General features: G+C 50.3%; 1 protein-coding gene across 1 annotated transcript; it reads left to right on the forward strand.

Moving 5' to 3' along the window:
- Positions 1-3,723: 3,723 nt before the first annotated feature.
- LOC101881756 (monocarboxylate transporter 2-like) lies at positions 3,724-27,862 on the forward strand. Its single transcript, XM_005149472.2, has 4 exons — positions 3,724-3,940; positions 18,962-19,105; positions 23,861-24,736; positions 27,573-27,862. Exons 1-4 carry the CDS (start codon positions 3,724-3,726, stop codon positions 27,860-27,862), a joined length of 1,527 nt encoding a protein of 508 aa, XP_005149529.2.
- The last annotated feature ends 43,317 nt before the right edge of the window (positions 27,863-71,179 follow it).

The following is a 71,179-nucleotide window of genomic DNA, read 5'->3' on the forward strand; positions in this document are numbered from 1 at the left end:
CATGGTTACTTGATCTCTCCTGTTTAAGGCAACTGGTTGCAGGATATTGTCTTAATATTAATTACTTGTGGTATAACAAAATTTTCTTTCTGGTATTGTAAATGATCTATAATAAGTTATGAAGACTGGAAAAAGAAATGAAATTTAAGTATCAAGTAGAAACAGGAAACTTTCAAAAGACTCTAGATGGTAATGGTATTATACAAAATGTTGCAAAAGAATTTGCAAAAGGACAGAAAAAGGGGGGATTGAAACAAAGAGGCACAAAATGTAATCAGTTCTAAAGTAATGATAAGTTTGGCTTTGTAATGAAAAGTAACCGTTTTGCCTGAAGGCAGTTTCAGGTCCTCAGAACCTCAATACAAAAGGTGTGACAAGAAGAGAATGGAAAACGACCAAGGGGTGGGTAGCACCTGGGACTAGCTGATGGCCAGGATGGCAGTAGTTAAAACCTATTGATAAGTAAAAGAACAGGATGATTGCTATGCCTGTAATGTTAATTAAGCTGGGAACCACCATCATATTTTGTATGAATGCGGGAAACTTTCTGGAAATGATGTAATGTTCTCAGTGACCATATAAGGATGACCTGTAGAGCAATACGGGGACACACGTAAGGAGGAGCTATCCCCCGTGTCTCCCGGCGCCGTAATAAAGAATACCTGCTTGTCAACTTGAAACTCTGTTGGCGAGTTTGTACCTGGAGTTTTCTCCGAATCAGACATCTTTAGAAATCATTTCTTTGCCCCCAGTACACTGCTGCAACTAGTTTCCTGCTCCAGTTTTGAGTTTGCCACCAGTCTGTGAGCACATGTACGCAGAAGTATCAGGGTTTGCTGAAGGGACATGCTTTAATAAGAGACCAAATTTAGTGTTTGAAGGAAAGGCCCATCTTCCAGTTGAGGTCATGGCTGCTGCTTCATCCCTCTGCTCCTGAGTGCTTCCATCTGTCCTCCCCACCTTCCACACTGCTGCTGAGGATATGCCAAAGTTTAGTCTCTGTTGTGTTTATGTAGATTTTGTCTGAGCTGTTATTTTCGGGGGGCAGAACACAGAAACCAGCCTCTGAAACAAACTTTATTCCCGTTTATGAGGAAAAACACCACTAATCCAAACCCTCATCCCTCTGTAGTAAAATAGAGGGAAACAGCCCTGTCCCCTGGGCTTATCCCCTTGTTCAGCTGCAGGCAGGGCTTTCATGCTGGAGAGACTTTAATTGTCTCCTGTGATGGCAGACTGCCCACCACTGCACTCTGCTCCTTTGTGTGTGCAAGACTACGTTGTAGAGGCGATGCAGTAAAAGCATGGCCCATAAAGTGGGTCTGGGCTGTATGAAAACAAGACTCTCCAGGTCATCCCGGAGCCCTTCCACCTGAGAGTAAAGGCCTTCTGGTCATTGTAAGTTTACTCAGTTTTATAGGAAGAAAGAAATAATAGTAATAAAACATCCTACAGATGTGTTGTAAGGGCATCTTTAAAGCTCTAGGTTGATTGTGCCAGGAAAACTACTGAGTAAGGCAGTGACTTTTTTATTTTTTTCCCCATTCCTCTTCATTATTGCTTAATTATGTATGTAGAAAAATGGGATTTACAGTAATGCAGTGTCTGTTTTGAGAGTGCTGGAGGGAGGATGGAAATAGAGGGGAGCAGAGCTCCTTATTTCATCACAGATTGACATGGTTGTACTTGAACCAAAAATGGTGCCACTGTTAAAACTGTGTTGTTAGTTCAAGAGTAAAGAAGAAACACCAGCCAGGAGCAGCAAGCTTCGTCCCCCCTTCCCTGGGGAGGGAAGAGCTATGTACAGGCCCAGAAAGGTGTGAGATGGGGTAGCGGCCAAACCTCACAGAGACCCTCGTGAGCAGGGATTAGCTCTTCCTGGACTGCCTGGGAAGGGCTCCCAGCATCCCCATGCAGAGGACCTCCACCTCAGGCAGAGGGATCCACAGCCCCTTTTTCATTGCTGCATGGTTGGTGTTCTAATCATATAGAAGAGGAGGAAATCAAAAGCGTGAACAGCAACAGAACTTAAATGCAGATTTTAAACCCAGCTCATTTCCGCACACCGAACTAGTGTGAGCTGGGGTTTTGAGTGTTAGGTTGTCTTTTTTGGAGGTGGAAACAAAAAAGGCTGAATGCAGCTTTATAGGAGTTTGGGGAATAGTTAGTCTGAGCCTGAACATGCAGAGGAGCCAAGGGAGAAAGGGAACCTCTGCTCAAGGGAACTGGAAAGAAACTGCTGTATTTGCAATGCAGGCAGTGTGATTATTTGCAGGCAAAAATAAGTTTTGCCAAATTGATTAGTAAAATCTGCCCAAATCATTCCCCAGTCTTCCTGGTTACACAAAGAGGAAAGAAGGTCTCTTGTGGGAGGTGACAGGGTGCTGACACTCACGTAATGGCTCCATATGTATGGCCCCAAAATTGGGGCTGGAAAGGCATGAGGCCAAGTTCCTCCAAGAGCCAGGGGCTGTTACTTAAGGCAGGGGGAGGCAAGGTTGAGCAAGATGCATGTCTCCAGTGAAACTGCAACTTTCCAGTAAGGGCAAACATTGCTATCGCTTCCTGAAACAGACTTCGACCTAAAAGCTGGAATATACACGGAATGGGTGAACATAACGGAATGGGTGAACATAACCAGCAGGTGAATGACCATGAGGCTGCAGTGTTGTGGAGGTATGGGAGCAGAGAGCAGCCAGAGACTTTGTAAGGAGGAGAACGGAGCTGGGATGTTGGTGGGAACACAAGGAAGGAAAGAAATTACTGCGGCTGCCTCCCGTGTGCCTCGGCTGGGGGGGGGGGAGGCAGTGATAGCGGGAGGGGAAAGGAACAAGCAGGAAGGCTGTAGAACCCAGTGAGGGGCTGGGGCAGGCTGGCCCCGTGTGGGGCGGTGCAGGCACCTTGCCCGCCCTGTCCCAACCATCCTGTTCCATTCCAGCCCAGTCCCATCAGCCACAAGGGGCTTCGTGTCCATGCTGTACTCTGCAGGTGGGTGCTGCCACGTTGGGGTGTGGGGTCTATGCATGTCTGGGGCTGCAGCCCAGCCTGTCTTGGGGCTGGGGACACACACGGATGGGGTGGTGCACTGGTTCTAATTCACCTCCACTGTGCATATCTTGGGACCATCCCGCTCTCCTGCCAGGCCCAGGATGCAGGAGGCTCTATGTCATATAACTGGTATATTCATCTCTTAAGTAACAAGTCACAGGACAAGAGCTAACAGCCTCAAGCTGCACCAGGGGAGGTTTAACTTGGATATTAAGAAATATTTCTTTGCCAAAAGGGTGGCCAGGTTTTGGAATAGGGATAATATGAGGTTTCCCTGCCCATGGCATGGAGGTTGAACTAGATGATCTTAAGGTCTTTTCCAACCCTAAGTATTCATGATTCTATAATCATGATTCCTGGGAGTGTTCAAAAGCGATGTAGATGAGATCCGTAGTGACATGGCTTAGTGGTAGTCTTGGTAGTCTTAGGGTGAAGATTGGACTTGATGATTTTAAAGGTCTTTTCCAAACTAGCTGATTCTGTGATTCTCAGATTCACATCAAAGATGTGAAGCAGCAGCATCGCAGCTTCAATCTGGTTATTTATTTCTAACGTTACACCCCTGACATTCTGTTTTCCCATTTAACATGAAGATACCAGTTATATGGAATAGACTGGGGGTCTAGGACTGACTCTCCACCTTTGCACCTTGTGTTTCAGGCTTTCCGAGGAGCCATGCCACCCCCTGCTAACACAAGGCGAGCCCCCAGCCCACCAGATGGTGGCTGGGGCTGGGTGGTGGTCTTTGGTGCCTTCGTGTCTATCGGCTTTGCGTACGCATTCCCCAAAGGTGTAGCCATCTTCTTCAAAGAAATCCAAGATTTCTTTGGCACATCCTATAGCGAGGTCGCGTGGATCTCCTCCATCATATTGGCCACAACGTACGGTGCCGGTGAGTAAACCTGCACCAGCCCCTGCTGCGTGCTGTGTTGGAAGGGCACAAATAAGCCAGAAATCTAAGTTCTGGGACAGGGCAGAGGGACATCTGCAGGGGTACTATCAACAGGTTCATTTATGATAATGTTTCCAATGTCCCTTAGGGAAATGAGTCATATGTGGAGCCTAAAGGGGTTGAGGGGAAGTTTTTCAGAGGTGAATTGGTGTTGGTTCAGATTTTCAAACATGTCTGATGCCTGCCTTATTTATTACTGGGTTCAGGCATCTTTTGATTTCTCTGGGTGCCTTTTGGCTTTTTGGAGGTTTCTAAATGCCTTGGGAAATGTGGTCTGTGAGCAGTTTGGTGTTGACATTCCCTTAGTTTTTGGTTGGTGTTGCAGCACCTTTGCTGCTTTCCTGCTTATTTTATTAATATGGGCACAGAGGACTTTATAAAGCCTCTGTGCATCCAGAGGCCTGACCCTCATGTGTTGTTGATGGTAGTAGTGGGGTCCCCTGCTCAGAAATCGAAAGAGCTTTCTATGGGCATCAATGAAAACATCCTGAGAATAGCAATAGCTGGGTCTGGGTTTCAGCCAAAGGCAAGTGTGGAGTGGAGCAATAAATGAAGTATCTGCTTGTTTCTTGTGGCAGCTTATAATTACAGCAGTGGAATCGCCAGAGTCCATCATTCTTATCAGTTGCAAAGCAGTGCACAGAGCTCTGCTCTTCTTGAAATGATTCTGATAGCACTTTCATGGCTCAGTGAAAAACTTGGGCTGCCTTTGAGTCTGTGATGGGTGGCAGATGGGAGCCATGCTCTGCTTGCAGGAAACTTTATCAATATTTATCTTGGCTATTCAGGCAATTCTGAAAATATGCTGCTTTTTAAAAACAGGGATTTTTTTGTTGTTTTCTTTACTTAATAATGCATTGTGGTGTTTTTTTGGAGAGCACAGCTGAAAGTAAAGATGATTTGTAAAGAGATGCTTGAATCAGAGCCTATAGTAATCCATTCTATCATAATCCACTGCAAAGGCTTGGTCCAACAGAAAGTAGCTCTGCAAGGGCTGAGTTCTGGCTGGAGAACCCACAAAGGGAGCACTTTGAGGGCAAGACCCAAGCAGCTTAAGTCAGTGCCATTGTCCCAGGCCACACTTTTGGCCTCCCTGATGGGATGCTGGGCCCAAGCCCTGGGGAGTGCTGCCTCTTGGAGATAGATTTCCACTAGGGCTTGTTATTAGCTGTAGATAAAAGCACTTTTGCCTCAGCCACATCAATATCAATAAGCAGTCTGCAGTCAAAAGGAACAGGCTCTGCTTAGGCTCAACAGAAGTAAGTGGGTTGTGGTGGGAAAGGGAAACACTGCTATGTGGAGGCAGGCAAAAGGACCACTTATCATTTAGGTTACACTTAAAAGCTGTTTTAAAAGGCTGGGGTAAACTATGTGGAATGTCTCTGAAGCAGTCAGGTGGGAAAAAAAGGCAAAGCAGACAGCCCATGCCTTTGGTTTGTTCAAGTGTCTACATCCGAGTGTCTAGGAAGTTGCATGGTTTGAAAGTCAAAAAGATGGCTAATATTTGGTGCCAAAAGTATGCAAATGAGTGGAGGCTGCTGTAAATGTCATGGTCTGGTACTAAAGTTAGGACATCACTGGTGAAATGCTGCTCTGGTCACCTCTGCCTTTTCCTGTCTGCAGGCTTTCCAACCCACTTTCTTCTCTTTCTCTCCAAGTTTTCAAGCCAGTGGCTCTGTACTTGGAACACTGTAGTAGATTTTTATCCTAGTCAGCTGTCTCCTGCCTTTTATCAAGGAGTTTTAACCTTATTCTCCCTTATGCTATTACATGGTAATATGGGGGATGATCCATCTAGGTGCTTTTAGACTTAATGCAGGAGATTGTACTTTCATACCTTCCCACTGCAGTTGCTCAGAGTTATGTCCATTTAATAGTCCTCCCCTCCTCTGCTCTGCTCTCAGATAAGATTTATGCTTGTTTGATCACCCCTGTCTGCAGTGATCTGGGCTGAGACACCGTCAGTTAGTGGCTGCAGACAGGCGCGTGATGGGAGTTTGCAGAACATGGAGCAAATGGAACACACGTGCCCAGGAGTGTATTTAACACTTCTCATTTGATTGACTGAGCATTTAGCACCAGAGCAGGTTTGACTTATGAATGACTTCAGTGATTTGGAAATTCTCATTAAAGGAACAGGGCTGCCCAAGTCTCGCTCTGCTGCGGTGCCTGTTAGAGCTGTTCAGATGCCCATGCAAAGCTTGATTAAGTTTGCTGAAAAACCAGAGAATGGTTTAACACTGGATGTGCTGATCTCTCCTGAAAAGAAGTTTCAAAAATGCCAAAGGAAGTGTTCAACATAGTCCTGTGTAACTAGTGGAGTTATTAAACCAGGTAATTATTGCCATAGCTTGCCCATTCCTTTCCCATATCAGCGGTGAGGCAGAACTGTCACTGTGTGGAGTTGCAGGGGGATGCAGTCTACAGCCATATAGGAGCCGTGTTGGGATGTTGAGTATCCCCTATGTGAAGCATCAGGCCCGAGGGCTGGAGGGGATGAATGGTGCATTTGCTGGTGTCAGGTGTGGGCATCACAGCCATGAGAGGAAAGCCCCAACCTTGCCTCACCTCCATCAGCAGTGAATGGCAGTGATTTGCATCAAAAAGTGTTCCTGAAACATGTGGATCAAAAGCTTTCCTGCAGCATGCACAGGCTCTGCTGTTTGCTCGCTTGGCTTCAGGGAGCTTCAGGCTGTAGTGTTCCTGTTCCCTCGCCGGCATTCAGCCGTGTCCCTGTGCTGTGGCTCCCTGAGCCAGGACGCAGGATAGGGAGGCACATCCAAGCACAGGATGTCCCCTACGAGGACTGCCCCAGGCAGTCAGTTCCCTCGGATACTAAGAGCTCCGGGCAGGAGCGCAGGGTCTGATGCTTTCAGTGACAACAGCTTTTGTTTGCAAACACCCTTAGGTAATAGTCCCTCATTTCCTTGGCATGCTCCTTGTGTGGGGATTTGCTCTTAGGCTTCGTGGCTGTGTAACAGAGCTTGTTTGTGTTTCATAAATAATGCAAATGCTTGTGTTCTGAAAACACTCGCGTGAGCCATCCCAAGCCTCCACTGGAGCAGCCCTTTTTACTTGGACAGCATGGATGCAGATTTACAGTGATCACTTGAGGCTTTAGCTTGTAGCACCAGAGCAGCTCCAGTTTTTCAGACTCAAACTGAAAACCAGCAGCCGAGACTGTTTCTGCCCTTCACTTTTTGCTGAATTCCCCCAGGAAGCTGTTTTATACCAGCTGAGGCTCTGGCAATATATATTGCAGAAGTTTTAATGTGTCTTATCCCCCAGTTTCTTAATCTGAACTAGGCTGCTGAAAACAATTCTGTCACTATAATACAAGTAGTAAAACAGATTAGTGTGCAGTAAAGTGGATAGCTTGGACTTTATGATCGGGTGTTTGTAGCTCTCGCCAGCATTCATGTTCAGCAATTCCCTGTTTCCCATTGCAGAGGGCAGGCTGGGAGGTGTGTGAGTGAGGAGCACAAGGGAACATTGCTTTTCCCTGACCAAATCCTGCAGGGTGAAACCTATGAATCTGATAAAGAAAGGTTTTTTGTTTTGCAATATTTATACTTTTTCTGGAGTGAGCTCAGAGCTAATTCCTTACTCTAAATGAGAAAAGTATTACAGAGCAGAGTCTGAAGTGGATGGAAAGAAAAGGAAGGAAGATTGCATCATCCTTCCCTAAATATGCTTTCAGCTGCACCTCAGCTTCCAGGTATCAGGCTCTAGGGGTGACAAAGGCACACCAACATGTGAGCATCACAGGGTGCCCATCATGCTGCTGCATGCCTTTGGCAGGATTTCCTTTGTGAACTGCCTCCTTGGACTTTGCTATGCCAGCACCAAGGTTCCCAAGGTCTTGTTTCATGTACAGGGATGAGTTTTGTTGGGAAAGACAAACTCAATTAATATAATTGCAAAAATAAAAGCCTTTGGCCTTCACCTCCTGTCTTGGGCCATGTGTTGCTCTCACAATACTAAACTGAGTTGCCCTTCTCCCATTTTCTAGGGTGACACATTTCAAACTAGGCCACAGATGAGTTCCTGGAGATAATCATTACCTGGGAAAGCAGGAGGCTGTTGAGCTCCCAGAAAAGAAAGGATAAACAGTATTAGTTTGCTGGTAATTCAGTTGCCCTATACAGCATCAGGGGAAGCAGCCAATCCTTCTAAAAATAAGGAATACTGATGCCACTAATTTAATAGCAGCAATGTTCTCATAGCTATTATAGTCTCCTCTAAGGCTTTGAGAGAGGCAAGGATCGAAGGAAGAAGTAATGTCTTTTATTATGGCCAACTTAGAGCTTGAGCAGTAAGCTTTCTGGCACATGTGCCAGAATAGAGAAAATAGTATCTAGGACAATATCTTCATTTTCAGGGGGTTTTAATAGTGAGTGTGTGGTGAGGATGCTCCTGTCATCACAGTAATGAAACAGGAGTCACCTGAGTGAAACACATAGATTAACTCCTGACACAGTCATTTCAGCTGCTGAGCCTAAATAGCTGGGGCTGGAACAGGGGACATCTGATCTTCTTTTCCCCCTTATTTTGAAGAATCTCTTTCTTTTGCAATTGCTGTGCAGCTGAGCCTTGTGCATGTTTGTGTACACTTTAGATGTAAATACGAGCTGCTTCTATTGCCCCTTTATGTATAAAGTTAAGTTTCATCAGGACCATACACTGTTTTCAGTCAGAATGTAGTGCAGTGGAGTCCTTGTCTCAGTCTTACTCTATGCTGCTGTAATACTCCCCCTAACATTTCCAAGGAGCTGGGTTTACCCATCCAAATGTATATTAAAATTGGGCAATCACCTTCTGTCTATTTTTCAGACAGGAGCAGAGAGCTACCTTTTGCAAGCACAAGGGAAAATGAGTGTTTCTGAAGCAAAAGCCTTATCCTGAAGCCAGTCAGTGTTTATTACTTCTGTTATTTATTATTTATTGGTTTGTAATTAGATGAAATGGCTGAAGATTTAATTCTGGAGATGCTCCACAATAGAGCATCTTTTCTCCAAAGAAACTTACTCCCAGAGCTTGTAACTGCTTAACAGGGCATCTGCTAAAGCAGCAAGGAAGAGACTGGGAAGTTGAAAGGCGACCATTGACCTTGAGCATTTAATCCAAAATTTTATAGCTGTGTTTTATTACACTGCTGCATGATAAATTGCAGTGACAGGTTTAGAAAGCACCTTACAACATACAGCAGGGTAAAGCTGTATTAATAACGAGTTTGATTCTGCAGTTTTTCACTTCATCAAAACTGCCAATGTTTTCTTCTGGCCTGCTCTGGGCTCCATCAAAACCTTCTCTGCCTCCAGAAGACCTCACCCAGGGCTCTTACCCATCCCAGGTGCTTGCAAATGGTTGTGAAGTATCAGTGCTAAAAGGGGACACTGAGGCACGGGAAGGGAGGTGTAGGGTCTTTTAAAGAACAGGCAGTATGTGGGTAGCAGAGTCCATCCCAGGCTTTAAGAAGTGTGAGCTCTGAGCCACTTTTGGCTCAGACAATGCTGATGGGCAACAAGCACCAGGGCAGGATGTGCCCTGATAGGTAGGGGCTTTATGTGCTAGAAGCCTGGTGATAGCTTAGGACAAAATTATGTGTTGTGAATTGCCCAGTGTTCTGCAGTGGATTTGCTGTGTGTGGTGTTTCAAACAAGTGGGTATCCCCATCACTATGGGGAAGAGAGCTGCTGGTGTGAGAGATAGGTTATCTGCATGGAATAGCCTATGGGGCTGTGGTCTGGTTTAAGAAATAATCTCTGCAAGGCACAAGTTTGCCTATTCTGAGCTGGTTTCGGCTGGGTTAGAGTTACTTTTCTTCACTGTATCTAGTCTGGGGTGATGTTTTGGATTTGTGCTGAAAACAGCTTTATAATTCAGGTGTGTTTATGATTGCTGAGCAGGGCCTACACGGAGTCAAGGCCTTTTCTGCTACTCACACTATCAGGGAGGAGGCTGGGGGTGCGCAAGGAGTTGGGAAGTGGTTGCACTATGGGGCTTCCCATCATTTTCTATAGCATGGACTCAGCAGAGAAATAAAAGGGTTGGCTCGGTTTGCATTTGGAGATGCTCAGTTGATACACATGCAACATGGATCTTCTGTGTGCATCCAGCTGCTCACTGATCTTTCCAGGAAATCCAGATCCTGTGTTGTCTTTGACCGTCCTGTGGGATGCCTTAGTTCCTGAGGGTGTCCAAAGTGACATGAGCCCTTAGTGCTGAGTGAGGGGTATGAGAGAGGAGAAAGAAGGGGAGGGCAGGTGGTGTTTGCAGTGATGTATCTTGTGGGAGCTCACTCTAGTTATGTGCTTGCAGCATTGGTTCAACAACAATTCTCAAGCAGGGCTTTCTTCAGTATTTCCCTAGGCATGTGCTTTTCCACATGGATATTATGTGTGGGCTAAAACAAAAGGAATATCTCTGTTTATCCAGGGTGGTTATCCAGCATCCTGCCATTGTGGTCCAGGCTCGGTCAGGTCCTCCCTGTGTACCCACTGCTCAGCTGCCCTGTGCAGGACTGCATCCTTTTGCTTATCATTATCACCTCTTGGAGTCCCATCAAGAGTCAATCAGCCTGCCTGTTATTGAAACAAGGCATCTTTCCACACTGGGGCAATCCCCAGGGCAGCAGCACCATTACAATCATGGATTTTGTTAAGAAAGCTGGATGAGGAATGATTTGGTTTCTGTAATGGATGATGCTGCAGATTCATACACTTTTCCTGACTCTCAGAGAGGACTCAAGCCCTGCAAGGTCATCACATATGTGCTTATATTTTTTATTTTTTTAAATAGCCCTGTTCTACTTAGGAGCTCTAATAGCACTGTAGCTTCAGGTGAAATATTTCTGTGTTCGAGGACTTGGTCACAAAGCTTCATCATTTCGCCCTTCATTGGAGCCAGCAAGGTCACCAGGCAGCAGTAATAGGGATGTGGGAGACTTAATAAACCCCAAGATTAATAAGAACTAGGAAAAAGAATGCACAGAGTTTTGGTTGGGATGGTATTAACACTTCACAGGTGGGTGTTAAGCCCAGGAGTAAGTTATAATCCACTCCCCTGGCAAGGGATTTTTCATCAAAGACTGTAGTGATAGGATAAGGGGTGATGGGTTTAAACTTCAACAGTGGAAGTTCAGGTTGGATATAAGGAAGAAGCTCTTTACAGTGAGGGTGGTGAGGCACTGAAACAGATGCCCAAAGAAGTGGTGAATGCCCCATCCCTGGTAGTGTTCAAGGCCAAGCTGGACAGAGACTTGGACAACACGGTCTGGTGTGAGGTGTCCCTGCCCATGGCGGGGGTTGGAACTGGATGATCTTAAGGTCTTTTCCAACCCAAACCATTCTATGATTGCAGCTTTTCTGCCCTTGGATGACTCTCCAGCATAACTGGTCTCTTTCTCAAACATGTAGAAGTTCCAGGAGGTAGACAAAGCCCTTTGGAATCCACAGCAAGGTAGCAGCTAATTTGCCAATAGAGCAATTGTGTTAAAACCAGTGACAAAGAGCTGCTGATCTTGGGGAATAGGTGTTTCAGCCATGTAGGAAACTTGTGTTCTGCAGCCATGCTTCAAATGCGGCAGGGATAGAAGCCTGTGGTCCTGCCAAAGCAAGAGGTTAGCTAAAGAAACCATAGGAAAGCAACTCAAAACCCATGAAGCCATGACCTTCTGCAGGTCAGCAGCTGTGATCTGCTGTGTGGGGAGATCCAAACCGGCAGCCCAGGGAAACCACTGGGCACAGGCACCTGCAATGCCATCCTCTTACAGGAGCCGTTATTTAATTGACTAAATATGAAGTGACACGAAGGACCTTGGCTTCAGCCCCAGGTTTGGAGCTGTTGGCCTGTGGCTCCTCTGTGTGCTGCAGGAGCAGTGAGAGTCAGCTGTGTGATGTGGAAATTGAAATGCTGAGGCACTGATCAGGTGGGATTGCTGGATCAAGGAGGGAACACTTTGTCTTTCTGAAGCTTGGGCCTCAGCTGCCTTTTTCTTTTTTAACATGAGGATGCTGCTGTGGCAAATGCATATTTGTGATGGGAGGTCAGGGTCCTTCTTGGAGGATGCAGGTTGATTTCTGCAGCAGATCATTACACCCACTGCCTTCTGAGCTGGATACAGTACCGAGACCCAGCACCTTTGATGTACATGCCATTTTCCTCACCTGCAGTGTCTGAGCCAAAAGTGGCTCAGAGCTCACACTTCTTAACCCCCCCCCCCCCCCCCCCCTTCTGGTGAGGGGTTAGCTGGTGTAGCTGCTGTTGCATATGCTGTACTTCAGCCTCCTTATTTAACAATGATTACTTGCAGTGCAAAGTAATACTAACAGAAAGCATCAGGGAGGTTTTGGGGATGAACAGATCTTTGGAAGCTGCCCTTTGGGGTCTGGCAGAGGGGTAGTTGGTACCATGGTAGCCTCTTGGAGTGTTTGTTTGCTGCTGCTGCTGCTTGTCCTCCAGCTTGTGCATGGACATCCTGCTTCCATCAGCCCTGCCTGAGGAAGTGCCTGTTGTGTGTGGGCTCATAACCCATTGCAGGTGCAAAGCAAGCTGTCTGCATCAAGCAACTGGGACTCGTAATATGGTGTTATTGCTAGGTACCACCAGCTCTTGTCTAGTTATCTGGAGCTGTCACATGCAGTAAGCTCAGTTACTGTGGGACTACAGTGAGCAGCCGTTCTCCAAGCCCTGGTGATACTTATGTGAATGACCATCCAGGTCCTGGACCCTTGGTCTTCTAGCAAGGAAGAAGAGTGAAAAGCTGCAGGTTTTAACCCTCTCATCCCTTCTCCCTGCCTTTAGAATTGTTTTCTGGGGCTGTGCACCATTACCAGTGCTGGTTGCTGATACTGATCCCCTCTGCCTTGGAAGCTTGGTGGATTCTGGCAACGTGTTAAGAACATGGAGGCACTTGCTTTTGTTTGTGGGGTAATGAGGAGGTTGCTTTGTTACAGTGGGCTGGTACCCTAGTCGATGAATTACAAGGCCAAAGACAGTGTTGTTATTCCACTGAGGGAATGAGATTGTTACTGAGGAAATTGCAGGCCTACTCCTGTCCTTTTACTACTAGTATAGTAATAGACTGTTTTATCAGTATAAATGATTCCTCCCCGCCCCAGCTGAGTATGCTCTGCTCCTTCTTACATCCCCAGTGACTCCATAGAGTCAATGTCAGTCATGTTGTGCTGCATTCCTTAGTATATCATGCTATTCCTTAGTATACCAACAGTAGTTGAAAAACATTGACTATCTGGGCAGTTCTTTTGGTGCTGACCACTGTCCCTTTGCAGGAACAGCTCTTCAGAGCCGCTTGTCACTGTGGAAAACTAGGAAAAGCTGAGCTGTGTGTTGAAGTCCCAGCAATGGGGGCAACATCCCAAATCTGCCAACATTGAGGTCCATGCAGGTTTGCTCTTCTGTCATCTCTATGGCCATCAAATGGTCCTACCATCAGGTGTGTAACGTTTGCAATGGCTCTGTGCCACTTTACACTGGCAGAAGGTCAGTCCTGTGAAACCTGGGAAGACCTCCATGTTGTATGGAGTCCCCTAGGTTACAGGATGAGTCTTTCAGTCTCAGCTCTTAGCTGCTGCTCTGAAGGCCCTGCACAGAGATATTTTGGCAGAAATTCATCCAAGTTCCACCAAAAAAAGGGAAAATTATGTTAGAATTAGGTTAAGTTAAAAAAAAAAAAGGACAAACCAAACTTTATAAATAAAGGATATATAGATACATATAAACATTGTCAGAGATACAGGAGACAAGAATGCTTTAGTCCTTGTTAAAATACATTGTGTTTTGCACCACCACTGGAAGTTTTGCAGCTCATAAAAGATTCATAAGGCTTGTTGAGGAAACCAGAAAGGCAATTCAGGTGTCTATTTTTTGAGTACTGTTGTACTTGCAAGAGTTTAAGCCAGTCTGGATTGATATTTCTTGTTAAATGCCAGCTCTGCATTACAATCCTCTTTGGATCATAGTTCAGCAGCTCAGAAAGAATAAATAACAAATGGCCTGGCTTTGTGGAGACCAAAGGATTTTGCATTTTCTTTATGGTTTTGCAAACTCCTCTTCAGGGTCCTTTTCACTTCTACAAACACAAAACTCAAGGTGAGAAGTAATTGGACAAGCTAATAAATGAGACAGGGCTTGCTGTGTTTCCCACCGGTGAGCTGCTGTGTTTTGCTTGCCACCAAGATCAGCTTCTTTGACATGGCCTTTCATGTACCAGCTGACAACAAATGGAAATCTGTCACAGGTATGAGAAAAGAGGCTTTATACAGGACAGGCACTAAACCAGCATGATTTATATGGGCTGCGGATAGCGCTTTACATTGCATCAGTCTTCCAGGAATGCCATGATCCCGGCTGCATCTTTCAGGGATATTTGCTGTAAACTGTTGCTCTCCTGACTGCAGAGTTTTACTGCACTAAACTCTTCTTGTGTGCACCCTGTTCTGCAAGGGGTTGGGGTGTAAAGTGAAGTGCTTGAGTGGGCTTTCCTTGCTCTTTCCTTGCTGGTGGGCATGGTGGTAGCCCCGTTGGAGACCATGTGCCCTTCCAGCACTGCCCTGTGAGCCAGGGGAGGTGCGGAGGCATGGGCACAGCTCTCAACAAAGCCAGCAGCAGGATGAGGCTCAGCATCTCTCTTTGTTATAGATGATAAACGATGGCTGGAAGTTGGTCAGGAGGGAAGAAGCCACTTTCTGGTTTGTGGAAGGGGCTGCCTTGTTTCCCAAGCTGGGTGGGTAGAAATGCCATCTCTTCCTGCAGTGAAGCACCTTGTCCTCAAAATCTGTTGGGTTACAAAGGGATGATTAAATTTTACTTCTAATTTCCTCATTAGATGTTGCAGTGCTGCCATGGTGGTGGGGTTGTGGGAACAGTGCTGCCTGGGTGACACCAGCCCTGGTCCCAGAGAAGCTATGCACTAGGGATGAGAAAGCTTTTGCTCCTTGCTATGACTTTTCAGGGACTCAGGCAGCATTCATGTGGCTGGTTCTGCAAGGTGTGAAGCCAGGTAAATAGCGGCTTCCTGAGAGCTTGCACTGTCCTCACCTGTCTCTGTAAATTAAGAGGTAGAAGTCACCCCAACTCCTGATGGCTTCTCCTGGCTCACAGGAAGGAAGAATGATTTAGTTTGGGTGCCAGAACAAGGGAGCCTGTGGTTTCTGCACATTTGACCAGGCAGGTATTAGCAAGTAAAGGTGCCTTGGGAACTAAGCTGCACACACTGTTACTATAAACGGTTCCTGTGTGGTAATACACAGCATCTTTATTCATTTCATGCTGGCTAAATAATTGGTAAATGACAGGTCCTGCTTTTCAATTCCACCGTGTTTCCAGGGGCTGTCACACTTTTAATTTGTGCAATAGCTGCAAGCAAAGCAGTAATCGTGTTTCCCATTTCCCACAACTTCCCAAAGGTGTGGGCTTTGTTGTTGCCTCTCCTTAATTCCTTTGCCCTGACTTCAGCTATATGATGTTTTCCAGAGCTCCCCACAATGCTGCTGTTGAAGTTATCTAATGTCTGATGGCTAATAAGCCCCCTGCCAGAGATACGCTGCCAGTGGCATGTGGCAGAGCAGGGCAGGAGAGGTGCATTTAGATCTGTTGGGTGTGATGCTGATCAGTGAAGACATCTGGGCAGGGTGAAGATGCACATGTCTGTGCTTCATGTGCCTGCCCCAACTGGCAGGGTTTGTGTGCTGAAGTGTGCACAGCAGCTATGTGACATACTGCACACTCTCGGTTTCTGCTGAGAGATGGGACAGCTTGTGAAAGGCTGCTCCATTAAAGCCCATGGTTTTCTGTAGGACCAAATGACTTGAGTGGAAGTAATTTTGGGGATGTGATTTTTGCATTTGCTTCAGTGCATTTGAAAGGTCTGCTCAGGACTGTTACAAAACCTTTGGCCTGTGAGCAGCCGCTCAGGGAAGTTTGGTTTCCCAACTGTTTGAGTCGTTGGGTTGGATTCTCTGGTGTCTTCTAAAGCATGGGATAGTTTAGATGGTGCTTTCCTTGCAGGCTGAGTGCTCATCATGGCCTTTGCTGTGGGTTCTCTGATGGCTAGAAAGGTTTAGTCTCAGTGCTCTGCTACTGTTTTCTCCTCTAACTGGCTGCACTTAGTATCTTGGAGGTCTCCAGCCCTCAGTTCTATATGGGTGAGGCTGGTCAGGAAGATCAAATGCTGTCACTCACAAGCGTGTGCTTTGATCCTGTATGCTTTGTGTCTTTAGCAAAGCAGGCCCACAGGGTCTGGATGTAAGGTTTCAGGCTGTGAAGGAGAAGGGCTGATGTTGCTTCTGAAGTTCATCACAGTTCGTTGTGAGCTCAACCCAGCCCAGCCCAGGCAGGTAATGCCTTTGAGACCACAGCTCTCCCACCCAGACTGGCAAACAAGTGGGGTTGATTATCCCCCTGTAAAACTGACAGTGCTGGTTACAGGAGATGAAGGCTGTTTGCTGAAGGTCACTGCTGAAACACATTGCCAAGAGATCACACAATACAAAAACAGGGACCAGTTGTAGTCTCTTGGCTCAAATATGTCTTGGGATGTATTTGAGGACACTGCATGTTTGTGGAGGGTGCCACAGTGACACCCCCATTTGTAAAGCCAGTGGTTGGGATACAAGTTTTTGCTTTCATCTACTCCAGCCTCTATCCTAGGTTGTCCCCATAGCTGAGAATCAGAGCAGAATGTATCCCACCCTCATCCCCTTCCAGTTCATCATCTGCTGTCATGGTCCAAACCCATCCTAACTGATGGGTGAAACCAATACAAGAGCTTGTGGACTCGAGTGAAAGCACTGTGGTTCCATATTTCCCTTCTCCCAAGGTGGATGCTGCAAGAGTAGAACATATGTGAACATTTTGCTTGACTTCTCATAGCAGGGGCTTCTCTTCCTGGGATCTGTCCTTCGTCAGAGTAGGAGAGGGGCCTTAGCAAGAATCCTGTGGGCTTTAAATGCTCTGCTCCATGGTGGGACATCCTGTATTTTAGGGCTAATGTGAAAGCCCTCTTCCAGTGGAAAAAGGTAATTGAAACCACATTTTCTTAGTTGAGTAATTAGATTGATTCTGGAGAAATATGGACATGTGGAAAATTGAAAAGTGGAAGAGTTGTGTGCCCTTAGGCTGCAGATGAACATGTTGGTGCCTTTCCGAGGAACACTGGCTTGATCTATTTAATTAAAGGACATGCTGGCACTGGCTCAAGCATGATGCAAGTCCAAGCTCTGACCAGGGAAAGCTTAGTGAGAAAAGGGGTCCCTTTCCTGCTGTGCTGATCAGATGTATCTATCTCTTTCCCCAGAACTTAGCTGAGTTCTATAGTGCTCTGTACAGCAAAAGGATGCATGATGTGAATCCAGTCATTGGCTTAGGACAATAAGCTCTCTGTGGAATTATACACTCACATAAATGTTGATTGAATGGTGTATTCAGGGGGACCAGCCTCAGATCATGCAGATACAGGGGTGCTATTAAGACTGTGCTTGTGTGTATTTCATTTAGGAGTGTTTTGACCTTAGACATCTAGTGGGAAGTATTTTATATGTCCATTTTCTATATTAAACCAGTCACATCTACTGGTTTTTATTCTTGCACGCTGTAATAGCTGAGAACTTGTTCAGATGCTCTCAGCCATGCTCAGGGAATATTGGGGTTTTTGGGTCTCATTCCTGTGTGCTATGGTTTGCAAGGTCTGGAAAAAGTTCTGGCACTATTTCTGGCTAAGATTATTTAACCAAAGTAAATATCCTACTAACTGGCTCTGCAGTGAGGTAGATCCCACAGTCAAACTCTTCAGAGATGCCTGTAAACTTAAAATACCTCTTTCCAGTAATCCATATATGGACAACGTGGGCTGTTCCTAAGGGCAGGAATGAAGGCAAGCAGGCACACTGGGCTCTGAAACACCATTGCTGAGTAGCACCAGAACTAGTTAGGTAAGATAAGATAGTAAATGCTGCCTGTATCCCCCTGTCTCATTTCCAGCTTTTTTTTTTGCAGCACTTTGCTTCAGGGTTTTTGAGGAATACAGAATCTTTTCCTTCCATCTCATAGCTTGATTTCTGGACCACTCTTTCCTGCTCTGTTTGCATTCCCTAGTTCTGACATCTCAGCCTCATCTACCTTTAGAATTGTCTTTGCTTTGAGCAAGAGGTTAGTCCTGAGACCCTTCATTGTCCCTCCAACATAGATTATTCTATGATTCTGATTTTTACTAGTCCTTCAGCTAGTTGGGACTACTATACACAAAACCTCCCTTCTTTCCTCTACCACTCAAAGCTGCTGGCATGTTTCACTTCCTCAGATTTCAGTGCTTCCTTTCCTTGTGTGCAGTCTTTGTTAAGCCATTTATCTCCTTCTTAATTTTGTGCTGTCCTGCACCACCTCTTTACATAAATGCAAGACCAAACTGATTCCTTTGAGATCAGGGTAATCCATCATCCCAAACCATTTCTACCTACATAGACTGCTATTAAGATTTAATTAACAACTGTTCTGCTGAAGCTTCAGTTCTGGTCAGCACTATTGGAATTACATTAAATAGAGGCATTAAAAATGCAACAGTACTCATTATATCAGCCTAGTAATATGAACCCCTGCTTTGTGTGTATGGTTTAGCATCATAATAAATCAAGGAGGTCCTATGTTGGGATCATGTGTTCACCTGATTTAGTATTGCTGTTTGCCTTCTCTGATGACACTTGAAAGTCCTGGGGGCAGGAACTGTCACCAACAGTGACACAGTGTGGCATGGGACATGCTGCCATCTCCACACAGTGTGGATCATCTTTCTCTCCTTTTCCATTTTCTTCCTTAAGTCATGTTAGAAGCTGTCAGCAGCATCTCGGGGGCACTGAAATTGCAGGTTTTAACCTCCTCTGTGTAAAACATGCCCTTCTGTCAGAAGATACCTACCTCAAGGACCATTCTGTGCTCTTTCCCCAGGTCCCATTAGCAGTATTCTAGTAAACCGCTATGGCAGCCGACCCGTGGTTATGCTTGGAGGCCTGCTGTGTGGCATTGGGATGGTCTCAGCTGCCTTCTGCACCAGTATCATGCAGCTCTACATCTGTGTGGGCTTCATTACAGGTAAGAGCAAAGCATCTCCTTTCCATGTGCACTTGAGGTTCACATATGATGGCTTGGGGTGTTCACACTTGCACAGCAGCCGAACGTAATGGGAAATGAGATAAAAAGCTGGTGGGACAAGGGCCCTCTCTTACTAAGTGCTCCAGATGAGCTTTAGCAAAGAGCACATCCCCTGCTAAGCGCTGTGTTCCTGAACATTGCGTGCGGGATCATAGCAGTGGATCTGCTCTTTGCAGATGGGTGCTCTTGCCTGGAGGTGATGGTGAGGATGGCCATCAGTGCCCTCAGCTCCTGCTTAAGTGAATGCAGGTTGACTGCGCTCTGCCCTGGGCATGGCGAGCCCTTCAAGATAGAAGTGTGATTATGAAGAAAGCACCTGTCTTCCTATATTACTGTGTCCTGTCTTCCCTCTATGAGATACAGGAAATGAGAGTTCAGGTGTTTGCTTGTGCTTTGTCTACTTGTGAGGTTATCTGAAAATAATAACCACTGGAGTTGATTGAAAAGATGCAATATTCTCCCTATTAAGAAAAAATAAGACTGTATTTCCTTATTGAAGTTACAATTTGAATTGTCTGTACTGAAATATGAATATCCATATTGGAAACTTAAACAGGAAAAGGCATAGGCTCCGTCCAGCATCTTGAAAGCCTGCAGGTGCTGGGTTATTGCTTTTAAAGGTAGATGGATTGGAGTTCTCAACCTGAGTTACGGATTTAATTGTAAGCATTTTTGTTTGATTATTTTGGCTAAGGTACAGCCACTGTTCTTTCCAGTGCACTGAGAACACCTGCCTAAAACCATGACACAATGAGTTCACAACTGGCTTTTGAGGTTGCAAGGCATACATTTAAATGAGTGTTCCCTATCTCTCTGTAGCTGTATTAAGTGCTGCTGCTTTCTGATCATGAAAAGCACGAGCTCAACATTTAGAATCAATAAAACCAGCCACTAACAAAGTAAATTGGGACAGAAAGTTTGTCACCTTGTTCTCCTATGCCAGTATTGCTTTATTAAATCCATACAGTAGAGGATAAATCCCTGTGTAAGATTCCCTCTCCTAAAACTTAATCTTTCCAAGTAGAGTCACTGCAGTTAGATGAAACTGTGTTATTACTGAACGACTAAATCTTGCGGATTCCTTGAAAGAGATTCCATAAACAAAGCAATGAGAAATAAAAATAACCAATGTCTCCCATGAATAAATTCAATAGTTATTGATGCATGAGCTTGCATCATTCTGTACTAAACAAATGTCCTCAAGCAAGTTGATTAATGCTGGATTAGCACATGGAAAGCATAAATCCTTTGCTAAAAATATATGCATTTTGGTAAACAGAAGGGCTCAGGCAAGGAACAGTGCTATAAGAAAGCACTAACTCCTGTGTTCAAAGATTACCCAAAAACACGCCAGGGGGGAATTCTGTGCCTAATTCCAATGGGCCTAGGATTTATGAAGACCCTGCTCTGTTTTACTCCCTAATATCTTTACAAATCTGGTCCATTGCTCACACCAGAGAGCTGATAGTATGAGCTGTGCTTGATGCACACATGTAACCCTTGTGCCAGCAAAAAGATACAAGGCAAACAATCCCAATATCTCCTTGTCTTTAATGCCGTGATATTTCCTCAGAGCAAAGCACATATTTTGTTGTGTACATCCTTTCCTCCTGCTTGCTGAATGGAGGCAGCTGTATGGATGAGGTCATAGCTAATAACCCATCATTTCCAGACACGGTGTGTGTGCTGGGGAAGGAATATTAATTCGACAGAGAAGGGAAGATGCTTATAATCCTGCTAACATGCTTGATGCCTCTAATTGCACTTGAAGTGCTTTTGCTGGTCAGGCCTAACACAGAAGCATTCAAGGGCAATTATGAAGCTGCCTGCTCATCACGCAGCTGAGACAGCATCAGTGGAGAGAGACTTCTGTAAAGATGATTTGCAATGACTGGAAAGCGACCTGTAAACATGACACTCTTTCTAGCCTCCTTCCTACCAGCCTGAAAAGGAAACAGGCTGATGTGAAAGACCCTGTTTGTGTAATTCACAAGGATGGAGATAAAACCAAGATAGTTGGTACTAGGTCTTTGCCACAGTCCTATGCTTTTGGCATATTAATAGCAATCTTTTCAGAGGGGCAGAGCAGGAAGTATCTGTTTACAGTGGAGGGATTAGATGCAGAAGTCTCAGTTGCTTTCTTGATTATGTCTTTTTCCATTTGCATGCAGAGCAGGGACAAGGCTTTGTTGCTCTGAAGCAGCTCTGTCCTTGATGGCACTGAGCTGTGGGCTGCACGAGGCACTTTGCATACACTGTAAAACCCATGTTCTCTTCCTCACGTGTTTCCCTGTGGTGCTTAGAAAAAGAAATGGGGTTTGCAAGCTGTTGACCTGGATAGATGCCAGCCTAGGTGCATTAAATAGATGTTTAGGCATGCAACCCCTTCTTCAACTCTGAGGTAGAAGCAGCAAATTTCAAAGCTAAATACAAGGCAATAACAACTGGTCAGAGTTTAGTTCCATCTGTACCAATTAGACCGCCATAAAATAAAGCAGAATCTAAGGTGAAGCATGTTGACTAGTGAGACTACAGGTTTTGCTTTAGCCGTAAGTGTTGAGCATTGAAATACCTGTAGACTCTTCCCTTGCTAATAAGTTAAGAACAAGACCAATAGCTACACAGCTTACTCCTGTAGCACCACTTATTTCTTTCTACTATGAGGGAGACGTATTTAATCTAGGGAAGGATGCTCCTTTTGGCATGGGCTTGCTTCTATCCATGCCACACCATCAATAGGCTTTTCTGTCATATTCCTGGGGAGAAAATGTGGTTATTTGAGTAATGATTTCAGCTATGGAAAAGCTGCTGTAGTTCTGAAAACTGGAGTAAAATGGATATAAATATTTCCAACTAAAGTCAGCCAAAAGCTTAAAGCAAATTGAAATTCCAGTCAGTCAGTTTGAAACTCTCCAAATTTAATTAATGGGAAGAGCATGAGGTAATATTAAATTAGATTTGTCTGACTGGCAAATTAATGTTCATATAATAAAAAAACGGAGTAGATAATTGTTTAAGCAAGTAGCTGGGATCTGATTTTTCCTTCTCTGCATGACATGTGCCAAGTCCCTACCAAAAATAATTCTGTGGAAGTGATGGTTCCGTTTTTGCCCTTATCTACCAGCGTGGGAAATAGGGAGTTAAAGCAAACTCTAATCCACTGTGCTTCATCTTCTCAGGTGAAAATAGCTGCATTCCTGTATCTGAGCACCAACAAGGGTTTTCTCTAAGCAAGGCTGTGTTTTGCTTCTGTAGTCCTCAGGTCAGCCCTTTCATGGGGATGAATTTACCCCCTTATGCATTATGAGCAGCCCATACTTCCTGAAGATATGCCCTATCAAATAAATGGACTATCTAGAAAGGTTCATGCTGAGAACACGTTTCATATCAAGGTTAATCTGTTGCCATTTCAATTTATTTTAATGCTGCAGACCTCCAAGTATTTAAAGAATCTTAGACTTGGCAAAAATCATCATTTTGTAAAACCATTCAAACTGAAGCTATGCAACATCAGCTGAATTCTGCTGCATCAGATGGATTCTGCTCTACCAGCACCTAATGATAGTGTTCCTTAATTAATTTTGAGGACCTTGACCTTTCTAAATTCTCTCCTGTAAAGCAATATGCCTAATTATGTATTGCACAGTTAAACAAACTAATTATATAGACTAATGAACAAGAAAAATCTGCATGACCCTATTTTCAGGATTCATGTTATAATCACTGATATATCTGATATAATCACTTCAAGGATTACATTTCTGCTTTGTTCTAATGGGGCTCACTCTTTCCTGGATGATAGGGTGGAAAATATGTGATATGATTTTTAAATGTCATTTTGATGGAGTTCTGAAAATTCAACTTTTGAAGGAAATACTGCACATTGTAGCAGTGCTTGAAAAGAAGAGACTGTTATAGGCAAGTGCTCTCAGAACCACAGAAAGTTGAGATCATGATAGCATTTGCCTTCAGATTTCACCTGTGCAAGGGAAGCTGGCTAACTAAATTAGCAATGCAAATTTGTAATGCCATTTATATATCTAAGTGCAATAAAAATAAATTCTAATTAAAAGAAACACTCTAGGGCCCTGTTTAATTAGCATCCTCAGTCGCTGTTCTACTGTGTACCTGCAGACCTCTTCATCTTTTGCATCAGACCTGAACTGCTCATGCAACCACATTAGTAGTGGCTAGAGAAGGGTGATGTTATTTTCTGTGCCCAGCAGCAGTGTTGGGTGCCCACCACCCATGGAAGGGGGTGCTAGATCAAGATGCACCTGAGAAGGTTGTGGGTTGGTGGTTAGCACTGTCCAAGCCACAGTAACCTTCCTCCAACTGGGAGCTGTCATTTGTTTTTTAATAGATCCATCCTCTCCTGCAGCAACACTGCTGTTTTTGGACAAAATCAACTCACTGAGAGTTATAGTTTCAATTTATTCTGAAACAAACTCTTTGTGGTAAGTTTGCCACCCAAGAGATTTGCTGTGCAAGAGGAAGAAGTGTTCTCTGACTGCAAGTGTCATCTGGTTACCCCCGTGCTAGCTTAGGGGTATCTTGAGCAGAGTTTGTATCCAGACTATCATGTTGAAGAGCCACCAGTGGACCAATTGCTCATGAGTTTGCCTTAAACAATGAGCTGAGGATAAATGGGTCTCCTGTCTTCCTTTGTGTCTCAACTATTTTTCTCTGTTCCAGGTCTGGGCCTTGCTCTCAACCTCCAGCCATCAGTGATAATGATAGGTAAATACTTTCTAAAGCGAAGACCCGTTGCGAATGGCCTTGCTATGGCAGGGAGCCCTGTGATGCTTTGCACCCTGGCTCCTCTCAACCAATTCCTTTTTGACAGTTTTGGCTGGAGAGGCAGTTTTTTAGTCCTTGGAGCAATTTTATTGAACTGCTGTGTGGCAGGAGCTCTCTTCAGACCCATTGGGCCAGGCACAGCATCAGTCAAAACTCAGGTGACTGAGGAAGGGAAGGGTGCTCTGAAACGAGAAGACACTGAAGATGCCATGGAAATGAGTAGTCCCACAAACCTACCTGTGAAGAACAAAACAGAAGAGGAAAGAGACAGGGACTGTTGTGAAAAAATCAATCAGTACCTTGATTTTTCCCTCTTTAAGCACAGAGGGTTTTTGATTTACTTGATTGGAAATGTGCTCATGTTCCTGGGTTTTTTTGCCCCCATTATTTTTCTGGCACCCTATGCAAAGCACATTGGCTTTGATGAATATTCAGCTGCTTTCCTCCTTTCAATCCTTGCTATCGTGGATATAGTTGCCCGCCCTACCACCGGCATCATTGCAAACAGCAAGTGGGTGAGGCCACGGATTCAATACTTTTTCAGCTTCTCCATCGCTTTCAATGGCACGTGCCACCTTCTGTGCCCACTGGCTTCGAGCTACACAGGACTTGTTATCTATTCTGTCTTTTTTGGCTTGGCTTTTGGCATGGTTTGTGCCATGCTCTTTGAAACACTCATGGACCTTGTGGGAGCTGCCCGGTTCACAAGTGCTGTTGGCCTGGTCACCATTGCAGAGTGCTGTACAATACTGCTTGGGCCACCTATTGGAGGTGAGTGCATTTTCTTCCTCTGTTCCCACTGGGTTGTCACATTTAGACTCTTACAAGCACAGTTTGTAAGAAGTGATTCTAAATGTGTTTTTTCTGCTTCCCACCCACCATTTTTTCCACTAATAATTGAACAGGGACGGCAGGTCTTACATATCTCCTTCCTGTGTAGCCCTCCAGTTGAAGTCAACAGTTCGGAAGTGATCTTTTCCTTTCTGATCCCTTCATCCACTTGAACTGAACTTGCGGAGTGGGACTTCCTGCAACACCAGATGACTCCTCCTGGAGACTTCTCCTGTTGCAAAAGCTCCACATTTTAAAGCACAGTAAACCACAACAGTTCTAACAGATTCTCTTGTTGAATCAAACCTAAGCCTTGCTATTTGTCTGTAAGGCTTTGAGTACTTCCTTTTATGGATTTTAGTTATCATATAATCACATTTTAGTCATATCATCACAGCCTTAAATCTAACAGATTGATAAGGCTGTTCCAAAAATAATAATAATAATCATAATCATAATCATAAAAAAGGTTTACTTTGGATGGAATGGTTTAAAATATCAACAGGCAGAGACCCTCAAAGGTCCATGCTGACAATATTGAACCTCCAGTAGGGCTTATAGTCATCTGAAGGTAAGTGGGAACAGTGATCTTCTGTCATTTTAGCAGCCTCCGTTTCTTTTCCTCTGCAGCATGCACTCACTTCTTTTTCTACAAGGAACACACCTTGTCTGGAAGACATGGATTTTGAATTTGAATGATATTTGAATCTGGCATTTGGCCTAAGTAAAGTTCTTATCAGATCTGACTTGGCTATGAAATAGATGACATTATAGGTGACATCATCTCAGTGTACAGATACTGTCATATCTATAGAGTGCTCTGTCCTGCAACTTGCATATCACCTGTATGAAAGTTTGAATAGCTAGTTTGGGAACTGGTCACCTTTAAGTATGAAAAAAAATTTAATTAGTATGTGTGTGCTCTCTGTATTCGAATGTATTAAACTCTGCTAACTCTTTTCATATAACAGTGTCATAATATAGGTAAAGAATGAACAGAAAGAAGTCACTTTAAATCTATTTCCTAGATTCAAAACTGAGACGTGGCTGATACTCTGTATGACACATTTTGCAGAGTCGTTTAATTCTTCATATTGCCATGTAGCCCATCCAATGTGACAGAAGCAGCTGTATCCTCTTGCTATTTTACTGATTCATTTAATTAATGACAAACAAAAGAAAATACTATTTCAAAATTACTGTTTTCTGAATGATACAATTTGCTGTGTGGAAGATTAGGTTAATGACCAGAGACTGCTAATGAGACTAAAACTGTTCTATGCCATAATCAGGAATATTAGTTTTGTAGGTTTTTCCCCACCATTTTAATAAGCAGCAAATTTATTGGCTCTTTGGCATTTTAATAACCTACTGCAGGGTTCTGCTTTAATGAACTAAGTAAATTGTTCCCAGTGTGTTTTATGACTTTATTTTATTCTCAAAGGAAAAGAGGCAAGATGATCCTACTGTTGAATTTTCCAATACTTTGCTCATTAAAACTCTCATTGAAACTCATTTAGGAGACCTCTAGGTCATCCTGATTAGCAGAAAAGGGAAGATTGTTGCAATTAGCATTTGGTTGATGTTTCACCAGTAACATGAAAACCAGTGCATTGGCAATGGTGTTCCAAGATATCTAGGAATGATTCAGGAAGAATCATGGCCAAAACCAGTTAAAAATTATTATTTTTGGGAGCAAGAAACCTATTTGGTGGCCATAAAATCCTTTGTTAGTGTAATGCAGTGGGATAATTAATCATCAGCTTTTCAACATTAGGGTTCAGTCAGGAAGTAATTAAAGGTCCCACTTTTTAAGGAGGGGAACATAGTCCAAGAAGTCAGAGAGCTAACGGATGATGGGCTAGTTTCAAGGAGGGCTATCTGTACTGTGAAGGCCAGGTTAGGAGTGGGTCTTACCTTAATTAGGATTTGGGATGTTAAGAATGGTTGGTGTTGCACCAGTAAATGGAATTAATGCTCAGGATCATAATCCCAGTAAGATTTTCATTACATTTTGACATAATGGAGAACAGTGACATTTCAATTAAGCCGTCTCCCTTCAATTGCTCTATAACTCCATGGCAGAGGCATTAACCTTTGAGAAGAACCTGTCACATTTGTCTTGGCATTGAAATTATCTGACATTGACAGCATCATCTTTGCATTCCCTGGAACTAATGTTTTCTAGTTCCACGCAGTGCCCTTTCATCTTTACATCATGGGTATAAATGCAGCAAGGGCAGCTGTGAGCAAAAGATGAGTCCCCTCTAATGCTGGTGAATGAGCAGTGGTGGAATAAATTGGAGGGTCTTTGTCATCAGTGTGAAGTGAGACTGAGTGGCCAAGTGCTATCTCATGAAGGTCTTCCCAAAAGCTGATGCTTTTGCTGTCAGCCTGATGGCTATCAACTCAGATGAACACCCTTGTAGGTGATCACCAGAGTCAATGGAAAGAATGTCTCTGTGATGAGATTAGTTTCTGCATGGGAAAAATAGGTGTGCCTGAAAAGTCCAGACTTTGTAATGTAGGTTTCCTGTCACTTTCTACTTAACTGCACAAATTATTGGTAGTATTACCTATCTCAGTGTTGACTACCCAAAGGATACAATGGAACACGTCAAGTATTTGAAGGATCAGAGTATTTATGGAAGAGATCAGAAGTCTGGGGAATGTCTCATTTTATCCTAAAGCCACAAGGGTGTCCTTTAGGATCTGAAAACACAATATTCTTACCTTCATCTCTAAGTTCCTTTTTTTATATATGTATCTTTTACAGGAAAGCTTATTGATACCTTTGGGGACTATAAATACATGTTCATTAAATGTGGAGTTGTGATGGTGCTGGCAGGAACCTTCCTGTTCATCATGAATTATTATAATTATCGCATGCTTGCCAAGGAGGAAAAGGAGAGAAAGGCAAAAGAAGAGGATCCTAAAACTGTAAGGACAGAAAATGAATGCAGAAATAACTGGATCAAAGAAACCACACAGGATGGGCCTGAGCTGGAACCTTTGAGAGAGGAACAAGGACCAAAGAAGGAAGTGAATGGCATAATTGAGGTTTAAACCTGTTGTTGTGGGCTGAATGGGGTATTATTTCTGGGTTAAGTGAATGCCAGCTGTGAAATCACACTAGGTTTTTAAATTTTGCTCTATGTTCTGCCATGTCCTTCCTCTCCTTTGTTGTAGGAGAAGACTAGAACAGAAACAAATTTGGTTTATTGTAAAGTGCTAGGACACAGTGCAGTATTTGTACTACATCTGTACACAGTGAAAGGCCAATGGCCATCAAAATCCATACAGAGCTCTTCCAGCAGCCTAACAGGCTTTGCATTGAGTATTGTGGTGGCTGGATCTTCCCACCATGCAGTCAAAACTCTTTGACTCTCTTTGACTGCAGTGTTGGAATCATCCCAGGGATATGGTGCTGCCTTCCACTGGCAGCTGCACTGTGACTTGCACCTCTGGCTCATGGAAATGTAAAATAGGCTTTACACTCATCTTAAATAAAACATGAGAGCTGCATGAGTAGAACAAGGGCAGTACATATCTGTGTAGTAGGTGGCAGCAAGGCAGCCCGTCCCTGTGGCCAGAGCATGCTAGGAAGGAACTAATGTGGTTCTTCATGGCTTGACCAGGGACTTTCTCGGGGACCTTTGCATTAGCAAAATGCCTTGATAAAGGTGATGTTATGCAGGTGCCAGCATAACAAGGCCAACATGCTACAGGAGTCTTTCTTCCAGGACTGAAATTATCTAGGATAGAAATTCAGTCTTAGAGGGCTTAAACTTTGAACTACATTTGATCAGTTCTTTAAAGTTTTCCTTAGGAGATTATAAAGTCCTTATTATGTATCTGAGTGCCTTACTGTTTTTAGCATACTTTTTATTTGCAACACCCTGGTGGGGCAGTAAGTGTTGTTACTATTAAGTAATTGTACAATGGAGAACTGAAGCACAGAGGAGCTATGAGCATCATTGTATTGGTGAGTAATGCTGAGGCATGCCAGAGGTGAAATGGGATCCACTGCCCTGAATTAGGTGCCTGAACATACAGGTATTAGGTGCTGAGCACAGGTACCCTCCTGATAGAGAATGGGGAAATACCATGGATAGTTGTACATTAAACCACAGCCCTCTCTGCAATTCATCCTGCTTACTTTGTGCTTCATACTACTTGGGATTAATGATTTTAAACGCTGTTTTAGAGCTGTGACCTTGCGCCATACTTTTTTACCCTGGTTATGTAGCATCCACCCTGGAGGGAATCCAAACACAGCTGCCTCCTCTCCTTGTTTGGGCCGGGTTATACACCTCCCTGTTGCTAGCACTGGAATATTGGCTGGGTTCACGCCATCCTGGTGCAGGAAAGTTTCCCCAGGTCAGTAATGTAGAGCTGGAGCTGAAGCCACATGGAAAGCTTTCATTCAGTGGTGATAATTTTGAGCTGGGAGGAGCTGGACTCTGGCAGCAAGCAGTGATGTATTTTATAATAAGTAGCTGTTGCACAAGAGCCATGGATGCTGAGCATGGCATCACATAGCTGAATCCTCAGTGTTTTGTGGATTTAGCTCCAAGTGACTGGATAAAAAGAAGAACTCTTCAGGCAGATCACCCAAATCTGATTCTTCTCTGCTGCAACAGTATTATGTGATCAGATAGTATTTTATCATGACGATGTATGCAAAGAATGGATTGTAAAAATACTTTAATAATTACACTGTACTCTTAAAATTTGATCACTTGTATCTTTACGTACAAAATCTTTTCTGTGAAATCTTTTGTTCACTGAAGAATAATAGTCTGAGGCTGCTGAATTCAGGAGAACTTAAATTTTATCCTTATCTTGTATTTTCTCTGAAAACCAAAATCTGAACAATATACTTAGGCTTTTGTTGCTGTGTTTTCAATATTCTTCCTTTCTGTCAAGTGTATCTATGGTATTGCAGTAACAAAAAAGATAGAAGGTCCTGAGCATTTTCCACTCTGCCTTTTGTGAGCTTTCCTCTACTTACTAAAAAGATTTGTAAAAAACGAAATGAGTTTACATTTGCCCATTGGGATGTGTAGGGTAATGATGCCTTTCTATTCAGCAAGGAATTTATTCTGGTATGTTTACCAGTCCTGGCTCCATGTATATGGTAATACATCTCATGGTCTTAGCCTTTTATTCCAGGCCAATCACCAGTAGCTCTGTGCCACAGTTTCTTTGCCATCCTCAATGGCCTGGGCCAGCCTGATTCACACCTCCAATTGTATGGACCCATGAGTCTCAAAGCAGCTGAGAATGATGTGGCAATGATTTGACAAGATTATTTTTGTACCTTCTCACCAGATTGTATCAGTTAATTCTAGGAACAATGACCCAGATCCCCAGATGCCCTTACTGAGAGAGCTGATATAGGGCTCTGTCTAGCAGAAACCCAAAACAAGCTGTTTGATCATAAAACTTTGTTAATGCAGATACTATTTTCAATAAAAAGGCTTTCTTTCCAGCTATCTATAAAAATCCTCTGGCAAAGAGACACCTTTGTTAACCTGTCCCCAGTGGCAACACATGTTACATTGGATAAGTGGTTCTTCACAGATTCAGAAGGCTTCTACCATTAAGCAGTGACTTCATTTAACCTACTCAACCTTCTGTCACAGAACCATATATCATCTTTAAGATTATGACACTATTTCTATCACTTAGGAATCCAGACTGTTTTAATACAATTGTGGTGATTATGACTGGCTATCAGTGATGGCTGGCCTGCCTCCTGCCCCACCATAGGTTAACATCTCTGATCACATCTCACTAATCAATGCAGCAAAGCAATGCCAGATAATTCTGCCTTTTCAGCATGTGAGTAGCCTTAGAAATGCTTTGTTGAGTCAAATCCCATGAATTCCACACTTTTCAGGCTAAAGCTTTAATCCAGACTTGGGAAACTCTCAAACTTCCCTAAGAACATCTTCGGTTATTAAAAAAAGACTGCTGCAATATGAAATACCCATTAGAAGAAGCTCTTGTGAAGGAGCAGAAGCTGCCTGTGCATCTAATTTTGTGATTTGTGTGGCAAGTGGAACACGATATTCACATTTACATGCATGCTTAAGTCTGGAAAACACCTATGTAGGAAAGTCGAGAGGTGTGAGTTTTGTACCATAAACCACATGGGAAATTTGGGATATCAGACATGAAAGGATGATGGCTAACACTTCCATTGGAGTGCAATTACTGGATGCCTTTTATATTTCATTAGCTTGTGACCTTATTAGAGGATATTACCCATTTTTTCCAGGGTTGCTTGAACTTCTACAAGAGCCTGATTGTAATGCTGAACCATCATTCCTAACAGCCACAAAAGAAGCCAACAGACCAGGCAGCAATACAGCACTCCCCACAGGTGTGTGCCAGTGAGGCATGAACAGTGTTTGATGGGAAGGTGAGACAAGCACCATGGACTGGATTTAGATTTATCCCACATACGCATTTCTTATTAGTAGTTTCCCTCACTTTTTCTCCTCCTTATATATTTAACTTCCTAAATTTAAAGGCATGGAGGAGGATTTCAACTATTTCAACATATTCAAGTGGCGAAATTTGTACATCTTCCTACCTCCCTTTTTAACAGAATGATAAAGCAGTGACCAGTCCACATACTGGAGTGTCATGCTGCTGGGACGTTTTCTACCATCACCCATTGTGCAAGATGTTGCTTTGCACACATGGCATTGTCTTGGCCTGGGAAAGGAACAACACAGGCTGCGTGAGAGCAGGGCTGGTGAAAAAGGGTGGGAGACACAGCACTGCTGGCTCTCAAATCTACAGTCTGTGTGATGAACTCAAATATACAGCTGTGATGAGCTGTAATTTGAGCTCCTCTCAATCAGTTTCAGTGTTTCTTATTTTATACTGTCAGTTAAAACCTTCAGTCAGGTGATAGCAAAGAGGATGCCAGAGAAGTCTGGAACCATGAGTGAGATCAGAGGTGACTTGGCAGTAACCATATTAAAACCAAGCAAAACTAGCAAAGAAACCAAAAAATTAGGTACCAATCTCTATGCTTGAAACGGGCAATCATTCTAGACAGCACAAGAGAGTATTCAGAAGGAGAGTTCCAGTTGTAGCTGACGCCACATTTATTCTGATGTGTTCAGAAAATGCCTAGTAGACAATGCAGGTGTATTCATTGAGGAGTGAATTTAAAAGACTTCTGTACCCTCTGTGGAGACAATGACATTGATTATAAACCAGTACTACTGAGACTTATCAGACCCCTGCAAGGGTGTTGTGATGAGTGACATTCATAACTGTCAGCAAAGCTTCACATAATGGCTGTGCAGCTCAGGAACAAAGACTTGATTTGCTGTCTGCTTTGGCACTCACTGAATTATTGCTGCTGCTGTTTATATTTGGAGAGAGGTTCGTGTACATTCTGACACCAAGAAATTCACATACACAGGTAAATGGGATCTCCTGTGTCATCACGGTCAAGTCCCTTGTGGCACAGGTGATAATTCCCGTTAAAGAGCGTACAACCCATCATCCCAGAGCCAAGCACTTGCCAAGGAGTGACTCTCCTATGGTGTCTGTCCTGCAACTCAACCTGAGGAGTCTGAGTCTCCAACAGGTACAACAGTTTAGGAGTCTAGAGGCTTAAACACAATCTGACACAGCTTGAGATACATAAACCCTTAGCTCATCAATCAAACAGGATACTTAGGCAAAGGAAAAGACCTCCAAAAAGGCACAAATTTGGGCAATTTTTAAAAATTATATTTCCTTTTTTTTCATTTATATTTGTTTCTATGTTACTACTTTCTGAAACAAACTCTGCATCTCTTCAACTTTGGCATTACTTATGGGCTGAAAATGCTTCCTCTAATGACTTCATTTTTTCTTCTCCTTTTAAACTATCTTATTCAGACACATTAACATGGTACTGAGCTTGGCTATCATAGCATGCTGTTTCTGTACCTTTTAAAAGCACATTTTCCTCTATTCCAACACTTCTGAAGTAGTATGAAGTTATTTAAGAGTTGTAGATCATATTTTAGTCAGATACTCAAGACACAATTCTGCTGGATAGCCTGAGAAACCTGTTCCAGCACAAGCCAGACAGGGAAAGTTTCAGTGGAACCACACTATTCTCTCGCATCAAGGACTAGGTAAGTTATGGAAAGTCTATAGCACAGACATGGATTTTTTTTCCCTTCAAATATAACAGTTCTTCTCAGTGTTCAAGACAGACATTTACATCTTGATTTCTCTGAATTCACTGAGGATTCCCCAGTCAGCTATCTTTTATAACTGCAATAGACCTTCTCTTCAGAGACCACATGTCTGGCACTCCAGAAAGTGCTTCTCTGCAAAGGCTTATTACAATCACACCAGAAGCTTTCATTTAGGTGAATTGGTGTTTCCCAGCCAATGCAGATGAACTGGTACAACTGAAATGGAGTCAAGTACTTCCTTCATGTTGAAGGACTTAGTGTTTCCTTCCTGGACAGATGAGATTCTTAAGTTAACTTTTAATCCATATGTAATAATCCCTGTCCACTAGTTAAGCCACCTGATCACAAAACATAACTCCAGCGAGATATCCTTAAAGAAATTTAAGAGGATCTATGTATTATTAAGTGATAAAATCACAGATTCAACCTATCACCCATGAATACTCTGAATAATACACACTTGTTTAACAAACTTGCCAAATCTAATTCATTCTCCCAGCAGACTGTAGGGTTTCTTAGGCACTTCTTGAAGTCTAATGGAAACCACAGCATGCCTGCTCCTGTAGAGGCAGCATCAGGAAGGAAATCTCTGATGTGCTTCTGAGATAGTCCCTACCTTGTGCACACATGCATTCCCCCATGTCCCAGCCTCGCTACATCAGATGGACGGAAGCACAACTTGCTCTCAATGTCTGGGCTTTCCTGTTTATCCTTCCAGGCAGGACAACCCACATAATGGCTTGTTCACAGTCCGTGACCTGGGACCTGACATATGATGGTTCATATTTCTTATTTCTTTGGACTTCTACCCAATAGGTGTTTGTCCTCTCTCCTACCTGTTACAGATATCCTTCAAAACACAGTATTGTGTAGTACATCCCAGTATGGAACACGAGGGACAGCAATATCACAATTTCACCTTTCAGCCAGAGAAGATAGCAATTATACACTACATAAATAGGAGTGCAGTGAAGCAGCTTTGTGATTACACTGTAACCTAAGCCATAGCTAATTTACTTGTAATCTGAAGTGCACTTGAAGTTAGCAATAAGGTCTGGTACAGGACGAAACACCTTCACCAGTACATATACCAATATACTTACCTTCACACTCTGTATTATTTTTCACTCATATCTATCATGAGCCAAGATATTTTCTAGGGATTAATGATAGGCAGTGAAAAGTTGATAGCCTGAAGTTCAGCAGAGAGCCATTAAACTGGCCTGGTCATTAATCCCTTGAAAATACCCTGCACCAAGGTTGCTATAAGGTGAATATGGAAAATAACCTTCCACTCATGTTGACTTTTGTCCTGGCTGTTATATCTTTGGTGGTGTATAGAAACAATACCCCAAAAGCAAGTGCCTCTTTCTCCCTTGTGTTTGGATGTGCTGGACGTTAAGAGGATGAATCCTTCCTAAGTTCACCTCTGTACACCACTGAGGACTGCCAGTAGAAGACCCTGAATAAATAGCTTGTATTCCAGTAAGTCTGGCTTAGCCACAGCCACATGGCAGCATGTGGAGGTTAATTTTAGACCAAACCTCCATTTTCTAAGATGTGTAATTCCAGCTTCTCCGAGCTGAGAAACAACACTGGCAGCCGAGTAAAAATATCCATTACCAGGGGAATATATAAAACCACCGTTCCATCAGTCATCCTGCTCACACCACTCCCTCCCAGAACCGAGGGTGGTAATGAAAGTAATTTAACATACATCTATAATTAATTTACTACATTCCTCCTGCCAGTGGCAATCATCCTACCCAGGAAAGTTCATGAAATTGATCTTAATGCATAAAAATAGAGATGGAAAAGCGTTAAAGGCAGCTCAATGTGGTTTACTTCTAAGCATGTAAGCAGTTAAGCACTGTTAAGAGAAATGTTTTGGGGCTGATTAAAGCAGGAGCCATTACCTGTGGGAAATGATGGTAAGCACACAAGCTGAGCAGGACTTTCCCCTTGACACACACAGTTTGTGAGCATTGATGAGAGCAGCAGGCGTTTGCTCCTGGAGGTGCTCTTATTTTGCATAATGCAAACAGAAGCATGAGTGTAGGTCCAAAGAACCTTTTCAAAGAGGACAAAACTGCTGGAGAGCCAGTGGTAGCACCAGGGACACAAACTGCACCAGCTCATGACTGTTACTCCAGTGCCACTCAAAGCTGTGAGCCCACATCCCCAGCATCCATTCAGAAGGATGAATCTGGCCGATGTGCCAAACATCCAGATGTGCAGATGTGTCTGGGCACTCCATGCACCATATACACACTCATCTACGCACACACTACAGACATGTGTGACAAAGAGTCATATATATACATGTTCAGGCTGTTCCTAGGACTTCCTAGTGCCTTGAAAGCATCCTTGGATTGCTTGGGTATCCCCGGTTTCTTGTCTATTTGCTATTACCATTTCACCAGCTGCGGCTTTTCTGCACATCCATGAGACACACACTCAGCTGAGCTTGTGGCTCCTACCCTCCCAGTGTCTCTATGCTCCTAGAGCTGCAGAGCAGGGCTTGGGACCATCATCCTGACAGGAACTCATACACTTATCTCTGCTCATGATCTACAACTTCCCAGAGAATCTACTTGAAAATGAAGACCATTGACTTTATGGCTTTAATGCAGGCTGGGAAACCTGGAAAAGCAGAAGCACATAGCAAAGAGCACTTCAATGCTCTTGTAGCAGCTATATAAATATGTATATAATTACATAAGAAGGATTTTAAGTGTATCTTCTGTCACTGTGACCTCCAAATGAGGGAGTTGAGTAGCCTTACATAGATGGGGTTCAGAGAAGGAAGAGCCACCACTCCTGCTGGTGTCCTTTCGAGGTGGAGCACAGCCTGTGCTGACTGCACTGCAAGGGAGGAAGGAAACCCTGCACATAAAACATAATTTCTGCTATGGAAAAGCCCTAAACATGGAAGTAGGACGATTCTTTCATTTCCCTATGCCGACCCATGCAGGAGAGCCCACTGAATGGACACGACCTCTGTAGTTGGGGCTGCTTGTTGCATGGCTGATTCCTCAGCAAGGCTCAGCCAGAGGCATTTTCTACAGGCTTCTTAGTTCAGAGCTGTTGACTGGCTTCTCCTTAATGCCAGAAAGAGCAGGATGTGTCAGGCCTGTGCTGCCAGAGAGAGAAGCATGAGTCAGCCTAAGGATCCATACAGACAGCAGCAGGTTGCTGCAGGACTTTTATTGCCCGTTGGCTGTCATGCAGCTCCTCATCACAGGGCATCAAATGCCGTCAGTGCTAACTGTTGGAGCCATAAGAGGGACAGCCAGCAGCAAAATGTATAAAACAGCTCTGAAGCCAGCAGAAAGTATTCAGGGATGTTTTGAAATGCTGGGGCATGAGCCCCAAATACCTGCTTTTCACAGTGTCCCCATGGCAGGAGCCTGGGAAAGTGTCTGCCCCACCAGAACCCTCACTGCTGCCCAAACGGCTATAGGAAAGGTGGCCACGATTGCTCTGTGTGCCCTCCTGGAAGAGCCTCCAGAAGCCCTTGTCCAATCCAATCCTAACCAGCTCATAGCATGAACATTGTGCAAGACCTTCCCCTTGTAACACTAAAGTGATATCAGAACCAAAAAAAGCCTTGTAGTAAATCTGCTCATTATAGACATGAAGTAAATTTCAGGACACAGGCATCCCATGGAAAGGGTCAGGGATGGATGGGGCTTGCCAGCTTTCTCTTGAAAAGCAAGGGCTCTTTCTCCTCGTAAGCACTTGTCACAAGTGAGACAATTGCAGGGAACAGCCCAGCTTTTGCCAAAAAGGAAAGTTTTCAGCAAGAGGCAGGAAAAAACAAGATTCCCTGGACTGAAGGCACAATCTGAGTCACATAGCTCTATCTCCAGCCAAAATATGGACATTGACTATGGCAACACAGAGATCAGTGACGGGCACAGGGCAAACCGCTATCCCTGGCCAAGAGCTCCACTACCAAGTGAGAGATACCCTAAGACATGTTAATTACTGAGATTTGCAAATGTGAGGAATATCAGAAGGATTCTATTCACCTAAGAAAGGGGATCTTGGTGGTGTAGTTGGTGGGAAGAGAATTAGACCAGTGTTGGACACTTAAAGACAAAACCAAACCCCCCCTTCCTGTAAATTCCCATACCTTTCTGGTTGGCTCCTTCCCCCTACATTACAGTTATGTGATGATGAGGCATTTCTGTCTTTCCCTGAAGTGGCTGTGGGTTTGGTGATAACATTACTAGCTGTTGTAATGCTAAAAAGCTGTCGTTGGAATAGATCATGGCACGTTAGCTGCTGTATGGGCAGAATGAAACCTGCTTGGAAGGAAAATGATGTGACAGGAAAAGCACCGTTAAATGAGCTGTGCTAGATCAGTTTGAAGTGTTTTTAGTTATACCTTCTTCAATTAAAGAAAGTTAATACTTTATCTAGAAAAAACCCAGCCTGCTTCAAAGCACAGCAACGGCTGAAATGAAGTTTGTAGGGTTTTCTCTCTAGACTTAAGCAGTTCTCATCAGCAAATGTTATTGAGCAACAATTGCTAATGCAACAGACAGATATACAGCAGTGCTATGTGTTTTATCAGCTAATAAAATAAACCCCTCAGATTAGGGAAGTGTGAGCATATGTAATGACATAAGTGATGCTCTGAATGTGTGGTTTCTGTTTCAGTAACTTGTCAGCATTATGTGGAACACAAATACATACAGTGACTGAAAAAGCAATAGTGTCATCACCATTTGTCTTGCAGCTTGATAACAAATTAGTGGGTTTAAGTGATACAGCACAACTCTGAGGGACATGTCTTGCCTGACAAATCCAATTCTATATACCACTTCAAACTACATACTGCTCATCAATTCTACCTATTTTGAAATGTGTTTTGGATTCCTGCTTTTCTCCTGGTTCCTACAAGTGGTGCCAAAACAGCATCTGATTTTCCCAGTTCCCCTTTCAGAGACTGCCTGAGAAACCAGAAGTCGTGAACCAGGCACTAATGGCCTGGTGCACGGCTGAGCAAAAGCTGCTTTGCTGCCTGGCTGACAGCATGAGTTAGGTGAGGAGCTGCATTTTTCTATTGGAAATGGAGAGCAACCACCCTTTTTCTTTCAAAGAAATAGCCTTGTTTTTCCCTTCTTCAACAGCACTGCGAATATTGTGCATGAAAGTCCATCCCTCTGTCTTCTTTCTGTTTATAACTAGGAAGAAAACTATTTCAAACAAACGAAAAACCCCTCATCTTTGCCTTTTACATCTCCTTTTCCCACCTGTCCATCAGTCATAGGAGGAACAAAGCAGAGGAATTATAAAGGAGCCAGGTATCAATAGAGAATAAAAAAGAAACAATTGCTATGAATCAGAATATAAAAACCAGAAAGATACAAGATCAATGTTTTCCTTTCCTACCCAAACAGTGTTAAGAAGCACAGTACCGCAGACAGAGCTCCTGCCATGTGCAGGAGACACATGGTAGCGCTGCTGCCGAAACAGCTTTTTCGCGAGAGAAAACACATTTTGCTCTGTTCTTAAGGGTGAAAAACCACACATCTGGGCCAGTTTCCACCCAGAAGATGCTGGCAGTGACACCCCAAAGACAGCCCTCGCTTTGGAACCGCAGAGGATGCGAGCTCGCAAGCAGCAGCATCTCGCAGCCGCTAGAGATCAGCCTTGCCCTTCTCTTGGCGCTGCACTAAACCCCTCCGGCTGCTTCGGTCCCCCGGCTTTTCACACCCGACTTTTTCTCTCCCGAATGTTCATGCTCTTTGCAGTGCATTTTCAGAGTCCCCTGCGCTTTTTCCGCCATCGCTTTTCATTTGGGTGTCATTAATTGCGGTTAATTGCAGGGGAAATCTGTGCGTTTCTCTGCAGCAGAAATGCACAGTTCCCTCTCCTTCCCCAGGCTGTTTGCTTTGTTTTAGCTGGTTTTTATATGTTGTACGCTGTTACAGCATTTTGGAACTTCTCCCCTTCCCAGCTCCTGTCTGCTGCCAGATGACTGTGTTAGAGCTATGGCTGACATTTTCCTTTCTTAGATATATGCAAACCTGGGGCTGGGGATAGCAAACAAAGGAAGAGGGTATTTTGCTCTTCTACAAGAGTACTCCCATCCCAACCTGCTGCCTGCTCTCTGAAATCGGAGGCAGTGGGCAGTGACAAAGCCAACACAGCCCTGTATGGTCCGAGCAGGGCTGATGGGCATCCATCCTCCATCCCACCCTGTGCCCACACCACTTCACTTACACACTTGGGATACTGGGGGCAATGATATCGCACTGGCAAAGCAGTGCACAAAGGTTCCTCTGGAGCTGAACTCTTCTACCTCCTGCTTAGAGGCTCCTATTCAAGCTTAATACTCCAATTAAGCTCATAGTTTCCCTGTTTCAGGTATTTCAGCACTTCTCTGATCAACTCTCATTTTGTGACTCAGAAATATATTGAATATGATGTGCTGACCTAACCAGCCGTGACAAATTGTGGTGTAGATGTGGGAGGCACACGGAATACAAAGGGAGGCAGAATGTCAGGAACTGAGCTTCAACTTCATTGGTGTTGTAGGACCTCAGTTATCATTTTGGCTCAGACAGAACTGTGTTCACCCTCAGGTTTGTCCCAGTGCTCTACCAGTGCAGGACCGTCTTCCTAAATGAAGAGCACAAGAGTTACTGTGCATGCCTGCGTGTGCATGTGTTTATGCTCATCTCTCATGACACACATATGGTTTGGAAGCATGCCTCACTATTAGAAATAGTTAATCTGGAATAAATGGTTTTAGTTAACTAGTTTCTTCAGCAAAAACATGTGGCAGCTCTCATTATGCCTTACTGCAAAAACCTACCCATGGGCTGGCTTAATCTGGTGAGTCTACTCTTACTCTTCAGCTAAAATGAACAAACTGAAAATGAAAGCTAACATGACCAATGTGACTGTGTGCTGCACAGAGAGCAGATGTGGGCTTAGTCTTCTGTTCTAAGGTAGCCAGATGTAGGGAACATGCCCACCTGAGGTCACTGCTACTCTGGAAGCCATGCTGTGCAGCTACCTGAATGGTGGATTTGAAGGCCACTCTATGCAGGTGCTGGGAACTTTCCTCCTCCTGCTTATCTCAGGGAAACAGATTCAGAAGGCACAGGAAGATGGCCAAAATTAGTGTACAGATTCTGATTCTGACACCTGTATCTACCTCAGTCTTGAAAGCTTAACATGTTGATACCCACACCTTAGACTTGTGATGAGCAGGCTCTTTGAAAAGCCAGAAGTGCCAGCACAGGTCTGCAGGGTGATGGAAACTAGACAAAAAGAAGAGCCAACCATTCTGCAGGAGGCACTAACCCAAAGTGATCCCTGCAAACTGGGACAGGAGCTAGAGAGTCAGAGACAGAGTGGGAGGAGAGCTGAGAGGAGGCAAGAGTACAAGAAGTGTTAGTCCAAAATAGCCTTCACGGATGCCCAGAGTGCTTTTTTTTCTGCTCTCACACATGCTATGTGGGCACTTGTTATTCTTATGCATTCATTTAGTGTCACCAAGCCCTTTATGACTACAGGGGACAAGAATGGGCCTGACATTACAATATCTATTCCTGCAAGTGCACTGTACAGAGGATTTTACAAGAAATATGGCAATATCTAAGAACCTAATCTTTCCCAAATAGAGAAAATAACCAGAAAACACTGGAATGAGTCCCCAGAGAGATGTCACTGTATTTAATGTGTATTTATGCAGCTATTTAGAAGCAAACAAGAAGCAGTGATTATGTATAGAATAAAATGGAACAACAAATTGAGACTGTTTTAGCTTCCGCTCTATCTGATTAGCCAGGAAGAACAACAGACTGATATGCTCTGAACAAACAAGAATACGCTAAGCCTAAATGCTCTGCTCCTTGGGGGATTCATTTTTATTTACTGCCTGAAACAAAGAGGGAGAGCAAAAGAGATTTGTTTCAGATCAGCTGGGAGGCTTGGCAGCCCAGGCCGAACCCGTCCTTCTGTGCACCTATGTGCTGCTGCAGTTAACAGGACTTTTCATGCTGCTTCTCTGCTCCTTGGCTGAGAAGTCCTCAGTTAACTGTAGCACCAACAATGGCAGTTTGCAAGTCAGCCCTGGAAATTGGTGGTAATCATGGCATGGGAAAGGACTGCAGCTCAAGGTATTCCTCTCCTAAATATATTTAACAGCAGAATATTAGGTTGAATAACTGAAGCAGATGCCTCACGGTCCTCTGGCTCTGATGTCTGCTCAGCATAGTGAGACATGAGCCAGATGCTGAAAGAATGAAAACCCATTACAGATATAGCCAGAGAGAATGGAAACCGGTGATTTACGAGGACAGGCAGCGATCTTTCCAAACCCTACTCGCAGCTATAAGGAGCAGTGAATCCCCGAGATGCCTGGCATGATCACAGCACAAGATTTAGCTGGGGAGACTTCCAGGAGCCAGGTTTTAAAGAAGAAAGCAAACTGCAGTTGTGCATGAGTATGTCCTTGCTAGATCTATAACATAACATCTCAGAAAGACCAAAGTCACCAATCATAGCTTTGTTCTCTTGACCCCTGATAGGCACACCAAAGGAATGTGCTTGTGTTGAGCAGGAGCCACTGGATTAGCTCTTTGAAGTTACATGATTTCATTCATCTACCTTTAGCACATACCATGGGACCAGAAATTGCTAATGAGCATTGTTGCTCGGTGCACCAGGTGATTATATATTACCAAGGCTCAGGTATTACATTGTAAGGGTAACATGCCTCAGATAAGTGAGAGAGTGGGTGGAATAACTAGTTTAGTGGTAAAGGTGAATGTTAGGTGGCTTTTTAATGCAGCAAATTGACTCTTACACTAACAAAGACCTCATGACCTAGGTTATAAGTAACATGACTGGAGCAGGCAATAAGACTGCAAGGAACAAGCATTTTGTGTACATGCAGCCAGGGAGCTAACCTTTAACACAACTGGAGAGATCAAGCCAAATCTTATTTCCCTTCTAGTCTTTCATAGGGCCATACTGGTGTGGGCACCCCTCAGGTTGCAATGCACTACAGCAGCCAGATGTTATATTAATTCATCTCTGCTGGCCATTGGAACCCTGCTCTGTGAGGACAGAAAGCCCGAGTACATCCCAAAAGCTGCAAAACAACTGGAATATGGCTGAATAAATGGTACATTTTGTTCTCTCTCATCAAAATAGGACACCAGGTTCTTTCCTCTATTATCCTGTCTCCTTAAATGTTTTAATAATATTCTTTCAATCTCTCAATTACATTTTATGTGGAATGAGAAACTGAGGTTTCCTCACAAAACATGTTGTGCTATAAATACCATTACAGATACACTTAGGAAATGGCTGAATAAACACACTGATGAAGAATAGGAAGAACTGTTCCTACATAGAGACAATGGTATGATTTTCAACTTATAAAGAGATCCTGTTAAGCATAAGGAAAGGTCAGCAGCATAATTCTTTGTGCCTTTTCCCAAAAAGGGATGATTCATCAGAAGAGAAAAATATGGTTTCTGCAAACATACTTTAGCAAATTTCTAAATAAAGAATGGCAATAGTTTTACAAAGCCTGGCATAGAAAAGGTCATTCATGGAGAGGACAGCCAGTAATGCAAAACCCAAGTGAAACAGAGGCGACTTAATAGAATATGTCAGAAAAGACTGTTCAGCTGTGATAATAACAAGGCTTCTGCATTTTATTGTGGTTTAGCCTATTTTCACAGGCAAGTGAGGCTCAACAAATCATTCTCCATCCATATACCTCTGTGTGTCTATGTTCTCCACAAGTAATTCTTGAATCTATGGGGCTCTCTGCACCATATTTGAAAGGGAAAAGTAGTTTCAAAGGCAAATAAGATCCTCTGGCTGTCACGAAAACAGTCACTGCTATCCCCACTGATGGGAAGGCTGCAACCATCCTCATCTGCTCATCCTCCCTCAGCCATGGAAGAGTCCACATGGGGAAAGGTGTTATCAGCATCCCAAACCCAGGAAGATGTTCAGTGGAGTCTGCCCCTCCCTGGCTACCAGAAAATCAAACTACAGAGTACAAAACCAAGAAACCAGCTTTTGCTCATCCCACTACTGAAGGAACTACTCATTCCCTCAATAGTTTCATGCTGTAAAGTACAGATATCCCTAACATAGTTCTCTTTGTCCCAGCCTCAGTGATATCTCACATTGCTCTCCCAGGTTTTGGAAGGATGAAGCCAACCATCCTATTAAAGCATCACAGTACTTTGTTCTATTCTCTGCAGGTCAGGGGAGAGTACTGGGAACATTATTTGCATGGGTAAGGAGAAGGCTGATCAAATTGAGAAGCAGCATTAGTAATCCTGATGTGAGGAAATGCCTGTGCTTATCAGGACATTATACCCTTCATTTATCTGTCATCTCTCCCCTTCTTCAGCTGACCAGTGAGGTTTTACGTTGCGCAGATTTGGCAGGCTTCATTTTGTGTATTTACTTTTTCCTTGTCATCCTTGCAAACAAATGCACATACCACACACTGACTAGTTTATCTATATAGCGCATACAGACTATCATCTCTTATGAATGCACTAAAAAGGTCAGAGTACTCAGCTTGCATTGCAAATAAGCACCAGTTATGTTCTCTGACAGCACCAGATGTCATCTGCAAAATGAACTGCATCTGTTCAGCTGTACACAAGAGCAATGCATGCAAGGATGAGACCAGACTCTTGAATGGATCCTCAGAGCCAGGGCTGTGGACTTGCATTGCAAATGCAACGAGTCCATCTGCAAAGAAAGGTTTGGCCAGACCCCCTCCCCTGCTGCCCTCCCGCACCGCATCCTCGCCCCTGGGCTGCACGGGGGGCACCCGTGTCACAGCCTAGAGCCGGGGCTGGGGACATCCCCGAAGCTGGGCAGAGGGCTCGTGTACTCCTCACTGCCTGCCCTCCAGCCCTGCCTGCTCTCCCTTGGCCAGGTTCATGCACCTCTGCTGCACAAATGTGCAGTGAGGAAAAGAACAGCCTGGACGCCATCGTAGTGTCCATGAGGAGCAGACCAAAGGTATCCATGGCCACTTCCATGTGGCTGTGCCTGTGTTTCCTGCACGGTCTTTCTGCCACCGTTGCATACTCAGAAGGTGCTGGGGGCTCTTACAAACCCCCCATCTGTCTCTCCTGCCTGACAATGTCTGTCCATCTGTCACCTCCCCGGCTGGCAGCAAGAAGACCAGAAGCTGAAGTTTCTGGAGTCCGTCTGCACCTTCTGCACCACCACCAGCACGCAGTCCTTCGTGTGGAGCATGCTGCTGTTCCACCAGCCTGAGCTGGCGGAGACCCTCAAGGTGAGGGGATGGCCGGTCAGGCTGAGGCAGGGGCAGCGGCACAGCTGAGGGGCGGGAGAGGGCTCAGCCAGGCACGGAGTGTGAGCGGAGCAAGGGTCGCTCTGGGAGTGCATCCTTGGCCATGCCCCAGAGCCACCTGCATGGCCCGGCTGCAGGTCCCTTGGCCAGCCTGTGCTCTGTGATGGGTGCAGCCCTTCCTGCTATGCGGCTGGGACCACTGCTAATGGTTGGGGATGCCAAGACAGGCTCTGACAGCCCCATGGGCTATTGCTGGATGAAGGAGTGGCCCTGTCCTGAGCCATCCACACTGCTGTGCCCCTCAGGTGCTGTTGCAAGAGGAGCCCATTGATCGCCTGGACACCACGGTGCGACAGCAAGTCATGCTGACCATCACTGCCATGAGGTACCTGCCAGTCCCAGCTCAGCGTCCCCAGTGCCCAATGTCCTATAAGCTCTGTCCCGGGGCCACCCACAGACCTGGGCCTGAGGGGGGGGCAGACAGCAGGGCAGGGGGTGGCACAGGGATTTCCCTCCAAAGGCCAGTGTCAGGCTCAGGAGGGGTTCAGAGGGACCCGGTAACAAGGGGATCAGCCCAGATCTCCAACCCCTGCGTCTGCCTCCTCCTTGCCTCCTCCAAAGAGCTCTTCCTTGTCTCTGCAGCAGAGCGGAGCTCCTTCTGCAGGAGAATGACCTCCTAGAAGCCAGCTTCTGCAGCGTCTTCCACCTGCCTCCGCAGGACAGCCAGGGCCACAAGGCTAGGCTCTACAACAAGGTATGCCCTGGTGTGAGCCACAGGGAGTTCCCTGTTCCAAGGCCCCTTCCTGGTCAGAGCAGGACCAAAGCTTCGCTGCTCTCCCAGGCTGCCAGGGCTGCCCTCGACACTCTGTCCCCTTGGGCAGTGACCTCCGGCTTGAGCGGTGCCCCCCCCCAGCCCCTTCCTCCTGGCTGCTGCCAGAGCCCCTTCTCCTGCCCCAGCACACCCTGCTCCTCGCCCACTGCCTGTACTGCACAGCCCTCCAGATGCAGCTGCCTGTCTGCCAAGGGGAGCCCAGCCCTGGGGCTCTCCCCCTGCGGCTTCACGGGCCATATCCCAGAGCCCCACCACAGGTCCCCAGGGAGGGGTCACCCCAAAGCCTCGGGATCCTCAGGGGAGCAGGGTGCAGGGAGGGACCTTTGCTGAGGGGCGGTGAGTGCACAGCAGCAGGGCAGCAGCAGCAGTGGGATGTGGGGAACCGCCTGGCCACAGCCCATTGCTGCGAGGGGCAAGAAGGACACGTGCCCCGTGTCAGGCACTGCCGAGGTGCTGTGCTGTGCTGTGCCACCCCACCTTCTGGCACACTGACAGCTTTTCTCCTCCCAGCTCCTGCTGCCCTTCATCATTTCGGAGCCAGCCGTGGTGCAGGAGAGGGCCATGGCACGGGTTGCCCGGCTGGCCAGCTTCTTCAGAACCTATCTCCTGCCACAGGTACTGAGCTCCTGGTCTGGGCAGCTCCAGTGCCCCAACCCCGTGCCCGGGAGCCTCAGCAGCACCCGGCCTGCAGGAGCTCAGGAGCAGGGGCTCTGCCCTGCCTGGTCCGTGCTCTTTCCCAGGGCACAGGCAGCAGCCTGGGGCCGGCATCCCTGCCCTGCTTTGGGCTGCTGCCTGGCTGCTCTGGGAGCACCTGAGGCTCTCCTTGTGCCCAGGTGACCTTGTGCCCATCTTCCCCCAGCTCTGCTCCTGCTCTGTGCAAGTCCCAGGGCTCCAGAGTCAGTGCTGGAAGACGGCTGTGGTGATGGGGAAGATGGTGGGGCACCTCACCCTCCGCTCCACCTGCAAGAACGAGGGGATCCGCCATGAGGCTGCAGAAGCTCTCTTTCAGGTGTACTGCTTCACCCTGCAGCAGCAAGGTAAAAGAAGCCGTGTGGGGCTGGGTTCCCCCGGGCATGGGCAGCCAGGGGCCACTCTTCTTGGCAAGAGAAAGCCACATCCAACCTGCCTGCCCACAGCCCGAAGAGCCATTTCCCCTCGCCCACACTTGCACTAGCCCTGGACCTTCCCTGGCCTCTCTGGACCTGTGTGGCCCCAGGCCTGTCTTTGCCAGTGACTTTTCAGCCCAGGGCTCTCAGCTGCACCTCCGGCTCTGCAGCCTCTCTGAGCACCCTGCTTTTGCTGCTCCCCAGGCATGAACCCCTCTCTGCCAAACAACAGGCAGCAGCTGTTCCAGGAGAGCTTTGAACGGAAACACACCTGGGAGCTGTTGAAAACCACAGACATAAGATGGATGTTCTCGGTGAGAAGTGCCTTTGGCTCCTGGCTGGGGCTCAGCATGAGTGAAGGGACACCCGGTGCATGGGGTGACGGGCTCCTGCTGTTCCTGAGCAGGGGTCAGGCAAAGGCCCCAGCGAGCTCGGGTTCCCTGCAGGACCCTGAGCCCCACCAGTGGTCTCCTCCCAGCACAGTCTGGCTCTGCGTCCCGCTCTCGCTGCACAGCCAGGATGCTCTAGGTGACAGTTATCCCTCTCCTTCATCCCGCGGAGGTTTGCAGATTGTCTCCAGACCTCTGCGCGGAGAGTTATCATCCTCTTGGCCATCAAGACGTTGACAAATCCAGGGGTCTACAGCGTCAGCATGGCTGCTTACATGATGGACACCCTTGTGCCAAACACTGACTTCTGGACAGGGCAGGTGAGCAGCCTGTGGTGGCACGGCTGACGCACCAACGCTCCCGGGACTCTTCTTGTCCCAGCTCTGTGCCTGGCCAGCACTGATGCTATCTCAAGCTGGCATATCACAGTGGGAATGGAAGCAGCACCCAGGTGGCGCTGGGGAAACAGCCACACTCACCCTGCTGACATTACTCCCCACTGCCACCCATGTGTCCCTTGCAGGTGCTGAACATCACGTGGACCATCTACAGAAACCTGCTCACCGTCAGCACAGAAATAGCCCGCAACAGCCTGAAGAGGGCCCTGCTGGTGCTGACACGCAGAAAACCCAGAGAGGTGGTGGCCACCATGCTGCAGTGCTCCCCAACGTGCAGCAGGTATGGGGCCCAGCAGCCTCTGGGGCTCCCCTGCCACTGGGACGGGAGCCCCAAGACCTCCCTGAGGGCCTTCAGCCTGCCCACCCTCCAGAGTGTCCCCGCTGACAGAGCCCTGTGTCACTGCAGTGTTGCCGTGGTCACATGGAAGGTGATACTCTCTGAGCCCAGAGCTGCAAGGGAGGCGCTGGAGGAGCTGCACCGCGCAATGATGAATCTGTTGCAGCGCAAGGTCTCCCCTGCCACCATGGACAAACCACGCATCCTGCCCCTGGCCGTGAGTTGCTCCATGAGGCCTTGCTGCCTCCCAGAGCTCCCCCTCCTCTTCCCTGCCCACCCAAGCCCTGACCTCCCCAGGGATGAGAGGAAGTCTCAGTTTCTGGGTGTCTTCTGCAGGCATGCAGGACGATACACGAAATCCTCAGGCAGTCCCTCTACCCAAAGGAGGTGGTGGAGGTTTTCCCTAAGCTTTTCCTCGCACTGCTATTCCAAGTGTCATTCACAACAGAGCTGAAGGAACAGGAAGAGTTCATTTGCTGGAAGGAGAACCAGCAGAATCAGCTCGCTCCCATCAGGTGCACCATCCCTGTCCTCTCATCCCTGCTGGCCACCCAGAGCCAAGCCAGGGGTCCCGCTGGCAGCTGAGCATCTCTCCTTGTGCAGGTCAGCAGTGCAGTCCATGAGAATGTTGCTCTGCAAGATGGGCTTTGAGTACGGGGACCTGGTCATCAAGGAGCGGGGTGGCTGGGACAAGCTGCTCCATGTCCAGCACCACCTCGAGGGAGTGCGCATCGTGGCCGGGTGAGAGCCCCTTCTCCCCACTCCTGCGGGACCGTGCGCCCCACAGCACCTGCTCCCTTGGTGCTGATGGTGGGGGGTGTCCCGCTGCTCAGAGAAAGCGCTGCAGACTGGTGATGTCCAGACTGCTGCAAACCCCAGGGAGATGAGCCTGCCCGGCTCAGGCCTGACTGTGCCTCCTTCCCTCTGCCAGGGGGATGATGAACACCTCGAGAGAGCTGCGCTCCGTCCTCTTGTCCCGTCTGCTGGACCATCTTAGTGTGAATCACCCCATGTGTGAGATGGCCGCCATGGTCATGTTAACTGAGGTGAGCCCCACGCCAGCGCCCCAGGCTGCCTCTGATGCTCGGCTGTCTCATGCCCAGCACTGTGCTGCGGGGGGAGCTGGGGTGGCAGGTGGGCTTTGGTTCATACCATGGAGAAGCAGGCAACCAACCAGTGCAGTGTGCTGTGGGCCACGGGGGCCCCCTGCAGTCCCTGCCACCTCCGTCTGAGCTTGCTCTTGCCCCAGCGTCCTTGCCTTGAGCTTATGGTTGGAGCCAGCACCGCACCTCACCGGCTCCTCCTGTGTGTTTCAGATGCTGAAGTACACCGACATTGGTGACACTGTGGACCGTGCTGTGAGCATCTTCCCCATGTACCTGAAGAGCCAGCGCGTGGGGATGCCCAGACTGGTGCTCGAGACTCTGTACGGGCTCTCTGAGAGGCCCGACATGGTGCGTGGGGGCTCTGCTGGAGAAGGGGCAGCTGAGGGGATGGAGAGGAGCCTGTGTTGTCTGTCCTTCCCCTCTGTGCCCTGCTCTTCCCCTGGCCATGCCAGTGAGCCCAGTCTGCTGGGCTCATGCTCGCCCTCATAACCTGTGCTGCCTGCTGAGGAGCCAGCGGGGAGGCCGGTGTTTGCAGAGAGGGTTTTCACTCCTGCCATCGGTCGCTGCCTCACAAAAACGAGGTGCCATGTCTCACACAGGCATGGAAAATCCTCACCCTGATGCCAAACATCGAGGCGTGCCTGGAGAATACTGACAGCGATGCTGTGACCACGGCCATCCTTGTGCTCCACAACTTGCTACCGCTGCTGGAGGAGAAGACACTCAGCCCCAGGGCCCTTGCCATCGCTCCCAAGCTCCGGTTGCTCTTTGACAACGTAAGGCTGGGGGAGAGCCCTGTGCCCCCCGCATCAGGCATCTCCATTCACACAGCCCTGTGCTCTGCAGGGGGATGCTTTGCCCCACTGCCCCCAGGCTGCATCGTTGCTCTCAGCGGCTCTGTGCTGTCCACCATCCCCGCTCCACCCCCCACCCCCGGCATGGGGCCGCCATCCCCGCCCCCAGCAGACCTCCCTGCTGCAGGACTTGGCGGTGGCAGGATGGCAGCAGGGCTGCTGAGCCTCAGCCTGCCCTGACAGCATCTTCGAACCCACCCGGGGTCTCCCGCTGTGTCCCCCAGCCCCGCTGGGCAGACGTTCTGCATGCTGCAGCTCGCTCCCTTTTGGAGCAGGCTTGTGAAAATTGGGGCTATTGCCCAACTGGTGGATATTCTCCACCCAGAATCATGGGATTAATGTACTAATGCATTAGCTGAGGAGACAATGTCCTCAGGTAGTGGGAAACATCTAAAGTCATGGGGGAGAGTCCTCCAGGCTCTGCGGAAGGCCCTGCAAGAGCAGGAAACCTGGAAGGTGGCAAGGGAGTGTTTGATGGCCACCCCGAAGTTAGGGTTCGGGGCAGCCACACAGACTTTGTCCCCACCAGACTATGCCGACTCCATTAACCCGGAAGATCGGCAAGAGGGCGATACGACCCCTCAATCCTCGGGCGCTGACAGCTCGCGGAGGGACAGAACCAGGCTGGACCCCTCTGGGGAGCGCTGGCCGAGGGAGCCAGGGGGGTCGCAGAGAGAGCAGAGCCCGCGGAGGTTAGGGCGAGACCGCCGCCCTATGCGCCCCAAGATGGCGCCGAGCACAAAGGCGAAGGGCGGGGCGAGGATGCTCCTGGCGGGAAGAGAGAGGGAGCACAAGAAGGGGAAGGGGGGGGGTGCAGGGGGGACACCGATCCGAGCGGCATCGGGAACAGTGCCCATGATGGACACACACCCCCCGAGCAGAGGGAGGGGCGAGCCCAGAGAGAGGGAACGGCCCCGCCCACCGGAGAAGCGGGTGGGGTTGGACCCCGAGCAGAGGGAGGGGCGAACCCAGAGAGAGGGAACGGCCAACCCACAAAAGCGGGGGGGGGCCGGAGCCCAACAAACAGGCACCGCAAAGCGGCGGTAGCCGCCAGTCGAGTTCCGGCTCTGAACCAGCCACGGGGTGGGACGGGCGGTCCGCAACCGGTTCAAGTTTAGAGGGGGAGGAAACAGAGATAAACAAAATCAGGAGCCAAAGTATTCCCACCCAAACTACAGAGGGACCACGAGGGGAAGAAATCCCTCTGACAGATTGGAAGAAAATACAAATCGCGTGCACCCACCGGACCTCACCAGCCACATCAACGTTCCCGGTCCGGGTGGCACCTGGGGGACAGAGGCACTATTCGCCAATAAGCCCCAAGAACATACAAGTGATTGTTAAGGCAATTGCAGATAAAGGGCTTAACTCTGCCATGAGTCTCTATCCACAGGACTGGATTATCGGACGTCCCTGTAACCCGTATACCCCGGTGACAAGAGAGGACGATAAGCCAACAAGCATCCAGCCTGCACCTGAGAGTTCTGCACCGATTAGATCCAAACGACAGCCAACGCAGTGCCTTTGTATACTGAATAAGCTCATGTCGTTTGTAAAGAGCCGGTTAGAGAGAGTTAACATCATGTTAGTAGAACGCTGGCAACTGCTTTAAAAACGCAGCCAACAACTGCTTTAAGAATGTTCTCGTTCAAAATTTCCTTATCCCCAGTTACACCCTGTTATTCCCAGTTATTCTCCTGTTACCTCTTGCTTACTGTGCCTTATGTTTTCTATCCAAGTTTCTGATATATATCCTAAGTATGTTGTAGAGCAAAGAATAGGAGTAGAATGCATTTAGTATATTTTTACGATATCTATATTCTTTAAGATTGTTACATTTTAGCCAATTTAATTAAGCATAGGGAGGGGGGAAATGTAGGCAGATAGGGCCTGGTGGCCGGAAGATACCGTGCTCTACGGAAAGATAAGACCCCTCTCCAGGTAGCCAATAGCATTTAGGTGATGATACCAGTTTTACGATGCAAGCAGATGGAAATGACACCGTAAACCTAAGCGATATCACGCCGTGTTCTCTCTCAATAAACGCCATTTGCCATCCACCCCATTGGTGTCTGTGAGCATTTGGACCGAGCGGCCCAAGGGGGGGCTGTCGTGCTGTTCCTGAACCAGGTCGTCAGGCCTCTCGATGGCAACACACCCCAAAGCCTCGGGATCCTCAGGGGAGCTGGGTGCAGGGAGGGACCTTCGCTGAGGGGCGGTGAGTGCACAGCGGCAGGGAGCAGCAGCAGTGGGATGTGGGGGACCCACCTGGCCACAGCCCTTTGCTGCGAAGGGCAAAAAGGTGATACAAGGAGGCACAAAAGCACAAAATGGAATCAGTTCTAAGTAATGATAAGTTTGATGGCTTTGTAATGGAAAATAACCGTGGTGCCTGAAGGGAGTTGACATAGTTTCAGGTCCTCAGAACTTTTGTACAAAAGGTGTGAGAAAAGCAGCATGGAAGAACAGGACCTGGGGGGGGGTGGGTAGTACCTGGGACCAGCTGATGGCCAGGATGGGAGCACTTAAACTAACTGGTAAGCAGAAGGACAGGATGATTGCTATGTCTGTAATGTTAATTAAGCTGGGAAAAGTAAATGACCCTTAAAGACCACCATCACATTTTTGTAAACATTCTGGAAATGATGCAATATGCCCGGTGACCATATAAGGATGGCCTGTAGAGCAATACGGGGACACACGTTAGGAGGAGCTATCCCCCGTGCTTCCCGGCGCCGCAATAAAGAATACCTGCTGGTCAGCTTGAAACTGTGTTGGCAAGTTTGTTCCTGGAGTTTTGTGCGAACCACAGGACACGTGCCCCGTGTCAGGCACTGCCGAGGTGCTGTGCTGTGCCACCCTACCTTCTGGCACAACAAAACGTGAACCTGGCTGCCCACCCCACCAGCAGCGCACTGCAGGGTGCCCTCCCATACTCGCCCAGCCCATCCAGCCACGTGTGCCTCAGTTCCCCCAGCCTGCCCAGTGGGAAGAGCGGCAGCCACGCTGCAGGACATGGCCTACTGTCAGCAGCCCCTGCCACGGCACCCAGACTGCATCCCCCATCACTGCAGTCCACACTGCACCCACTCGAGGTGCACAAACCTGAACGGCATCACCCAGCTGATCACTGCCCCCATCCCATCACTTACCCGCCACTGACCCGTCACCCATCCCCTCACTGATGGGCCCATTATTGACCGGCTTCAGGACTGACGCCATCACTGCCCCCCTCCCTGCTCCGCCTCTGCCCATCACCCACCCCCTCCACTCCCGCTCGGCTCCTCCGCACCCACCGCTTCCGGAGGCCGCGCTCCTCTCTCCCCCGCTTGTGGCACAGGCGGCGGCCGGGGGCCGGTGTCGAGTGGCCGGGCGGAGCTCACCGCCACTGGCACCACATGAAATTGGGGTTTCACTGAATACAGAGACTTAGGCACAGACAGCGCGACGAGGATGCTTCAACTGGTGCTTCACTGTCTCTGGGGCTACAGTACTGCGGGGAAGGCAGGCTGCAACAGGAGAACCAGGTGTCTGCTCTCACCCCTGTGGAGGGAGGTTCCTCCTGTTGCTAAGCCTGAGAAACAGGTACATGGCTGCAAAAGAAAACACCTCAAGGAGCCTCTCAGGGTCGTAAATTAGAGCAAACAAGAACATGTCGTTAATTGCAAAGACTAAACACGCATTCCAATGCCCTGGGACTAAGGGATTTCCATAGCAGTGCAAAACGAGTCGGGCGATTCCTCCCCAGATGAGCACCACAACCCCCCGAGACCACTCCTCAAATGCACAGCGCCTGCGCCATGGCCTTATCTGCCCAAATTACCACGTGCATCAGTAACGAGAATTGGGTGGGCTTTGCATGCGTTACGATGAGTACGTACTTAATGATGATGCCTAAGCTTGTGAAATATACAGGAATGATTCGTGTCAGGAATTTAGGCGTCCTGGTCACTTTGTGTGAAACCAGCCCTCCTTTGTGACCGTGATTACCATAAGTGCTCCTGGCAACAAGGAGAAACAAAGGGGATAATCTCTCCTAATTAATCGCTTTGTTTTTCAAAGGGGGCTTCCGTTTAACGGTTTGACTGGCCTAAGGAGGTTAGATAACCAAGATATACATTTTGTTACAGGATGTGGCAAACTTGGGTACTAGGCAAATAACCATATAAGGTATAGTACAAAATGTTAAGACTACGGTTAAACTTATAAGCGTTTTTCTGTTAATACATTGCTAAGAAAGTTCAGCAACGTCTTCACCGGAGAAAGACCCGGGCAAACAAGAAAAGAACAAAGGAAAAGGGCCACGTCGACATTCGGGTAAAGAAGACAACAGGATTGGCTAAAACCCAAGACTGAGAAGTAGAAGAGACTGTACTCCAAAGATCCCGGTGTGCGTCCTTGGTGGAGCAGAGACTCCCAGGCACACCCAGCGCTGCTTGCTTATTGCCTCTCGATATTAATCAATTGTAAATAAAATGAATTGGATTAGACCACGGCTAAGACGAAATTTTTGTAACAAGCTGTAAACTGCTCCTTCTCGGTGTGTGTGTTAGGCAGTGACTCCCGGTGCACCCGGTACCCTAACAAAGTAACGTCGGGTTTCTGAGCGGTCATTCTGGTTACAGAGTTTATTTCCCGGATTTCGGTGACAAGCTCACTGCCATGGCGTGTCCTGCTGACCCACGGGGGATCCTGGTGGCAGAGGAGGCAGCGCTGGCGTTTCCCAGCCCCGCAGCAGGCGGCTGCCTGCTCCAACCCGCTCCCTCCTGCTCCAGCCTGCTCCTGCTGCCCAGGGCTCTGCCACCCGGGCCTCGTTTCTGGGCTTGAGGTGGGTAGGGGCCCCCGGCAGGGGCCATCACTGAGTCATAATTGACCCATTACTGATGGCCCTGGCAACCGTAACCAGGGGACCGGCTATATTAGGGGGACACCAACATCCCCAGGTCAGTGCGGCTGCACCAGTGCCCGAGTGCTTGGTGTGCACCCGGCATCCCTGCGTGCTCAGCAGCCTTTGTGCGAGGGGAGACCCTGGGCTGTGTCCAGGGCCTCCTGTGGAAGAGGGAAGAGCCTTCGAGTGCCTGAGGGCCACAGACTGCGCCCAGGCCCAGCCACAGGTGGGGGTGGCCCCAGTCCCCAGGAGCGAGGGGACAGTGGGGTTGTGACAAAGGGGTGCTCTGGCTCTGATGAACCCCAACCCTGTGCCGGGAGAAGGAGGAAGGCGGAGTCAGTCCCACTGCCCTGGGGCAAGGAGGGCTCCGTGGGGCTCTGGGGTCACAGGAGGGGTGCTGTGGAGGGGGGGGGGTCAGGATCGCGGCACTCTGCCACCCAGCCCTGCCTGCAGAGTGTCTCAGAGGCATGGTGGGAGCAAGGAGCCCCCCAAGCGCTCTGCCCCGCCATTCCTGGCAGGGCAGCTCTGGAGGAGGGGGTCACCTTCACCCCTTTCCTCCCTCTCTCCCTCAGGATGGCGGCGAAACCCCTCAGCCAGACCAGGCCGGCCTGGGTGCAGAAGGACAAAGCTGGCCCGGCTCCCAGCTCCGGGCTGAAGCACAATGAGAAGCATACATGTGAGTGTGCAGGTGCTGCAGGCAGGGGCTGCCCACCCTGCCCCGCCCCGTCCCACCCTTGCAATCCCCAGCCAGACCCCCTCCCCTGCTGCCCTCCCGCACCGCATCCTCGCCCCTGGGCTGCACGGGGGGCACCCGTGTCACAGCCTAGAGCCGGGGCTGGGGACATCCCCGAAGCTGGGCAGAGGGCTCGTGTACTCCTCACTGCCTGCCCTCCAGCCCTGCCTGCTCTCCCTTGGCCAGGTTCATGCACTTCTGCTGCACAAATGTCCAGTGAGGAAAAGAACAGCCTGGACGCCATCGTAGTGTCCATGAGGAGCAGACCAAAGGTATCCATGGCCACTTCCATGTGGCTGTGCCTGTGTTTCCTGCACGGTCTTTCTGCCACCGTTGCATACTCAGAAGGTGCTGGGGGCTCTTACAAACCCCCCATCTGTCTCTCCTGCCTGACAATGTCTGTCCATCTGTCACCTCCCCGGCTGGCAGCAAGAAGACCAGAAGCTGAAGTTTCTGGAGTCCGTCTGCACCTTCTGCACCACCACCAGCACGCAGTCCTTCGTGTGGAGCATGCTGCTGTTCCACCAGCCTGAGCTGGCGGAGACCCTCAAGGTGAGGGGATGGCCGGTCGGGCTGAGGCAGGGGCAGCGGCACAGCTGAGGGGCGGGAGAGGGCTCAGCCAGGCACGGAGTGTGAGCGGAGCAAGGGTCGCTCTGGGAGTGCATCCTTGGCCATGCCCCAGAGCCACCTGCATGGCCCGGCTGCAGGTCCCTTGGCCAGCCTGTGCTCTGTGATGGGTGCAGCCCTTCCTGCTATGCGGCTGGGACCACTGCTAATGGTTGGGGATGCCAGGACAGGCTCTGACAGCCCCATGGGCTATTGCTGGATGAAGGAGTGGCCCTGTCCTGAGCCATCCACACTGCTGTGCCCCTCAGGTGCTGTTGCAAGAGGAGCCCATTGATCGCCTGGACACCACGGTGCGACAGCAAGTCATGCTGACCATCACTGCCATGAGGTACCTGCCAGTCCCAGCTCAGCATCCCCAGTGCCCAATGTCCTATAAGCTCTGTCCCGGGGCCACCCACAGACCTGGGCCTGAGGGGGGGGCAGACAGCAGGGCAGGGGGTGGCACAGGGATTTCCCTCCAAAGGCCAGTGTCAGGCTCAGGAGGGGTTCAGAGGGACCCGGTAACAAGGGGATCAGCCCAGATCTCCAACCCCTGCGTCTGCCTCCTCCTTGCCTCCTCCAAAGAGCTCTTCCTTGTCTCTGCAGCAGAGCGGAGCTCCTTCTGCAGGAGAATGACCTCCTAGAAGCCTGCTTCTGCAGCGTCTTCCACCTGCCTCCGCAGGACAGCCAGGGCCACAAGGCTAGGCTCTACAACAAGGTATGCCCTGGTGTGAGCCACAGGGAGTTCCCTGTTCCAAGGCCCCTTCCTGGTCAGAGCAGGACCAAAGCTTCGCTGCTCTCCCAGGCTGCCAGGGCTGCCCTCGACACTCTGTTCCCTTGCAGACCCTGTCCGCGATGGACAGCATGTTACAGGCACTGGTGTGCAGTGCCGGCATTTACGGCATCCTGGAGCTGCAGAAACTCTTCAAGGTCAGGCCTTGGCACAGGGTCCCCTAGGGCAGTGACCTCCGGCTTGAGCGGTGCCCCCCCCCCCCAGCCTCTTCCTCCTGGCTGCTGCCAGAGCCCCTTCTCCTGCCCCAGCACACCCTGCTCCTTGCCCACTGCCTGTACTGCACAGCCCTCCAGACGCAGCTGCCTGTCTGCCAAGGGGAGCCCAGCCCTGGGGCTCTCCCCCTGCGGCTTCACGGGCCATATCCCAGAGCCCCACCACAGGTCCCCAGGGAGGGGTCACCCCAAAGCCTCGGGATCCTCAGGGGAGCAGGGTGCAGGGAGGGACCTTTACTGAGGGGCGGTGAGTGCACAGCAGCAGGGCAGCAGCAGCAGTGGGATGTGGGGAACCGCCTGGCCACAGCCCATTGCTGCGAGGGGCAAGAAGGACACGTGCCCCGTGTCAGGCACTGCCGAGGTGCTGTGCTGTGCTGTGCCACCCCACCTTCTGGCACACTGACAGCTTTTCTCCTCCCAGCTCCTGCTGCCCTTCATCATTTCGGAGCCAGCCGTGGTGCAGGAGAGGGCCATGGCACGGGTTGCCCGGCTGGCCAGCTTCTTCAGAACCTATCTCCTGCCACAGGTACTGAGCTCCTGGTCTGGGCAGCTCCAGTGCCCCAACCCCGTGCCCGGGAGCCTCAGCAGCACCCGGCCTGCAGGAGCTCAGGAGCAGGGGCTCTGCCCTGCCTGGTCCGTGCTCTTTCCCAGGGCACAGGCAGCAGCCTGGGGCCGGCATCCCTGCCCTGCTTTGGGCTGCTGCCTGGCTGCTCTGGGAGCACCTGAGGCTCTCCTTGTGCCCAGGTGACCTTGTGCCCATCTTCCCCCAGCTCTGCTCCTGCTCTGTGCAAGTCCCAGGGCTCCAGAGTCAGTGCTGGAAGACGGCTGTGGTGATGGGGAAGATGGTGGGGCACCTCACCCTCCGCTCCACCTGCAAGAACGAGGGGATCCGCCATGAGGCTGCAGAAGCTCTCTTTCAGGTGTACTGCTTCACCCTGCAGCAGCAAGGTAAAAGAAGCCGTGTGGGGCTGGGTTCCCCCGGGCATGGGCAGCCAGGGGCCACTCTTCTTGGCAAGAGAAAGCCACATCCAACCTGCCTGCCCACAGCCCGAAGAGCCATTTCCCCTCGCCCACACTTGCACTAGCCCTGGGCCTTCCCTGGCCTCTCTGGACCTGTGTGGCCCCAGGCCTGTCTTTGCCAGTGACTTTTCAGCCCAGGGCTCTCAGCTGCACCTCCGGCTCTGCAGCCTCTCTGAGCACCCTGCTTTTGCTGCTCCCCAGGCATGAACCCCTCTCTGCCAAACAACAGCCAGCAGCTGTTCCAGGAGAGCTTTGAACGGAAACAAACCTGGGAGCTGTTGAAAACCACAGACATAAGATGGATGTTCTCGGTGAGAAGTGCCTTTGGCTCCTGGCTGGGGCTCAGCATGAGTGAAGGGACACCCGGTGCATGGGGTGACGGGCTCCTGCTGTTCCTGAGCAGGGGTCAGGCAAAGGCCCCAGCGAGCTCGGGTTCCCTGCAGGACCCTGAGCCCCACCAGTGGTCTCCTCCCAGCACAGTCTGGCTCTGCGTCCCGCTCTCGCTGCACAGCCAGGATGCTCTAGGTGACAGTTCTCCCTCTCCTTCATCCCGCAGAGGTTTGCAGATTGTCTCCAGACGTCTGCGCGGAGAGTTATCATCCTCTTGGCCATCAAGACATTGACAAATCCAGGGGTCTACAGCGTCAGCATGGCTGCTTACATGATGGACACCCTTGTGCCAAACACTGACTTCTGGACAGGGCAGGTGAGCAGCCTGTGGTGGCACGGCTGACGCACCAACGCTCCCGGGACTCTTCTTGTCCCAGCTCTGTGCCTGGCCAGCACTGATGCTATCTCAAGCTGGCATATCACAGTGGGAATGGAAGCAGCACCCAGGTGGCGCTGGGGAAACAGCCACACTCACCCTGCTGACATTACTCCCCACTGCCACCCATGTGTCCCTTGCAGGTGCTGAACATCACGTGGACCATCTACAGAAACCTGCTCACCGTCAGCACAGAAATAGCCCGCAACAGCCTGAAGAGGGCCCTGCTGGTGCTGACACGCAGAAAACCCAGAGAGGTGGTGGCCACCATGCTGCAGTGCTCCCCAACGTGCAGCAGGTATGGGGCCCAGCAGCCTCTGGGGCTCCCCTGCCACTGGGACAGGGGCCCCAAGACCTCCCTGAGGGCCTTCAGCCTGCCCACCCTCCAGAGTGTCCCCGCTGACAGAGCCCTGTGTCACTGCAGTGTCGCCGTGGTCACATGGAAGGTGATACTCTCTGAGCCCAGAGCTGCAAGGGAGGCGCTGGAGGAGCTGCACAGCGCAATGATGAATCTGTTGCAGCGCAAGGTCTCCCCTGCCACCATGGACAAACCACGCATCCTGCCCCTGGCCGTGAGTTGCTCCATGAGGCCTTGCTGCCTCCCAGAGCTCCCCCTCCTCTTCCCTGCCCACCCAAGCCCTGACCTCCCCAGGGATGAGAGGAAGTCTCAGTTTCTGGGTGTCTTCTGCAGGCATGCAGGACGATACACGAAATCCTCAGGCAGTCCCTCTACCCAAAGGAGGTGGTGGAGGTTTTCCCTAAGCTTTTCCTCGCACTGCTATTCCAAGTGTCATTCACAACAGAGCTGAAGGAACAGGAAGAGTTCATTTGCTGGAAGGAGAACCAGCAGAATCAGCTCGCTCCCATCAGGTGCACCATCCCTGTCCTCTCATCCCTGCTGGCCACCCAGAGCCAAGCCAGGGGTCCCGCTGGCAGCTGAGCATCTCTCCTTGTGCAGGTCAGCAGTGCAGTCCATGAGAATGTTGCTCTGCAAGATGGGCTTTGAGTACGGGGACCTGGTCATCAAGGAGCGGGGTGGTTGGGACAAGCTGCTCCATGTCCAGCACCACCTCGAGGGAGTGCGCATCGTGGCCGGGTGAGAGCCCCTTCTCCCCACTCCTGCGGGACTGTGCGCCCCACAGCACCTGCTCCCTTGGTGCTGATGGCGGGGGGGGTCCCGCTGCTCAGAGAAAGCGCTGCAGACTGGTGATGTCCAGACTGCTGCAAACCCCAGGGAGATGAGCCTGCCCGGCTCAGGCCTGACTGTGCCTCCTTCCCTCTGCCAGGGGGATGATGAACACCTCGAGAGAGCTGCGCTCCGTCCTCTTGTCCCGTCTGCTGGACCATCTTAGTGTGAATCACCCCATGTGTGAGATGGCCGCCATGGTCATGTTAACTGAGGTGAGCCCCACGCCAGCGCCCCAGGCTGCCTCTGATGCTCGGCTGTCTCATGCCCAGCACTGTGCTGCGGGGGGAGCTGGGGTGGCAGGTGGGCTTTGGTTCATACCATGGAGAAGCAGGCAACCAACCAGTGCAGTGTGCTGTGGGCCACGGGGGCCCCCTGCAGTCCCTGCCACCTCCGTCTGAGCTTGCTCTTGCCCCAGCGTCCTTGCCTTGAGCTTATGGTTGGAGCCAGCACCGCACCTCACCGGCTCCTCCTGTGTGTTTCAGATGCTGAAGTACACCGACATTGGTGACACTGTGGACCGTGCTGTGAGCATCTTCCCCATGTACCTGAAGAGCCAGCGCGTGGGGATGCCCAGACTGGTGCTCGAGACTCTGTACGGGCTCTCTGAGAGGCCCGACATGGTGCGTGGGGGCTCTGCTGGAGAAGGGGCAGCTGAGGGGATGGAGAGGAGCCTGTGTTGTCTGTCCTTCCCCTCTGTGCCCTGCTCTTCCCCTGGCCATGCCAGTGAGCCCAGTCTGCTGGGCTCATGCTCGCCCTCATAACCTGTGCTGCCTGCTGAGGAGCCAGCGGGGAGGCCGGTGTTTGCAGAGAGGGTTTTCACTCCTGCCATCGGTCGCTGCCTCACAAAAACGAGGTGCCATGTCTCACACAGGCACGGAAAATCCTCACCCTGATGCCAAACATCGAGGCGTGCCTGGAGAATACTGACAGCGATGCTGTGACCACGGCCATCCTTGTGCTCCACAACTTGCTACCGCTGCTGGAGGAGAAGACACTCAGCCCCAGGGCCCTTGCCATCGCTCCCAAGCTCCGGTTGCTCTTTGACAACGTAAGGCTGGGGGAGAGCCCTGTGCCCCCCGCATCAGGCATCTCCATTCACACAGCCCTGTGCTCTGCAGGGGGATGCTTTGCCCCACTGCCCCCAAGCTGCATCGTTGCTCTCAGCGGCTCTGTGCTGTCCACCATCCCCGCTCCACCCCCCACCCCCGGCATGGGGCCGCCATCCCCGCCCCCAGCAGACCTCCCTGCTGCAGGACTTGGCGGTGGCAGGATGGCAGCAGGGCTGCTGAGCCTCAGCCTGCCCTGACAGCATCTTCGAACCCACCTGGGGTCTCCCGCTGTGTCCCCCAGCCCCGCTGGGCAGACGTTCTGCATGCTGCAGCTCGCTCCCTTTTGGAGCAGGCTGTATGGGGAACATCCATCTCCACGTCAGCCCCCTGCTCGCCATGGGCTTGAGGCTGTGGTCCTCCTCCCACAGGAGTCAGACACCGTGAGGCAGCTCTCCATCCGCTTATTCCAATATGTGATGGGGCTTGCGACGGGTGCTGAAGAGAAGACGATGGAGAAGGAGGTGTGGGAGAGCCTGCTGCCGCTGGTCTTTCACCTGCAGGACCAGAAAGAGGATGTGGCCAAGGTGGGATTCCCAACCAGATCGGTCCTTCGGCCAGGGAGCTGGTGACACTGGAGCCTTCAAATGTGTGTCACCATGAGGTCTAGCTTGCTGAGGCCCTAGGATGAGCCAGAGCCCCCCCTCACCCACTGCTCCTTTCTCTTCCTGCCTCCTGGATGAAGAGGGTGGTGGGACCCATTCCCACCCAGCTCCCTCCACACAGCCCCTGCCATGGGGCACGGGGCCCCGCAGCCCCAGAGACAAGGCTATTGCTCCACAGCAGCCTGGGGCCACCAAGGCCAAAAGCTTGCAGCCCCAAGGGGCTTCCAGGCAGAGAGGGTGGCTGGCCTTATCTCCTCCTGTGGTGCCAAGCATGGTGGCAGCACCAGTGCCCAAGTCACGCGTATTCCCTGCGGGGAGCGGGACAGGCTCCGAGCCCTGCTAAGCGGGAGGACACAGGGTGCTGTGCCTCCGGGGCTGCTGGTGCCATCTCTTCTCCTTCCCAGGCCGCCCAGGAAGCCCTCCACTTCGCTGGCCGGTTCTTGAAGTGGCAGGAACTGAGCGAGCTGGTTCTGACTGCAGAACCACGGGAGATCAGCAAGTATCTGGTGAGCAGAGCCCCAGCACTGCTGGGATGTGCACCGGGAGAGCCCTGCCCCATGCCCAGCAGGGAGGACGCAGGGCTGTGTCCCGCAGCTCTATGCACCTTCCTGGAGCAGGCTCTGTTCCAGGCTGTCCTCACCCCCAGGGTCCCAAGGGGGACCCTGCCAGCAGAGTGGCACCCCAGCATCAGTGGCGAGCCCTGTGCTCCCTCTGAACCTGAAGGCCACAGGGTGGAGAGCTGGGAACATCCTGCTGGGGGGAAGCAGGGTGGCCCTGGATGGGGGAACAGCCCAACCAGGCGGCAGCTCTGCGCCAACCCTGCACCCTTCTCTCTCCAGCTGGAGAGGAAAAAGAGGAAGGCCAAAGACTTTCTGCAGCAGAGTGAGGTCTACCTGCAGAGCCCACAGGAGATCCTGAGGCAGGAAGCTGTCAGATTCATCGGTGAGCCATTAGCCCTGGGTCCCTCCCTCTGACAGGGTCTCTGCATCCCAGCTCAGGACCTGTGGAGCATCCCTTGGCCCCTTCTCAGCCACTCCTGCCTGCACACGTTGGGCTGGCAGGAGGCTCATCCCCTCCTCGACACAGTCCTCCTGGGGAGCTGTGTGGCCAGGCGGGCTGGGTTCAGGGGTCCCCGACAATCAGTGGGTTCCCCAACATACTGCATTCCCCAGGGCTCATTGGGCGGTACATGGATGAGCACAGGACGACAGTGTACATCAAACAGGGTGAGTGAGGGCAGTGGGGAGGACGAAGGACTCTGGCACAGAACCGCCCCGGGAGAGGGGGGCTCAGCTGCCAGCGCATCTATGGGGAGAGCGTGTTTGTGGAGGGGGGTGTTCCTGACCAGCAGCCTCCAGCTGAGCCACCTGCCCCCTGACTCCCTCCCGGCCCTGGGCATCACGGGGTGTAATGCACCCTGCCTGGAGGGGACACAGGGCTCTCACCTCACCTCTCCTGCTTTGTCCCCACAGTCCTTGAAGGCCCAAGTAAAGACGCCAGCCCGTCGGTCTCGTCCTTGGCGACTCAGACCGTCCTCATACTGGAAAAAAGCTGGATGAGTTCAAGGCTTAGCCAACAGTGGCTGCGCTCATTGCTGCCAAGGGCATGGAGGAGGCGGCGCTCGGCCACCAGCAAAGACTTGTGAAAACCTTTGGAGGTTCAATAAAGCAAAGTGCAAGGTCCTACACCTGCGTCACGGCAATGCCAGGCACAGCCACAGGTTGGGTGGAGCACCCCTCATGCAAAGACATGCTGAGACAATTGGAGGTGGAGAAGAGAAGGCTGCGTGGAGACCTCGTAGCAGCCTTCTGGTGTCTGAGGGGGTGTACAAGGGCATCCAAGTGTCTGACTCTTCGTCAGGGACTGTAGCGATAGGACAAGGGGCAATGGGTTTAAACTTAACTAGGGGAAGAGACCTACCCCCACCTCTCTCCAGCCTCCTTTCAGGTAGTCGTAGAGAGAGAGAAGGTCCCCCCTGAGCTTTGTCCAGACTAAAGCCCTGCCAAGCTCCCTCAGCTGTTCCTCATCACATTTTGCTCCAGACCCTTCACCAGCTTTGCTGCCCTTCTCTGGGCCTGCTCCAGCACCTCAATGTGCTGGAGGTACAGTAGTGAGGGGCTCAGAACCAAATGCAGGATTCGAGGTGCAGCCTCACCAGTTCCCGGTACGGGGGGACAGTCACTGCCCTGGCCCTGCTGCCCACGCTATTGCTGATAGAAGCCAGGATGCCGTTGGCCTTCTTGTCTGCCTGGGCACACGCTGGCTCACGTTCAGCTCCATCAGTTAGCACCCCCAGGTCCTTTTCCGTGAGCAGCTTTCCAGCCACTCTTCCCCAGGCCTGGAGCGTTCCATGGGGTTGTTGTGACCCAAATGCAGGACCCAGTATTCTGCCTTGTTGAACCTCACACCATCGCCCACAGCCCATCGATCCAGCTGGCCGGCTCCCTCTGCAGAGCCTTCCTCTCCTCCAGCAGATCAACACTGCCACCCAACCTGGTGTCGTCAGCAAAGTGACTGAGGGGGCCCTCGATCCCCTCCTCCAGATCATCAGCAAAGATATTAAACAACACTGGCCCCAACACCGAGCCCTGAGGGACACCACCAGTGACTGCTCACCAACTCCATGCAACACCACTTACCACCACTCTTTGGGCTTGGCCATCCAGCCAGTTTCCAACCCAGCAAAGAACACCCCTATCCAGGACATGAGCAGCCAGTGCCCCCAGGAGAACACTCTGGGAGGAGACACTGTCAAAGACCTATGTCCGGCTCAGGAGGGGTTCAGATGGGCCCTGTAATGGGGGGATCAGCCCAGATCTCCAACCCCTGGGTCTGCCTCCTCCTTGCCACCCCCAAAGAGCTCTTCCATGTCCCTGCAGCAGAGTGGGGCTGCTTCTGCAGGATTAAAACGGCCTCCTGGAAGCCTGCTCCTGCAGCATCTTCCACCTGCCTCCGCAGGACAGCCACGGACCCGAGGCTTGGCTCTACTGCAAGTTTCTGACACCCTGCAGATGCAAAACCTCTTCAAGGTCTGGCCTTGGCACAGGGACCCCTTGGGCAGTGACCTCCGGCTTGAGCGGTGCCCCCCCCCCCAGCCCCTTCCTCCTGGCTGCTGCCAGAGCCCCTTCTCCTGCCCCAGCACACCCTGCTCCTCGCCCACTGCCTGTACTGCACAGCCCTCCAGACGCAGCTGCCTGTCTGCCAAGGGGAGCCCAGCCCTGGGGCTCTCCCCCTGCGGCTTCACGGGCCATATCCCAGAGCCCCACCACAGGTCCCCAGGGAGGGGTCACCCCAAAGCCTCGGGATCCTCAGGGGAGCAGGGTGCAGGGAGGGACCTTTGCTGAGGGGCGGTGAGTGCACAGCAGCAGGGCAGCAGCAGCAGTGGGATGTGGGGGACCCACCTGGCCACAGCCCATTGCTGCGAGGGGCAAGAAGGACACGTGCCCCGTGTCAGGCACTGCCGAGGTGCTGTGCTGTGCTGTGCCACCCCACCTTCTGGCACACTGACAGCTTTTCTCCTCCCAGCTCCTGCTGCCCTTCATCATTTCGGAGCCAGCCGTGGTGCAGGAGAGGGCCATGGCACGGGTTGCCCGGCTGGCCAGCTTCTTCAGAACCTATCTCCTGCCACAGGTACTGAGCTCCTGGTCTGGGCAGCTCCAGTGCCCCAACCCCGTGCCCGGGAGCCTCAGCAGCACCCGGCCTGCAGGAGCTCAGGAGCAGGGGCTCTGCCCTGCCTGGTCCGTGCTCTTTCCCAGGGCACAGGCAGCAGCCTGGGGCCGGCATCCCTGCCCTGCTTTGGGCTGCTGCCTGGCTGCTCTGGGAGCACCTGAGGCTCTCCTTGTGCCCAGGTGACCTTGTGCCCATCTTCCCCCAGCTCTGCTCCTGCTCTGTGCAAGTCCCAGGGCTCCAGAGTCAGTGCTGGAAGACGGCTGTGGTGATGGGGAAGATGGTGGGGCACCTCACCCTCCGCTCCACCTGCAAGAACGAGGGGATCCGCCATGAGGCTGCAGAAGCTCTCTTTCAGGTGTACTGCTTCACCCTGCAGCAGCAAGGTAAAAGAAGCCGTGTGGGGCTGGGTTCCCCCGGGCATGGGCAGCCAGGGGCCACTCTTCTTGGCAAGAGAAAGCCACATCCAACCTGCCTGCCCACAGCCCGAAGAGCCATTTCCCCTCGCCCACACTTGCACTAGCCCTGGGCCTTCCCTGGCCTCTCTGGACCTGTGTGGCCCCAGGCCTGTCTTTGCCAGTGACTTTTCAGCCCAGGGCTCTCAGCTGCACCTCCGGCTCTGCAGCCTCTCTGAGCACCCTGCTTTTGCTGCTCCCCAGGCATGAACCCCTCTCTGCCAAACAACAGCCAGCAGCTGTTCCAGGAGAGCTTTGAACAGAAACACACCTGGGAGCTGTTGAAAACCACAGACATAAGATGGATGTTCTCGGTGAGAAGTGCCTTTGGCTCCTGGCTGGGGCTCAGCATGAGTGAAGGGACACCCGGTGCATGGGGTGACGGGCTCCTGCTGTTCCTGAGCAGGGGTCAGGCAAAGGCCCCAGCGAGCTCGGGTTCCCTGCAGGACCCTGAGCCCCACCAGTGGTCTCCTCCCAGCACAGTCTGGCTCTGCGTCCCGCTCTCGCTGCACAGCCAGGATGCTCTAGGTGACAGTTCTCCCTCTCCTTCATCCCGCAGAGGTTTGCAGATTGTCTCCAGACGTCTGCGCGGAGAGTTATCATCCTCTTGGCCATCAAGACATTGACAAATCCAGGGGTCTACAGCGTCAGCATGGCTGCTTACATGATGGACACCCTTGTGCCAAACACTGACTTCTGGACAGGGCAGGTGAGCAGCCTGTGGTGGCACGGCTGATGCACCAACGCTCCCAGGGACTCTTCTTGTCCCAGCTCTGTGCCTGGCCAGCACTGATGCTATCTCAAGCTGGCATATCACAGTGGGAATGGAAGCAGCACCCAGTGGCGCTGGGGAAACAGCCACACTCACCCTGCTGACATTACTCCCCACTGCCACCCATGTGTCCCTTGCAGGTGCTGAACATCACGTGGACCATCTACAGAAACCTGCTCACCGTCAGCACAGAAATAGCCCGCAACAGCCTGAAGAGGGCCCTGCTGGTGCTGACACGCAGAAAACCCAGAGAGGTGGTGGCCACCATGCTGCAGTGCTCCCCAACGTGCAGCAGGTATGGGGCCCAGCAGCCTCTGGGGCTCCCCTGCCACTGGGACAGGGGCCCCAAGACCTCCCTGAGGGCCTTCAGCCTGCCCACCCTCCAGAGTGTCCCCGCTGACAGAGCCCTGTGTCACTGCAGTGTCGCCGTGGTCACATGGAAGGTGATACTCTCTGAGCCCAGAGCTGCAAGGGAGGCGCTGGAGGAGCTGCACAGCGCAATGATGAATCTGTTGCAGCGCAAGGTCTCCCCTGCCACCATGGACAAACCACGCATCCTGCCCCTGGCCGTGAGTTGCTCCATGAGGCCTTGCTGCCTCCCAGAGCTCCCCCTCCTCTTTCCCTGCCCACCCAAGCCCTGACCTCCCCAGGGATGAGAGGAAGTCTCAGTTTCTGGGTGTCTTCTGCAGGCATGCAGGACGATACACGAAATCCTCAGGCAGTCCCTCTACCCAAAGGGAGGTGGTGGAGGTTTTCCCTAAGCTTTTCCTCGCACTGCTATTCCAAGTGTCATTCACAACAGAGCTGAAGGAACAGGAAGAGTTCATTTGCTGGAAGGAGAACCAGCAGAATCAGCTCGCTCCCATCAGGTGCACCATCCCTGTCCTCTCATCCCTGCTGGCCACCCAGAGCCAAGCCAGGGGTCCCGCTGGCAGCTGAGCATCTCTCCTTGTGCAGGTCAGCAGTGCAGTCCATGAGAATGTTGCTCTGCAAGATGGGCTTTGAGTACGGGGACCTGGTCATCAAGGAGCGGGGTGGTTGGGACAAGCTGCTTCCATGTCCAGCACCACCTCGAGGGAGTGCGCATCGTGGCCGGGTGAGAGCCCCTTCTCCCCACTCCTGCGGGACCGTGCGCCCCACAAGCACCTGCTCCCTTGGTGCTGATGGCGGGGGGGGTCCCGCTGCTCAGAGAAAGCGCTGCAGACTGGTGATGTCCAGACTGCTGGCAAACCCCAGGGAGATGAGCCTGCCCGGGCTCAGGCCTGACTGTGCCCTCCTTCCCTCTGCAGGGGGATGATGAACACCTCGAGAGAGCTGCGCTCCGTCCTCTTGTCCCGTCTGCTGGACCATCTTAGTGTGAATCACCCATGTGTGAGATGGCCGCCATGGTCATGTTAACTGAGGTGAGCCCCACGCCAGCGCCCCAGGCTGCCTCTGATGCTCGGCTGTCTCATGCCCAGCACTGTGCTGCGGGGGGAGCTGGGGTGGCAGGTGGGCTTTGGTTCATACCATGGAGAAGCAGGCAACCAACCAGTGCAGTGTGCTGTGGGCCACGGGGGCCCCCTGCAGTCCCTGCCACCTCCGTCTGAGCTTGCTCTTGCCCCAGCGTCCTTGCCTTGAGCTTATGGTTGGAGCCAGCATCGCACCTCACCGGCTCCCTCCTGTGTGGTTTCAGATGCTGAAGTACACCGACATTGGTGACACTGTGGACCGTGCTGTGAGCATCTTCCCCATGTACCTGAAGAGCCAGCGCGTGGGGATGCCCAGACTGGTGCTCGAGACTCTGTACGGGCTCTCTGAGAGGCCCCGACATGGTGCGTGGGGGCTCTGCTGGAGAAGGGGCAGCTGAGGGGATGGAGAGGAGCCCTGTGTTGTCTGTCCTTCCCCTCTGTGCCCTGCTCTTCCCCTGGCCATGCCAGTGAGCCCAGTCTGCTGGGCTCATGCTCACCCTCATAACCTGTGCTGCCTGCTGAGGAGCCAGCGGGGAGGCCGGTGTTTGCAGAGAGGGTTTTCACTCCTGCCATCGTCGCTGCCTCACAAAAACGAGGTGCCATGTCTCACACAGGCACGGAAAATCCTCACCCTGATGCCAAACATCGAGGCGTGCCTGGAGAATACTGACAGCGATGCTGTGACCACGGCCATCCTTGTGCTCCACAACTTGCTACCGCTGCTGGAGGAGAAGACACTCAGCCCCAGGGCCCTTGCCATCGCTCCCAAGCTCCGGTTGCTCTTTGACAACGTAAGGCTGGGGGAGAGCCCTGTGCCCCCCGCATCAGGCATCTCCATTCACACAGCCCTGTGCTCTGCAGGGGGATGCTTTTGCCCCACTGCCCCCAAGCTGCATCGTTGCTCTCAGCGGCTCTGTGCTGTCCACCATCCCCGCTCCACCCCCCACCCCCGGCATGGGGCCGCCATCCCCCGCCCCCAGCAGACCTCCCTGCTGCAGGACTTGGCGGTGGCAGGATGGCAGCAGGGCTGCTGAGCCTCAGCCTGCCCCTGACAGCATCTTCGAACCCACCTGGGGTCTCCCGCTGTGTCCCCCAGCCCCGCTGGGCAGACGTTCTGCATGCTGACAGCTCGCTCCCTTTTGGAGCAGGCTGTATGGGGAACATCCATCTCCACGTCAGCCCCCCTGCTCGCCATGGGCTTGAGGCTGTGGTCCTCCTCCCACAGGAGTCAGACACCGTGAGGCAGCTCTCCATCCGCTTATTCCAATATGTGATGGGGCTTGCGACGGGTGCTGAAGAGAAGACGATGGAGAAGGAGGTGTGGGAGAGCCTGCTGCCGCTGGTCTTTCACCTGCAGGACAGAAAGAGGATGTGGCCAAGGTGGGATTCCCAACCAGATCGGTCCTTCGGCCAGGGAGCTGGTGACACTGGAGCCTTCAAATGTGTGTCACCATGAGGTCTAGCTGCTGAGGCCCTAGGATGAGCCAGAGCCCCCCCTCACCCACTGCTCCTTTCTCTTCCTGCCTCCTGGATGAAGAGGGTGGTGGGACCCATTCCCACCCAGCTCCCTCCACACAGCCCCTGCCATGGGGCACGGGGCCCCGCAGCCCCAGAGACAAGGCTATTGCTTCCACAGCAGCCTGGGGCCACCAAGGCCAAAAGCTTGCAGCCCCAAGGGGCTTCCAGGCAGAGAGGGTGGCTGGCCTTATCTCCTCCTGTGGTGCCAAGCATGGTGGCAGCACCAGTGCCCAAGTCACGCGTATTCCCTGCGGGAGCGGGACAGGCTCCGAGCCCTGCTAAGCGGGAGGACACAGGGTGCTGTGCCTCCGGGGCTGCTGGTGCCATCTCTTCTCCTTCCCAGGCCGCCCAGGAAGCCCTCCACTTCGCTGGCCGGTTCTTGAAGTGGCAGGAACTGAGCGAGCTGGTTCTGACTGCAGAACCACGGGAGATCAGCAAGTATCTGGTGAGCAGAGCCCCAGCACTGCTGGGATGTGCACCGGGAGAGCCCTGCCCATGCCCAGCAGGGAGGACGCAGGGCTGTGTCCCGCAGCTCTATGCACCTTCCTGGAGCAGGCTCTGTTCCAGGCTGTCCTCACCCCCAGGGTCCCAAGGGGGACCCTGCCAGCAGAGTGGCACCCCAGCATCAGTGGCGAGCCCTGTGCTCCCTCTGAACCTGAAGGCCACAGGGTGGAGAGCTGGGAACATCCTGCTGGGGGGAAGCAGGGTGGCCCTGGATGGGGGAACAGCCCAACCAGGCGGCAGCTCTGCGCCAACCCTGCACCCTTCTCTCTCCAGCTGGAGAGGAAAAAGAGGAAGGCCAAAGACTTTCTGCAGCAGAGTGAGGTCTACCTGCAGAGCCCACAGGAGATCCTGAGGCAGGAAGCTGTCAGATTCATCGGTGAGCCATTAGCCCTGGGTCCCTCCCTCTGACAGGGTCTCTGCATCCCAGCTCAGGACCTGTGGAGCTATCCCTTGGCCCCTTCTCAGCCACTCCTGCCTGCACACGTTGGGCTGGCAGGAGGCTCATCCCCTCCTCGACACAGTCCTCCTGGGGAGCTGTGTGGCCAGGCTGGGCTGGGTTCAGGGGTCCCCGACAATCAGTGGGTTCCCCAACATACTGCATTCCCAGGGCTCATTGGGCGGTACATGGATGAGCACAGGGACGACAGTGTACATCAACAGGGTGAGTGAGGGCAGTGGGGAGGACGAAGGACCTCTGGCACAGAACCGCCCCGGGAGAGGGGGGGGCTCAGCTGCCAGCGCATCTATGGGGGAGAGCGTGTTTGTGGAGGGGGGTGTTCCTGACCAGCAGCCTCCAGCTGAGCACCTGCCCCCTGACTCCCTCCCGGCCCTGGGCATCACGGGGTTGTAATGCACCCTGCCTGGAGGGGACACAGGGCTCTCACCTCACCTCTCCTGCTTTGTCCCCACAGTTCCTTGAAGGCCCAAGTAAAGACGCCAGCCCCGTCGGTCTCGTCCTTGGCGACTCAGACCGTCTCATACTGGAAAAAAGCTGGATGAGTTCAAGGCTTAGCCAACAGTGGCTGCGGCTCATTGCTGCCAAGGGCATGGAGGAGGCGGCGCTCGGCCACCAGCAAAGACTTGTGAAAACCTTTGGAGGTTCAATAAAGCAAAGTGCAAGGTCCTACACCTGCGTCACGGCAATGCCAGGCACAGCCACAGGTTGGGTGGAGCACCCCTCATGCAAAGACATGCTGAGACAATTGGAGGTGGAGGAGAGAAGGCTGCGTGGAGACCTCGTAGCAGCCTTCTGGTGTCTGAGGGGGTGTACAAGGGCATCCAAGTTGTCTGGACTCTTCGTCAGGGACTGTAGCGATAGGACAAGGGGCAATGGGTTTAAACTTAACTAGGGGAAGAGACCTACCCCCCACCTCTCTCCAGCCTCCTTTCAGGTAGTCGTAGAGAGAGAGAAGGTCCCCCCTGAGCTTTGTACCAGACTAAAGCCCTGCCAAGCTCCCTCAGCTGTTCCTCATCACATTTTGCTCCAGACCCTTCACCAGCTTTGCTGCCCTTCTCTGGGCCTGCTC

The sequence above is a fragment of the Melopsittacus undulatus genome, chromosome 9 (genome assembly GCF_012275295.1).
Source record: "Melopsittacus undulatus isolate bMelUnd1 chromosome 9, bMelUnd1.mat.Z, whole genome shotgun sequence".
Taxonomy (NCBI): domain Eukaryota; kingdom Metazoa; phylum Chordata; class Aves; order Psittaciformes; family Psittaculidae; genus Melopsittacus; species Melopsittacus undulatus.

Excerpts from the sequence above, each read along its gene's own strand:
- LOC101881756 (XM_005149472.2), top strand. The coding sequence starts at position 3,724 with ATGCCACCCCCTGCTAACACAAGGCGAGCCCCCAGCCCACCAGATGGT. Across the intron at positions 19,106-23,860 it reads CTGTGTGGGCTTCATTACAG|GTCTGGGCCTTGCTCTCAAC; the intron begins GTAAGAGCAAAG and ends TCTCTGTTCCAG. Across the intron at positions 24,737-27,572 it reads GCTTGGGCCACCTATTGGAG|GAAAGCTTATTGATACCTTT; the intron begins GTGAGTGCATTT and ends TATCTTTTACAG.